The sequence below is a fragment of the Rhinoderma darwinii genome, chromosome 3 (genome assembly GCF_050947455.1).
Source record: "Rhinoderma darwinii isolate aRhiDar2 chromosome 3, aRhiDar2.hap1, whole genome shotgun sequence".
NCBI lineage: Eukaryota > Metazoa > Chordata > Amphibia > Anura > Rhinodermatidae > Rhinoderma > Rhinoderma darwinii.
Window position 1 is genome coordinate 180,519,545 of NC_134689.1, and position 72,089 is coordinate 180,591,633.

Here is a 72,089-nt window from a genome sequence, read left to right on the forward strand (position 1 = left end):
TCATATATAGTTTTGCTTTGCAGCCTTGACCGCTCTGCTACAGAGAGCCTTGTTTGTTATAGCTTTGTACCAGCTAGGTGTTTCCTGCTCTTGGTTATCAGTCAGTGATTGTACATGCATCTGACCACGGCTGATCTTCCGTCCCTGTGTACCTTACTTTGCATACATCTGGTCACAGTTTATCCCTCTCTCCATTGTACCCATTCAGTCATTATTTGGGGACAATCCTGTGGACCGTGACCTGGGAATTCCCCTGCTACAATATCCACACCCCCTTGCAGGAGTTCAGGGTGAAGACCATGGGATTCCATAGACTCTGCACCCCTGGTTAGCCTGCACCAACCCAATTACGACTGTTTCTTATTTCAGCTCGCTGCTCTACAACTCCTTGAAGTGAAACTCCTAAAAGTTATATGAACTCTGCATTACAACTGACTATAAGGGTATGTTCAGACAGGGCAAATACGATGCGTAAAAGTTAGAAGTGTATCTGCCCTGGTTCCAGCAGGGAATTCCAGCCGAAAAACCACACCAAATTGGAAAATAGCAGGGTTAAAAAAAAAAAAGCCCATTCTGCAGCCTTGCCTCCTGGGATGATGTTTCATCCCATGTGATTGCTGCACCCTGTGATTGGCTGCAGCAGTCACAGGGGATGAAATGTTATCCCTGGAGGCTCGGCTGGATGCAGGAGCATAGAAATCTGCTTAAGTATAGACTTTTTTTTCTGAGTTGCGATTTTTGCGGTGGAACCACAGGTTTTATGCCACATAAACCGCAACATCTGCTATTTGTTGCGGGTTTTAAATTAAATTCAATGAGGAAAACCTGCAACAGAAAGCCAACGATTCCGCAGCATAAATTGACATGCTGTGGATTAAAAAAACCGCAGGTCAATTTATGAACGGTTTTACGCAAGTTTTTTTATACAGCGTGTGGATGAGATTTGTTCAATATCTCATCCACTCTGCTACTACTGTAATATGCTGTAGATTTTCGGCAATGAAATCCGTTGGGGAAATTCCGCAGTGTTTACGCTATGTGTGGACTTACCCTTATTGTGAACTGCGTCGTTGCCTCGCCTATTGGATGTCAAACGTGAGGACGAGCATTGTTACACCATGCTTTAAAGCTGGTATCAGGTTCTTCTGGTGAAATACTCTCTTTTGTTTTCACCCAACATGTCCTGTGGTACTATGGTCAAATAACTCTATATTTGCCTTGTTTGTTAAGTGCACATAATTTTAGAAGTCCTGTTGAAGTTCCCTGAAGTTCTTCCTGGACATACAATGTTTCCTCCTGGCACTTCTCACAAGTGCAGCCTCTTTTTAATGGTAGACTCATGCACTTTGACATCAATAGTGTTGAGAGCTGCCTGTAGATTCCTATGATAAAAATCGAGGGTTCTTGAGGTTATTGCATTCTTCTCTCGGGTTGAACTTGCTGGGATGGTTGGGCCTGGGCATGTAGGCAATTATTTGAAATCTTCTGCACTTATAGAGGATCTTCTAGACAGTGTAATGATAAATGTCCAAATGCTTGTCGATCAATTTCAATCCCTTTCCAGACTCATAACATTCTTTATGAAGACTTCAGATACAATAGTTCTTTGGATATCATCAGGCCACCAGGTATAGTAACATCACACATTTTAACAACATAGAACAAACCAAATTAAATGCCCGAGGTTTAAATAAGACAGGTTCATCTAAGATCCTCTCTAACCATATTTTAATAATTTCTCCTGATCTTGTGTACCTGATTTTAAGCGTGCTTGATACCTAGTGGTAGTGTTTCCCACTGTAAAAAACTGTGCTGCAAAATGACATGTGACTTTACTACAAATTAGCGCTTTTTATGCATTTTTTTTTTAGGTGAAACCTGTGTTTGTAGTGTGTTTTACCTGTAAATAACTTGTGGCCAAAAACCATACTGGAAAAAAAATATTCAATTTCTGGTAAAACTGGGTACGGTTTTGAAGTGTAGGTTATTTTGGTACCAGGAATACACATTTTTTTTTCAAAATTGGGCCAGGGATGTGGATGCAGGCAGTTAAAGGGAAGAAGGCCTAAATCTTTCATTTAGCACTTTGGGCCTGCCACAGGTAGACATCAAATAATGGCGAGGACAGGAACCCTTTCGATGCAGCATCATAATTGCACCTAAATTATTTGAGTTTGATTTTTGGATGTACAAAAAATATATATGCTAATAGTACTGGCTAGGATACTTTTTTCATATGCTTCTTCCTGACATAGCCCATAAACTTGGTGTGAAAGGGGTCTCAGCCAGTTTGTGCAGCATGCAGGCTTTGACTAATACAGGGGCTTAGTGATGTGACACAACACCTCCTCATTGGCTGTTCAGTTTCACGATTTTCTGATGGCAAATTGTAACTTTTTCAGGACTGCGAACATTCACTGCGAATCCCGAACTGAGCGAATAGTTTCTCTCACCCTTAGTGATTACAAACCACGTTCCTGCCTATGAGGCCAATTAACCAACCTGTTCTTAGGTTATAAGAGGAAAGGAAAGTGACCACAAGTCACATGCACAAATACAGGGAGAATATAATACTCAAGATAAGTGTTTTTTCACTGACGACTTGAAGGCCCCAAACACTTAAATATAAGATATTCGGGATTCACTTCTAAATTCAATGCTGCAAGCATTTCTAAAGAAAAATAAGAAATACCTTGGGGTTTGATGATTTGTCCATGTATTAACCTCATTATTTTCTTATCACGTAATTTAAATAAAATATTTCACCCTATATAAGTTCTTCCAAATAATTTATGATGACAATGTGAAGTCATGACAGCATGACAGGATGATTCCAAATGACTTGGTGTTTTCAGTTTGCATAATGAGAAATTTGCAGCAGATTGTATCTGTGTACATTGATACAAGAAGTCATTTATTGTATTGCTGCACAAGTAATTTGTCATAATAGTGTTTTAAATAAATAGGGATTAAAAATATGCCACTTTTTTAACTAATGACAGAAACAGTACTTTAGTTGCCCTTAGTTAGATGTAAAAAGGCCACTAAAGGCCAAACAGAAAGACAGTCGCAAGTTTGTTTGCTAGTAGACTCCTAGGGAGCTGAACACAAAAATCCAATAAATAATTAGCTCTCCTGTGACAGGCTTCTGAATTACTGTGATACATTAATTGGACAAAATTAGCATGAATTAAGGCAAATAAGTATAACATGTAATTTATTACTTACTAAGCATGGTGCTGCAGTGGAAGCCTTAGATTTCCCCTAAGATTGCTTTAACTGCTATAATGCATTTCTTAATTTACTCAGTGGAAAATCTATTTTTTCAGAGTTCATTAAGCACCAATATGTTACAATGCAAATCCCTGGAGCATAGAGCTACAATATAGTATGCAAATCCATACCAATGTGGTATCAATATGTAAACAGCAATAAAAGCACTGTCAGTCTGTTACTGGTGACAACACATGGAGCTGGAAAGCAATATATAACCCATGGAACCGCACTTCTTAAGGTGTGTCTTACATCTTTGTTAAAGTGTAACTGATCACTAAAATAAAGCAGCAGAAGTGCTCGGGCGAGCGCTATGCCACCGTGTTTCTGGTCGGCTTTCCTCGGAAAGCCGAGCGAGCGGTGTACAAACTCATATACTTTCTATTGAGCCTGTATACCGCTCGCTCGGCTTTCCGAGGAAAACCGATCAGACCATTTTTAAAAAATATATTTGAAATATATGCCATTATTCTGTCATGGTTTCTATGTACTTTGTGTCAGAGACCTTTGGAGTTTAGCACTGGGAACCCCTGCTGTCTTCTCTTTAAAGTGCTAGTTGGGTAGAACATCAGCAGGTAGGGTTTTCAGTTTTTTCATAAAGAGAACTTTCTCTAAGGGTCCTCTTACACTGCCCGATGTGGGCCATGTAATCAAGAGCCGATCAACAAGACAGCTCATTGGTCAGCGCTCGTTTGCTCCTTTAACAAGGAGCTATGTATGGGGACGAGTGTTCATTAAAAGGATCGCTTATACATTTCTATTATGTCGGCAGCATGTTTCCGTTTACACAGTAAGGCCCCTTGCACACGAACGTGTTTTTGCGGCCGCAATTCCCTCGAAAATCCACGGGAGAATTGCGGCCCCATTCTTTTCTATGGGGCCATGCACATGACCGTAGTTTTTGCGGTCCTTGCACGGCCCGGGAGCCCGGACCGCAGAAAGAACGGGCATGTCTTATTACGGCCCTGTTCTGCGGTCCGGGCTCATTGAAAACAATGGTGGCGGCCATGTGCATGTCCCGCGATTTTCGGGCGGCCTGCGGCTGACAGCCCACTGACAGTCCGCAGCCGGCCGACCCGAAAATCACGGCCGTGCACGCGGCTACGGTCGTGTGCATGAGGCCTATTACTTTCATCACTGATTGCATAACTTCCATCCTTCTTATTCACATCAGTCATTTATTTATTACATTCAGTCTTTTGGGAAATCCTGTTTCCTTCATCTAGTCAACATCTTGTGTATATCCTTACCTTATTGTCAATGCTATTCCAGCCCCTAATCATTTCTCACCTTGTATGTACAGTATAGTAATTTATTACTAACTGGTATTCGATTAAATAATTCAGTGCAAAAAAGGGTACAGCATCCAAGCTGAACTTCCTGAATTATGGGTATAGTAAAGTATATATATGTAAGGAAGTGTTTATTCTAAAATGGTTATGCTTTGAATTAATATATGTTGGAGGAAAGAAGAAGAGGAAAGTGTGTGATCTATTAATATTTAACTTTTATTAATATGCATTAAACTTGATAACTGAGCTAAAAATCCAATAGTGCAATTGAGTATGTGTGAGTGACCCCCAAACTCACATACTCGTTGGCCATATGACCGGTGCAGCAATTTGTGGTGCTGTGAATTCACATTAGAATGTGTGCTGCCAGCTTAGGTCACAATGGAAATCACATGAAGTTCTGTGCTGCCAAGGCTTGGCAAGCAGCACAGTGTGAATAAGTTTAAACTACCGTCATTACAATCAGTCATGAGGGACCCCCCAAGGATGGTCAGTGAGCATGTGAATTGTATCACATATGGTAGACGTTCAATTATGCAGTCAGGCTGTCTCACTGTAAAATTTAGTTGTTACATTTATTTATAAGTGTGCTGCCGTGCGGTTGGTAAGCAGCACGGTATGAATGTGTACCAGCCAACTACTCTCTCACGATGTTGCTCCTGAGTGCCAGAGCAGCAGCCTGGTAGATGGCTGTGGCTGATACAGTACAACGGCACCCAGCTGTCAGCTGGGGCAGCGATGTCAGTGAGTCATCTAAAAGTCAGACTCTGTTCCCGACAGTGCGGGACCCAGCATGTGTGCTGTGCCTGGAAGCGGGGCGGCAAGACACTGAGCGCTAGATGAGCGGGATATCCTTGCAGGACTGAGTTATTCCTGCAAGGTAACAAACGTGCTTTTACTCCCGAAGGTGGACGGAGCAGCAATGTGGGGGAGACCGTGTGGTGGATTATCCAACGGTGATCATCAGTCGATGCAGCAGGTAAGTAATGGATCACACCCAGCTGCTGGTATGAGACACAGCGGGGTGTGTTACTAGCTGCACTGTTGTGCTAGTGGGACGACTGACAGCTGTCAGTTGGTCCGATTATAGAGTAATGTTAGGCTGGTGACCAATTGAATTTCTGCTTTGCAGCTATGGCCAGGTATTGCACCATGGATTATAAAAAGTGCTAAGCACCCGACGCGCGTTTCTTCAGCATTCTGGCTTCTTCTGCTTTGAATCAATCCCTATACTATTTAATTGTCTCTTCTATAATAAAACACTGGTTCTAGTCTACAAAGCTCTACACAATTCTTCAATTTTATGTATTATTATTCTCATCTACCAACCGACCCATGGTGGCTGCTTCGGCCAGTGACCTACAGGTACTGTTCTCCCTCAGCACACTCTCTCACTTTCATCCCCAGGACTTTTTTCATTCACAGTTTTCTTTGCCTCAGACCATTAGACTTACTTCTAATACCTCAAACTTTAAATGGTCACTAACCTTTCAAGAGTCACCTTCCAAGAGCCATAATTTTTTTATTTTTCAGTCAATGTCGCCATATGAGGGCTTGTTTTTTTGCGGGACTTCATTGCTACCATTTTGGGGTACATGGGACTTCTTGATTAACTATTTATTATTATTTTTTAGGGGGAATGGGAAAAAATAGCAATTTTGCCATTGTTTTTTGCGTTTTTTTACGGAGTTCAACATGCGGTTTAAATAATATGCTAACTTTATTTTTTAGGTCATTACGATTGCGGGGATACCATATATGTGTAGTTTGTATTTTATGTTTACACTTTTACTAAATAAAACAATTTCGTTATGGCAAAAAAATGGTTTTATTTTTTTAATGTGTACCTAATTAATTTTTATTTCACATTAATTATTTTTTCAGTCTCACTAGGAGACTTCACATCTTTAGATCGCATATATAATGCTTTGGTATACTTCGTATACCAGAGCATTATTGCCTGTCCGTATAGTACTGACAGGCATCTATTAGGACGTGCCTCTGGCGCGTCCGAATAGGTATATAGCCAGGGCAAACCTGGGGGCCTTTGTTAGGCCCCCGGCTGCCATGGCACACCATCGGATGCCCGCAATTGCAGGCTGCTGATGGGTGACAGAGGGAGCTCACGCCCTCTGTAAAATAATCAAATGCAGCGGTCACTGGGGATAAACGGCTGCGATCAAAGTAAATTTCGACCGCTACCATTGGAGCAGGAGCCCGGCTGTCATCAGACAGCCGAGCCCCGGCTCCAGCCTGCGCGGGAGACCCGTGCAGGACGTTGATTGGGCTGCCGGGAAAAGGCGGCAGCTTAGAATAAAGCCCATTAATGACCGCTGTGAAAAGGCATATCGGCGGTCACTAAGGGGTTAAATATTAATAATAATTCATTATGTTCACTGTATAATTTAATGTATAATATTTAAATCAAGTCAGAAGTATTTTAGTATCAATCAAAATTAATAATGTCAAATGTGTCTCTGTAATCCCTTGAATGGACAGTAAAACCTAAAGCAGTTTCTATGCTTGCTGTATGCTGGGCAAATTCCTTCATATCTCTCAGCAAGAGCTATGATGAAGTGTGTTCAAAACTCAGGAGAGAGATTATCACAATCTAAGGATATATTTGAAAATTAAATATGATATTAAAATATGAAGAGACCTTTCCTGGACCCATATGCCTAGGTTGGATGCTATAAAAAACTATATTAAATTTAGTGTTCCATATACAAAGGCATTAGAATTTTCCTTTCCTCTTATATTTGCTAAATTTACATAGAAAAATAAAATAAAACAGCAATGGAAAATATTGTATAATTGAAAATATTATTAAACTATGTCACCCATTACCATTCAACAGCCTGTAGCCTTACAATTTTTCATATACGGAAAAAATATAAGGGAACAGATCCTTCAGTGGATCCCGTTTATTTAATTGGATTTAAAATAAATGAAAAAATGAGCATTTTCAATCTATTTGCTGAGCAGTTTACTTTTGACAACAGTATGGATGTGGATGGACTTCCTTTTTCATTATTTTTTTTTTTTATAAATAATTTCAAATTTTCCTACTTCCCAAGTTGCTTAATTATTTCCTATGACTTCTAGCAGGCTTTTCTCTGCCCTCCCATTCTAGAGAGGCAATGTCAGAATCATTCATAGAGAGGCAAACTACTTAATTCTCTAACCATTTTCTGTCAAATACAAGAGGGTGGACCGATTAGATTGATTTTGGACTCGGCTTAGAGCTTGATAGAAGTACTGAGTCTAAGGGATTATCTGTTCCTCATCCTTAAGCACAACCAGGAAATTTCCCCGGGAATGGGCAGGCTGAATCATAGTCATAATCTCACAATGTCATAGGCCGAAGCAGGAAATGTTCATCAAGTGAGCAAGCAGGTACAGTTCAAGAAAAGATCAGTAGCAATGGTAGGAGAAGGTCTTATTTGATGGTGCCATCATGTACCCACTTGTGTAACCATTAACTGTGTGGTTCTTGAATTGTTAGTGTATACTTAATTTCTTAGTCTACATTATTAAAAAGAGAGAGGCTTATATACTCACTTGCAATCCACTATATTTGTAATAATATTATTTTATTCCACCATTTTCCTTTAATGTATTTGGCACAGGAACTTTGCAGATGTAAATATGACCTCTAAGGGTAAGGCCACACGGAGCAGCACTGTCTCGGCTGCGACGCACCTGTTAATAGCCTCGCGGTATTACTGGTAAAATGTCCCTTTACCTGCAAAATCGTTCTGCCATAAACGGTGTATTAATTAATGGCCGAAAATCAGTTCCATACATTTAATGCGATTGTGTCTGCAGGATGTGCATGGATTTCTGCAAGTTCTATTCAGATAAATGGGCAGTTGCAAAAATGTCTACAACAAATCTTAAGCATGTGAACTTACCCTAAAACAGCAACAATTTTGTTTGTTACTGTCAATGATTATAAAACAATTAGACATAATGCAACAATTATGAATAAGCTACGAGTTGTTTTCCACTTACATCTTTTTCCAGGACAACCTCTTTAAATAGATTTCTGTACAAATCTAAATATGATGTGTGTACAGTATCACTCCGTGATATACAGTAAGTAAAAAAATGCAGCAACAAAAAGAACAGGAATAGCAGGGATCTTGCAGAGCAGATTCAGATTTATTTTAGAAAGAGGCTACAAGAGCAAATCTGCTTCTATTGGGCTCTGGAAGAAGGCTCGTCCTTGCAGCTGCTCTACATGATCCCTGCTACCTGATTTAGTAACTTCTCTCAGGGGAAAGTTTATAAATGTTGTTATGCCCAAATCCCTCTCTGCTTCTCATTTTTATTAGAACGACACGCACCTTACTATGTGCTCTGTTGATGAATATATTGCACACTGCACTGGGGGAGAGGCTACCTCTAGGATGTTGCCCCAGTATTATAATTCTCCCCCATTGTAATAAACAATACTTTTAGATTTGCAGAAACTTTAAAAAGATGAATGCCTTTCATTTCAATTAAATTTTGTACTATGCACAAAGGTCAGACTCACACAGGGCGATGCTGTAGGTTTTCTTAAATTTTTCTGCTTTATTCCCCCATTGTCGTCCTTGAAGAAAAATCCCAATGTAAAAGAAATGCAAGTAAAGTACATATTTATTCTATTCTATTAATATTTTTTAATCTCAACAGTTAGTAATAGATAACAATAAACATTGTGTTTAGAAAACCAAAAACATGATGTTTGCTGTCATTTATTATTACAGATTGATTTTGCTGTAGTTTGCGTTGTGTGATAGTGGTGCAGTTCTCTAGGATAAAAATATCCATGTAACTCAAGAGAAGTTTCTGGTTAACTTTGGCCCCCTTCACATTGCATAATTGCCCTCAGGTACCTTTCAGGTGGTATACTACAGTGGTATATGTTGCCCAAACAGCCCTGACCCCATCACAGAGCACCGTGGACAACGGCCCTTTCGAAGCTACTGATATCACTGACCATATATGGATAGAGACGTCAGGAGTTTCCCCAGGGTCAGAGTCCCTGGGCAGAATGCTACCGGCCCGGTGATACCAGCCCTGGGGAAACTCCTGATATCTCTGTCCATGTATGGACAGTGACGTCAGCAGCTTCCTCAGGACCGGAGTTCCGGGGCAGAGCGCTTCCTGAGGATCACGGTGCTTCCTTCAGCCTTGTGAAATAATTGTTCAAATATAAACAGTTATGCCACTGGTGCTTCCCGACATATACATTTAACATATATTCATACAGTGGCATCCATCACCTATGGACTCCAATGGTAAAAAAAAAGGCATATTGAGTGGTTTTATTTTTTTGCAGGATCCCTCAGGGTGGAATAGCATAGTCTATGCACTATTTCATCCTTAAAAAATTGTAAACTGACTTATACCAGCCCAATGAAAGCCAAAAGGACAGTCTTTTGGCCTCCATCGGGCTAATGGAGCTGTATAGACATGTGTATAGTGTACGACGGGAGCTTTCCCAATGTACACAATAAATGAAGGGGTCCTTTTTCCCAAATAAAGACTATGGATGTATATTGTAGTTATTGATTTTAACTTTTTTTTTTTAAGGAGGTTTACATGGATATATTTTTTGTTTCCAACTTTTTTCTTTTTACACATTTTTTAATTTTTGTGATATTTAATTTTTACATTGAAATACAATCAAATGATACCGATTTTGTTTTTAAAGCTGAAACATGGTATTTTGATTATGCGAGTAAAGATTTAATTTAGGCCTGGACACAGTACATTACTTACCACATTATAGAGATAAACTGGAGTAGTAGTTATTAGAGTATAAATTGATTTCTGAGGCAGAAATTATGTGAGTTTAGTCACATTGCTAAGTATCTCTTTAAGACCCTAAGATCACTTTCTCATTTGAAATGTGTGATGTGAATAAAATGTGGTAATAAGAACTGGTGATGTGTATCATTGAGATCTATTTTGTACAGGTAAATATAATCTATGTTTTTATAAAATTTACAGTGTGTAGACAAGTACAATCTCACTAAAGGGGATGCTGATTAACTATACTGTACATTTACCTTGTCAATCTCTTCCAAGTTCTTTAGTCATGAAAGATCCAAGAAGGACTGATCCACCACTGGGGAAATTAGTTCAAACGTTAAAGATATATTTTAAAATTGCGTTCGTTTTTACAAAGACCTGACAAAGGTCTAACAGAATGCAATGCTTCAAGTAACAGAATAAGAAATAACTATTGTCCCTACAATATTTTACTGTAATATTAGTGAATGCATGTACATCTGCATATTGCATGTTTTTTTTCCCTTTTTGTTTTCCAGTCTATTTAGATGCAGTTTTTTCTCAGTGTTTCTCATTCAGAAGAAATAAAACTATCTCTCTAGTGCCAGCTAATGGATGTAGCTTCCCTGGAAGTCAATATCCTACTCATATCCTTGCTTCTCGTCAGTACAGAGCAGGGATACAGATGGGTTTATTGTCCTTTTGGAGGAGACTCTGGCTTGGCTAAAATCACTAGTCGTGTTTCAAGGCTCTTCTATGGGTCGGACATTGACTTACAAGAAAGCTAGCTCCAACAAAAGTCATTAGAGAGATGGTTTTCCTTCTTCTTTTGGAGGAGATCCAATTTGTATACTTTTCTCATGGATCATTGCCTTAACATATATAACATATAAACAGCGCACGTCGGGTGGGGGAGTTTGGAGCGGGCTCACGGACTAAACCCGCTCCATACAATGAGCATGTTGGCTGTGGGTTACAGCCAACACTTTAGTGTATCGAGCGGGAACCAATTCGAGCGCGATCCCGATAGTTTAACACGTTGAATGCCACAGTCAATAGCGACTGCGGCATTTAAATGACTAGAGAGAGGGGGCGGCCCCCTGTAATGTAGCAACCCCCATGACATGATCGCGGGGTGCCGTTGGTTGGCATGGCAGCCCTAGGTCTGCCTGTAATGATGGGGGTAGGGAAACAGACAAGTGAGCCCTAATCTACCGGCCACTCAGTCCCTGCCTACTTGCAACGACCCGCCCTAGGCAATGGGGTACAACTGGGCGACGGTCCCTACACTCAATAAGTGCACGACAGAGAAACAGACAAGGGAACACAGAACCTAAGGGAAAACGGGGCAGTTGCCCACGGCAACACCGTGAGCAACAAGAGTAGTAAACGAGCCGAGTCAAACCAGGAGAGTATGAGGTGCCAAACGCAGAGCAGGAGAGTAGTGAACAAGCCGAGTCAAACCAGGAGAGCACGAGGTACCAAACGCAGAGCAGGAGAGTAGTCAGCAAGCCAGGGTCAATACGAAGCAGGGACAAATAGTACAAGAAGCTGCAGCAGGGCCAGGAAACTAACAGAGAAGATTCACAAGCAAGGAGGAACAGGAAAGGCAGGTATAAATAGACAGAGGGAGGGAGCTAGCTCCATCTGGCCAGGCTGCGATAGCCTCTCCCACTGCTAAGCCTGCCATCCTGAGTGGTGGAAGATGGAGTCAGTCTCACAGACCTAGAAGCAGGTGCAGACTGATTACCTATGGGCGTTGATAAAGAAGCTGTGCCTGGCAGATCCTTTACAGTACCCCCCCTTTTATGAGGGGCCACCGGACCCTTTCTAAGTGGACCTGGTTTATTGGGGAAACGAAGGTGGAACCTCCTGAACAATATCCCAGCGCGAACATCCCGGGCGGGTACCCACGTCCTCTCCTCAGGCCCGTATCCTCTCCAATGGACCAGGTACTGGAGGGAGCCTTGGACCATCCTGCTGTCCACAATCTTGGCCACCTCGAATTCTACCCCCTCAGGGGTGAGAACAGGGACCGGATGTTTCCTCGAAGGAGCCAAGGATGGGGAGCAGGGTTTAAGGAGGGAGGCATGAAACACGTCGTGTACTCGAAAAGATGGGGGCAACTCCAGTCGGAAGGAGACAGGATTGAGGACCTATAAACCGGGGAGCAAACTTCTTGGACGGGACTTTCAGGCGCAAATTTTTTGACGATAGCCACACCAGATCCCCGACCATAAACAAGGGGTTAGCAGAACGTCTTCTATCTGCCTGAGTTTTTTGTATGCTCTGGGATGCCTCTAGGTTCTTCTGAACCTGGGCCCAGACTGTGCACAGTTCCTGATGAACGACTTCTACCTCGGGATTGTTGGAACTACCAGGTGAAACGGAGGAAAACTGCGGATTAAACCCAAAATTACAGAAAAAGGGGGAGACCCCTGACGAGTTACTGACCCGGTTATTAAGGGAAAATTCGGCGAGGGGAATGAATGAGACCCAATCATATTGACAGTCAGAGATAAAACACCTTAAATATTGTTCTAGAGACTGATTAGTCCTCTCAGTTTGGCCATTAGTTTCAGGATGGAAGGCAGAGGAGAAGGACAGATCAATCTCCAACTTTTTACAGAAGGCTCTCCAAAACAATGAAACAAATTGTACCCCTCTGTCAGAAACAATATTGACAGGGACCCCATGGAGACGCAGGATGTGTTTGACAAACAAGGTAGCTAACGTCTTAGCATTGGGTAGTTTCTTGAGGGGCACAAAGTGGCACATCTTACTGAAGCAGTCTACTACAACCCACACCACCGACTTGCCTTGAGATGGAGGCAAATCGGTGATAAAATCCATGGAGATATGGGGCCAAGGTCTCTGGGGAATGGGCAAAGAACGTAGTAAGCCCGCTGGTCGGGACCTGGGAGTCTTGGACCTAGCACAAACTTCACAAGCGGCGACGTAGGCCTTAACGTCTTTAGGTAACCCAGGCCACCAATAGTTTCTGGCAATGAGGTGCTTGGTACCCAGGATGCCTGGATGACCAGATAGTGCGGAGTCATGATTTTTCCCTAAGTACCCTTAGCTGGAATTGCAGGGGAACAAACAGCTTGTTTTCAGGAAGGTTTCTGGGAGCTGAACCTTGATCAGCCGCAATCTCAGAGACTAAATCAGAATCAATAGAGGAAATTATTATACTTGGAGGCAAAATACAAGCAGGATCTTCCTCCGAAGGAGGGCTGGCCATGAAGCTACGCGACAGTGCATCAGCCTTAATATTTTTAGACCCAGCCCTATAGGTAACCAAAAAGTTGAATCTGGTAAAAAATAACGCCCATAGAGCTTGTCTCGGGTTTAGCCTCCGGGCAGATTCTAGGAAAACCAGATTCTTGTGGTCGGTAAGGACCGTTACCTGGTGCCTAGCCCCCTCCAGGAAGTGGCGCCACTCTTCAAATGCCCATTTAATGGCTAAGAGTTCGCGGTTGCCAATATCATAGTTACTCTCAGTGGGCGAAAACCTCCTGGAGAAGTAGGCACAGGGACGGAGATGGGTGAGGGACCTGGTACCCTGGGACAAGACAGCCCCCACTCCCACCTCGGACGCGTCAACCTCCACAATAAACGGCTCCATTTGGTTGGGCTGAACCAGCACCGGGGCCGAGATAAAGCACTTCTTAAGGACCTCAAAAGCCTGGACAGCCTCAGGAGGCCAGTGGAGGAGATAAGCACCTTTGCGAATGAGATCCGTAAGAGGCTTAGCGATGATCGAGAAGTTAGCAATAAATCTCCTGTAATAATTAGCGAATCCCAGGAAGCACTGTAACGCCTTCAGGGAGGCAGGTTGGACCCATTCCACCACAGCCTGGACCTTGGCGGGGCCCATGCGGAATTCATGAGGAGTGAGGATTTGACCCAAAAATGGTATCTCCTGCACCCCAAACACACATTTTTCGGTCTTCGCAAACAGTTTGTTTTCCCGTAGGGCCTGGAGCACCTTCCTGACATGCTCAATGTGGGAGGACCAGTCCTTGCAAAACACAAGTATGTCATCAAGGTACACTACAAGAAATACCCCCAGGTAGTCTCTTAAAATCTCATTTATGAAATTCTGGAAGACCGCGGGAGCATTACACAACCCAAAGGGCATGACGAGGTATTCGAAATGACCTTCGGGCATGTTAAACGCAGTCTTCCACTCATCCCCCTCTTTGATGCGGATAAGGTTATAAGCCCCCCGTAGATCAAACTTAGAGAACCATTGGGCCCCCTGAACCTGATTAAAGAGATCAGGAATCAAAGGAAGGGGATACTGGTTCCTCACAGTGACCTTATTCAAGTTTCGGTAGTCAATGCATGGCCTAAGACCACCATCCTCCTTCCCAACGAAGAAGAAGCCAGCACCTACCGGAGAAGTAGAGGGGCAAATGTAACACTTGGCCAGGCATTCCTGGATATACTCTCTCATGGCCTCACGTTCGGGACAAGAGAGATTAAATATCCTACCCTTAGGGAGCTTAGCTCCTGGTACCAAATCGATAGCGCAATCGTATTCTCTATGAGGGGGTAACACTTCGGAGGCCTCCTTAGAGAAAACATCAGCGAAGTCCTGAACAAACTCAGGTAGCGTGTTCACCTCCTCAGGGGGAGAAATAGAATTAACAGAAAAACATGACGTCAAGCATTCATTACCCCATTTGGTAAGATCCCCAGTATTCCAGTCAAACGTGGGATTATGCAACTGCAACCAGGGAAGGCCTAAAACCAAATCGGACGATAATCCCTGCATTAACAGTACAGAGCACTGCTTCAAATGCATGGAGCCAACAAGGAGTTCAAAAACAGGGGTTAGCTGTGTAAAATAACCATTAGCAAGAGGAGTGGAGTCGATACCCACTACCGGGACAGGTTTAGGCAAATCAATCAATGGCATAGCTAGAGACATAGCAAATTCCACAGACATGATATTAGCAGAAGACCCTGAATGCACGAAGGCACTGCCGGTAGCAGACCTACCACCAAAGAGACCTGAAAGGGAAGCAAAATTTTATTACGTTTCATATTTACGGGAAATACCTGTGCGCCCAAGTGACCTCCCCGATGATCACTTAGGCGCGGAAGTTCCTCCGGCTGCTTATTCTTACACCCAGGACAGTTGTTCACTTGATGCTTGTCATCCCCACAGTAGAAGCAGAGACCATTCTTCCTGCGGAACTCTCTAAGTTGTTGGGGGGACACGGAGGCCCCGAGTTGCATAGGTACCTCCGAGTCTTCCGTGGAAGAACGAAGCAACGGAACCTCGGGAGGCATCATGGGGGAGTCAGAGGAGAAAACACCAAGACGTTCAAGTCGTCGTTCCCTGAGACGTCGGTCAAGTCGTACCGCTAAAGCCATAACCTAGTCTAGGGAGTCAGAAGAGGGGTAGCTAACTAGCAGGTCTTTCAGGGCGTTCGACAGGCCCAACCTAAACTGGCCCCTTAAGGCAGGGTCATTCCACCGAGAAGCTACGCACCACTTCATAAAGTCAGAACAATACTCCTCAACAGGTCTCTTACCCTGACGTAAGGTCACCAGCTGACTCTCGGCAAAGGCAGTCTTGTCAGTCTCGTCATAAATGATTCCGAGAGCAGAAAAGAAAAGATCAACGAAGGAAAGTTCAGGGGCGTCAGGAGCCAAGGAGAAGGCCCATTCTTGGGGCCCCTCCAGGAGCCGGGACATAATTATACCCACCCGCTGGCTCTCAGAACCTGAGGAGTGGGGCTTTAAGCGAAAATAGAGCCTTCAACTCTCCCGAAAAGGAGAGAAAAGTCTTCTGGTCCCCTGAGAACCGGTCAGGCAACTTGAGGTGGGGTTCAAGAGGTGAGGTGAGGGGCACTACCATGGTAGCATCAGGCTTGTTGACCCTCTGAGCCAGGGCCTGGACCTGTAGGGAGAGACCCTGCATTTGCTGAGCCAGGATCTCAAGGGGGTCCATAGTAGTGTCAGGGACCAGGGTAGACTAGTTATATAGGCTTGTGAATATGTAATGATGGGGGTAGGGAAACAGACAAGTGAGCCCTAATCTACCCGCCACTCAGTCCCTGCCTACTTGCAACGACCCGCCCTAGGCGACGGGGTACAACTGGGCGACGGTCCCTACACTCAATAAGTGCACGACAGAGAAACAGTCAAGGGAACACAGAACCTAAGGGAAAACGTGGCAGTTGCCCACGGCAACACTGTGAGCAACAAGAGTAGTAAACGAGCCGAGTCAAACCAGGAGAGTACGAGGTGCCAAACGCAGAGCAGGAGAGTAGTCAGCAAGCCAGGGTCAATACGAAGCAGGGACAAATAGTACAAGAAGCTTCAGCAGGGCCAGGAAACCAACAGAGAAGATTCACAAGCAAGGAGTAACAGGAAAGGCAGGTATAAATAGACAGAGGGCGGGAGCTAGCTCCGTCTGGCCTGGCTGCGATAGGCTCTCCCACTCCTAAGCCTGCCATCCTGAGTGGTGGAAGATGGAGTCAGTCTCACAGACCTAGAAGCAGGTGCAGACTGATTACCTATGGGCGTTTATAAAGAAGCTGTGCCTGGCAGATCCTTTACACTGCCATCTTTGTACTCCTTTGGCAGGGCTTCATGGCAAAGTGTCAATATCACGATTTTCATGATCTGGGGGTATGTGGACCCACTAGGCCGCTTCGCCATAGCGGAGAGGCAGCTGGCCAAGTCAAGTCTATGCAAAGACTATACAAAAGAGCACAAGGGTACCTGAGATAGTCCAGACCATGGCAGAGGCTTTGGCATGGATGGGGCTAGATCTGGCAGGTAGCGCCAGGCCTGGTGGAATATACCAGGAGTGGCAGATGACGCCAGACGTGGTGTATAACAGCAGGTGTGGCAGGTAGCGCCAGACATTGCGGATGATACCAGGAGTGGAAGATGACACCAGACATGGTGTATAACAGCAGGCGGCACAACACGACTCCAACACTAGAAAGGCTCAGGAACAAAACACAGCATGGGATACAGGGTACAGGTAGCAGGGCACGGGAACACTGGGAGCAGGGTAACACTAAGGGACCATTTGCATTACGAACATAGGTAGACAACAAAAATGCACAGGCAAAGAGTGAAAGGGCAGGGCCCCCTTTTATAGTGCAGGGCGATCTGGGAAATAATAAATTAATTACATATGTGCGTGCTGGCCCTGTAAGGCCGGGAACCAGCGCGCGCCCCCTCGCGGACATTGAAGGACAGAGCGACCGGATGCGCTGATGTCTCTGGGGAAGGAGATATCGGAAGGAGGAGGAAGGTCTGCGGTCGCGGCCATTAGCAGGAAAGGGGAGGCGGCAGACCGCGGCCATTACAACGATACACTGCAATGCATTAGTATTGCAGTATATCATGCAAGCGACCCAATGATCGCTGGTTCAAGTCCCCTAGGGGGACAAGTAAGAAGATGTAAAAAACTGAAAAATAACGTGTTTTTTTTAATAAATAAAAAAAAATGCAAAATTTAAAGTAAAAAAAACCCCCCAAAAAACTAACAAAACATGTATAGATGCATCTGTAAAGGTCTGAACTATTAGAATATATCATTATTTAGTCCATACAGTGAACGCCATAAAAAAAATTAAACCGCCAGAATCGCTGTTTTTGGTCACTTCATCTCCCACAAAAAAAATGGAATAAAAAGTGATTGAAAAGTCTCAAGTACCCCAAAATGGTACCAATAGAAACTACAGCTCGTCTTGCAAAAAAATTTTTTTATGGCTCTCAGAATATGGCAACAAAACTCAAATTTGATTGTTAGGCCTCATTTACACGAACGTAATATACGCGCGTGCGACGCGCGTGCTCTGCACGCATGTTGTACGCACCTATATTAGTCAATGGGGCAGTTTAGACGATGCGTGAATTGCGCTCAGCGCGTGTGCGCAGAAAAAAACTCACGACATGTTCTATAATCGTACGTTTTTCGCGCACTCACACACCCATTGAAGTCAATGGGTGCGTGAAAACCACGCATGCCGCACGGAAGCACTTCCGTGCGAACTGCGTGATTCGCGCAAGAGCTGTCAAACTCCTGAATGTAAACAGAAAAGCACCACGTGCTTTTCTGTTTACAAACATCCAAACGGAGTGTCAAATTCGAGATGAGCGCACCGAACTTCACCGGGTTCGGCCAAACTCGTTTTGACCGAAACCGGTAAAAAATGTTCGGGTACGCGACGTCAGGAGACAGTCACTGTCCACGGTGCTGAAAGCGTTAAACTGGTTCAGCACCATGGACAGTGACTTCCGCTCCGAAAATCCATGAACCTGTAAAAAAAAAAAGACGTTCTGACTTACCGATAACTCCGGTCCGACCTCCCGGGATGACAGTTAAGTCCAAGTGACAGCTGCAGCCAATCACAGGCCAAGCACAGGCTGCAGCCAATCACAGGCTGCAGCGGTCTCATGGACTGCGGCGTCATCCTGGGAGGTGGGGCCGGATGACAAGAGAGGGACGCGTCACCAAGGCAACGGCCGGGAGCCCGGACTGGGGGAAGCAGGAAGTTCTGGGTAAGTATGAAAGTCTTTTTTTATTCACAGGTTGGTGTATATTGTGTTCGGCATTCACTGTCGAGGGTGCTGAAAGAGTTACTGCCGATCAGTTAGCTCTTTCAGTACCTTGGACAGTGACGGACGTCGACTAGCCTCATCTCTATGATGGCGGCTGCGCGAAAATCACGCAGCCGCGCATCATACACGGATGACACACGGAGCTGCCAAGTGCCTTTTGCGCGCGCAAAACGCAGCGTTTTTTGCGCGCGCAAAACGCACACGCTCGTGTAAATGAGGCCTTAATCTGTTTTTTCCTTGTAAAAGTAGTAAAACATAAAAAAAACAATATAAATGTGGTATCACTGTAATCGTATTTACCCGCAGAATAAAGTTAACGTGACGTTTTTACCACGCGATGAACGCCGTAAAAACAAAACCCCCCCAAAAGTTTTTTCCTATTCTACCCAAGAAATATTTTTTTCCAGTTTCCCACTAAATTATATAGTACAATAAATGGTGCGTGAAAATCTACAACTCGCAAAAAATTAAGCCCTCTAAAGTGAAAATCCGAAAAATGGCTGCGGCAGGAAAGGGTTAAGACTCCATACTAGCTGTGTCTCTTTAATGAGAACCAGCACCACCGGGGGCTAAAACAAGTACGGTATGTTTGGACTATAAGACGCAGTTTTTAGCAAGAATAAATCTTGCTAAAACGTCACTGTGTCTTATAGTCGGCAGTCAAGGAACCCGGCAGCGCCAGGCCCCCTGACGGCTCCTTACTTAATCCCTTCCAGGGAGGGGATGATGTTTGGAGCGGGCTCACGCGCTGAGCCCGCTCCATACACTGCAGGTGTCACACTATTCCTGGCCATTTAACTAGTTAAATACCGCGGTCAATAGCGGCCACGGCATTTATAGTCGTTTTTCCATGAAGGACATTTATGACATATCCACAGGATATACCATAAATGTCAGATAGATATGGGTCCCATCTCTGGAATGGGGCACCGTTCTATCTTACCCGGCTCCGCTCTTTTCCGGCCACTTCCTGGTTACATGGTCGAGTTACGCAAACAGCGTAACTCGCTGGGCTACGCAGTTTTCGTAACTCCCATAGAACTGAATAGTAGTTACGGAAACAGTGTGGCATGATACGCTGCTTCTGTAACTGCCATTCGCTACTGTAGGAGTTACGGAAACAGCGTAGCTCAGCAAGTTACGCTGTTTCCGTAACTCATACATGTATTGTACCAGCGATCTAATGATCACTGGTTCAAGTCCCCTAGGGGAACTAATAAAATGAGTAAAAAAAAAAACTTTGATCAATTTTCAGGAGTGTAAGGCCCCATGCAATTCCCCCGAAAATCCACGGGAGATTTGCGGCCCCATTCATTTCTATGGGCCCATGAACATGATCATGGTTTCCACGGTCCGTGCATGACCCAGGAGCCTGGACCGCAGGCTCATAGAAAATAATGGGCATTTGCAGGCGGCTCATGGGTGACACTCCGCGGCCGGCCGACCCGAAAATCACGGCCGTGCACATGGCTATGGTCGTGTGCATGAGGCCCAAACATTTTTTAAAAGTAAAAAAAAAACAACCCTTTTCCAAGCACAATGTAAAAATAAAAAAATAATAAAAGATTTGGTGTCGCTGCATCCCTAAAAGTCTGAAACTATTACAAAATAGCATTATTTGACTCACACAGTTAACGGCGTAAAAAATAATAATTTAAAACCCCAGTATCGTTGTTTCTTGGTCACCATAGCGCTAAAAAGAATTAAATAAAAAGTGATACAAAAATCACCAAAAAAATGGTGCTAATAAAAATTACAGCTCGTTCCGCAAAAAATAAGCCCTCACACCGCGCCAATGATGGAAAAATATAAGTTATGGCTCTCAGATTGGGGTGAAACTGAACAAATTCTTTTTTTTAACCAATAGTTTTTTCTTTGTAAGGGTATGTTCAGACGCAGTGGTTTCAGACGTAATTCAGGCATTTTATGCCTCGAATTACGCCTAAAAAAACTGCTCCATTACGCCTACAAACATCTGCCCATTGCTTACAATGGGTTTTACGGTGTTCTGTTGCCATGAGGCTTCATTTTACGCGTCACTGTCAAAATACGGCGCGTAAAATGATGGCTCATCAAAAGAAGTGCAGGACACTTCTTGGGACATTTTTGGAGGCGTTTTTCATTGACTCCATTGAAAAACAGCTCCAAAAACGGCCGTAAAATACAGCGCGAAAAACATGAGTTGCTACAAAACCGTCGAAATATTAGGAGCTGTTTTCGCCTGAAAACAGGTCCGTATTTTCAGACGGTTTTAGTCTAGCGTGTGAACATACCCTAAAAGAAGTAAAATATGACATTTTTTTCCTATTTTCTGTTGTTTAAATCCTGGATGCGTCTTATAGTCAGGTGCGTCTTATAGTCCGAAAAATATGGTATATCTTACTCAAATACCCCCAAGGCTTTCATAATACTGTGAACTGCACATTAAAAGTGTAGTATAAGGACATACTAATACTAGAAATAGTTATTATACCTCCACAGTGATACTTGTAAGAAGTGGTGATATACAAACAGGCCAAACATTCAAATGATGTAGTTATGTAAATGATTTCTAAAATCCTTATCTAAACAGGCCATCATCCAATATATATACCTAGATCAAGGATCATATACTTCTATGCACTAACGAATTTGGGTGTAGATGAAAGCATTTTATTAATCGTTAAGCACCATGATCAGTCACATATCTAAACAGGAATTGTGTAAAATATATAAACTCAGTCTGTTAATAACATCAAGGAATTGATTTAACACAGAAATGTATTACTTTCTAAATAGGAATATACGTTCCTGGACTAGAACATACTCCGCAATTGGAATAGCAAACATATTCTAGGTTCACAGTAATGAGAAATATGTAAGTCTTAAAAATTACAATAGGGTATTAACTATGAGGCTGGGTTCACACGAGCATATTACGTCCGTAATGGACGGAACGTATTTCGGCCGCAAGTCCCGGACCGAACACACTGCCGGGAGCTGGGCTCCTAGCATCATACTTATGTACGACGCTAGGAGTCCCTGCCTCTCCGTGGAACTACTGTCCCGTACTGAAAACATGATTACAGTACGGGACAGTTGTCCCGCAGCGAGGCAGGGACTCCTAGCATCGTACATAACTATGATGCCAGGAGCCCGGCTCCCTGCAGTGTGTTCGGTCGCTGACTTGCTGCTGAAATACGTTCCTTCCTTTACGGACGTAACATGCTCGTGTGAACCCAGCCTAAAGCAGGTATCTTTTGGCGCTCATGTTACACTTGGGTTGCCAAACATCCATAAATTCACAGCATGCCCGTAGAAATTAGAGAATTTTTCTAGAGTCTGTAAAAAAAAAAATAATGGATGCATTTCGTGAATTTTTAAAAAAAAAAGTTGAGGTCGCTTGAGTAATGTATTTATAATTATCATCATTTTTCAGTTCTCAGTACATGATGTTAATTTGTTCATATTAGTATCTGGCCTATAGACATATATTACTTATCATCTTTATAATCCATTTTGGTCTTTCAATTTGTCCAAAAACATTTTGGATATGTTTTCCAGAAAAAAAAAAAGGTTTAGCGACAGTGCTTGCTAGGTCATCTTATAGAACAGGTACATTTCCAACAGAGCTAGGAGTCTGTCCACAGGAACAATCAGTCACTGACCTTTACCTCTGGATTAATAATAATTTAATAATTTTAAAAAAAACACGCAAAAAATAATGGCAGAATTGCTGTTTTTTGCCATTCCCCTTGACATTTTTTTTTTTTAAATGAATCAATAAATGATATGTACCTCAAAATTGAACCAACACAATATTCAAGCTGTCCCATAAAAATCAAGCTACATTGAATAATAATTTTAAAATAAAAAGTTATGGATCTCGGAATGCAGCGATAAAAATGACTTTTTTTTTATAAAACATATTTTTATTGTGAAAAAGTACTAAAACATAAAAAACTATACTTATTTGGTATCATTAGATTTTTACCAACCCATAGAATAACATTAACTTGTTATTTTTACCACTTGATAATTACTTGATAACAGTGGGAAAAAATACATAAAAACAATTCTGGAATTAATGTTTTTTCTGCATTCCCCCTTCAAAAAAATTCATAAAAGATAATCAATAAAGTATATGTACCCCAAAATGGGACCATTGAAAAATACAATTTGTCATGCCAGTAATACCCCAAACAGAACAACTGGCGAGCAAAATCCACGCTCCAAAAGACAAATGGCGCGTTCTGAGCCCTGCAGCGTGCCCAAGCAGCAGTATACGTCCACATATATGGCATCGCCATACCCGGGAGAACCCGCTTAACAGTTTGAGGTATTTGTCTTCAGTGGCATGAACTGGGCACAAAATATTGTGCACTAAAATGGCATATACCTGTGGAAATTTGCAATTTTCACTTTGCACCACATACTGAGCATTCATTTCTAATAGAAAAAAAAACTGTGTGGTCAAAATGCCTTGAGGGGTGCAGTTTCCAAAATGGGGGTCACTACTTGGGGGTTTGTTTTACTATTTGACCCCAGAGCCCTGCCATTGTGGGCTAATGCTGCGAATATCACAAAAATAGGCCTCACATGCGCCTTTCACTCCTATGCCCTGTCATATGTCCAGGCAAATGATAAATGCCTTGAGGGGTGTAGTTTACAAAATGGGGTCACTTCTCAGGGTTTTACACTCTACTCTGGTACCTAAGGGAGCTCTGCGAATGCGACATGGCGCCCGTACACCAGTCCAGCAAAATCTGTGCTCTAAAAGCCACATGGCACTCCTTCCATTTTGAGCTCTGCCATGTGCCCAAACAGCAGTTTAGGGCCACACATGGGGTATTGCCATACTCTGGAGAAATTGGGTGACAAATTATGTGTTGTTTTTTCTCCTATTACCCCTTGTGGGGAAAAAAATGGGTGCAAAACGACATATTTTGGGGAATTTTTTTTTTTTTCATTTTCACTGCCTCATTCTAATACAATCTATGAAACACCTGTGGCATCAAAATGCTCAGTACACCCCTAGATGATTACCCTGAGGGGCATAGTTTCCAAAATGGAGTCACTTCTCAGGGGTTTCTACTGTACGGGTATCTCAGGGGCTCTGCAAATGCGACATGGCGCCCAAAAAACAATCAACCAAAATCTACATGCCAAGTAGCACTCCTGCCATTCTGAGAGCTGCGGTGTATCCAAGCAGCAGTTTATAACCACATATGGGGTATTGCCGGACTCGGGAGAAATTGCTTTACAATTGTTGAGGCGCTTTTTCTCCTTTATTCCTTGTGAAAATGAAAACAATTCAATATTTTAGTGGAAAGAATGTAGATTTTCATTTTCACTGCATAATCCCAATAATTCAGCAAAAAAACTGTGGGGTCAAAATGCTCACTATACTGCTAGATAAATTCCACGAGGGGTATAGTTTCCCAAATGGGGTTACTTTTGCCTGGTTTGCACTATTTTGGCCCCTCAGTGGCTTTGCAAATGTGACATGGGGCCGCAAACCATTCCAGCAAAATTTGAGCTCCAAAAGTCAAATGGCGCTCCGTCCTTTCTATCTTCCGCCATGTGTCCAAACAGCAGTTTATTACCACATATGGGGTATTTGCTGTGCTCAGAAGAGTTTGCTTTACAAATATTGGGGTGTTTTTTCTCCTTTATCTGTTGTAAAAATGAAAAAATCTGAGCTAAAACTACATTTTATTAGAAAAAAATTTAGATTTTCAATTTCACGGCATAATTCCCATAAATTCAGCAAAAAACGTGTAGGATCAAAATGCTAACTATACCCCTAGAAAAATTCATTGAGGGGTGTAGTTTCCAAAATGGGGTCACTTTTGGGGAGTTTCCACTGTTTTGGTCCCTCCAGGGCTTTTCAAACACGACATGGCACCGAAAACCATTCCAGCAAAATCTGTGCTCCAAAATCCAAATGGCCCTCGTTCCCTTCTGAGCCCTGCCGTGGGTCCAAACAGCAGTTTATTACCACATATGGGGTATTGCCGTAATCGGGAGACATTGCTTTTCTAATGTTGGGGCGCTTTTTCTCCTTTATTTTCATTTTCACAGACCAATTCCAATAAATTTAGCAAAAAACCTGTGGGCTAAAAATGCTAACTATACCTCTTGAAAAATTCCTTGAGGGGTGTAGTTTCCAAAATGGGGTCACTTTTGGGGGTTTCCACTGTTTTGGCACCACAAGACCTCCTCAAACCTGACATGGTGCCTAAAATATATTCCTAAAAAAAGGAGGCCCCAAAATCCACCAGCTGCTCCTTTGCTTCTGAGGTCGGTGCTTCAGTCCATTACCGCACTAGGGCCACATGTGGGATATTTCTAAAAACTGTAGAATCTGGGCAATAAATACTCAGTTGCGTTTTTCTGGTAAAACCTTCTGTGTTACAGAAAATTTTTTATTCCAAATGAATTTCGTAAAAAAAAAAAATGAAATTTGTAAATTTCACCTCTACTTTGCTTTATTTCCTGTGAAATGCCTAAAGGGTTAAAATAATTTCTGAATGCTGTTTTGAATACTTTGAGGTGTGCAGTTTTTAAAATGGGTTGTTTTATAGGGGGTTTCTAATATATAAGGCCCTCAAAGCCACTTCAGAACTGAACTGGTCCCTGATAAAATGGCCTTTTGAAATTTTCTTGAAAATGCGAGAAATTGCAGTTAAAGTTCTAAGCCTTGTAACGTCCTAGAAAAATAAAAGCACGTTCAAAAAACGATGCAACCATAAAGTAGACATATTGGAAATGTTAACTAGTAAATATTTTGTGTGGTATTACGATCTGTTTTACAAGCAGATACAATTTAGAAAAATGCAGATTTTTGCAAATTTTCTCAAAATTTTGGTGTTTTTGACAAATAAATGTTGAATTTAACGACAAAATTTTTTCAGTGTCATAAAGTACAACATGTCACGAGAAAACAATCTCAGAATCGCTTGGATAGGCAAAAGCATTCTGGAGTTATTACCACATAAAGTGACACAAGTCAGATTTGCAAAAATCAGCTGTGTCCACAAGGCCAAAACAGGCTGTGTCCTTAAGGGGTTAAGTAAAATTCTAACCTTAAGGCTGGGTTCACACGTGGCAGAATTTCACTTGAATTCCGCTGCGGACACTCCGCAGTGTTAATCCGCAGCGGAGCCGTTTCTCCATTGACTTCCACTTCTATTTAGAAGTGTTCGTTTAGACGATGCGTAAAATTCCGCTGCGGAGCATAGGCTGCGGAGCGGAATTTGGTGTCCACAGCATGCTCTGTCTGTTGCGGACCAGTGGCGGACTGGTTGCGGACTCATGGCGGAATTTCTCCATTGACTTCAATGGAGATTCTAAATTCCGCAATGAAGTCCGCAGCTGTCATGCACATGTTATGTGTGCTGCGGATGCGTCTTGCTTTTTTGCCATGACATTTCTTCATTCTGGCTGGACCTATGTATTTCTAGGTCTACAGCCAGACTGAGGAAGTCAATGGGGCTCCCGGAATTACGGGAGCGTTGCTAGGAGACGTCAGTAAATAGTCACTGTCCAGGGTGCTGAAAGAGTTAAGCGATCGGCAGTAACTGTTTCTGCACCCTGGACAGTGACTACCGATCCCAATATACAGCTACCTGTAAAAAAAATAGAAGTTCATACTTACCGAGAACTCCCTGCTTCTGTCTCCAGTCTGGCTTCCCAGGATGACGTTTCAGTCTAAGTGACGGCTGCAGCCAATCACAGGCTGCAGCGGTCACATGGACTGCCGCGTCATCCAGGGAGGTCGGGCTGGATGCCGAAAGAGAGACGCGTCACCAAGACAATGGCCGGTAAGTATGAAATTCGTTTATTTTCACTAGGGAAAGTGCTGTCCCTTCTCTCTATCCTGCACTGATAGAGAGAAGGGAAGCACTTTTCCCGCAGTCCGCAGCAGCTAGTCCGCATCAATTTACTGCACATTTTGGGTAGATCCGCCGCAGAATCTGCAACGCAGATTCTGTGCGGCATTGATGCGGACAGCTGCGGAGGAAATCCGCCATGTCTGGCCGTGCCCTTAGACCTCACTTGACAACGAAGATCTTGTGTGTTGTGGATACTGAACACATTTATTATTTTGTTTGTGGTTTCTCGTCCCACCTTTATTTTGAGCCTGCTCCTGTTTCAGTTATGTGTGCCATTCTAGATCGTCCCTGGTTCAGCCGCACCTGTGTTTAAATTTTTTAGTTATGTTTTTTTCCCTTTGATTCTGCTGTTGCCTGATCAGGTTTAAATTCTGCCTAGTATGGTTATGCCACTTGTTTTTTGCTCTTTAGGGCAGAAACTTGACATTTTAGGTTTACACTAAAATGTCTCTTTCCTCACTCACCCAGTTCTTCTTTAGTTTGATCCTGGCTATCTATTATGACACTAATTTCAGGGGATTCCGTGCCCCACTAAGTACACCACAGGTCCTTAAAGGTGTGTGCTCCATAGATCTCCCTTGTGATCAGTCATATATTAAAAAAAAAAATGTGTCATATCAGTATTCAAATGTTAAACTGACAATCCTTAAAATATTTTGCAGTTTTTAACTGTCTTAATTCAGAATCTAATTTCAGATTATACATATTTATAATAGAAAATCTTTCAGGATGCTAGTATTTAAAGTTTAACGTGAAAATTCATTTAATTCCTTCTACTGTTGATATAACCTTAATGGTGTTGTTCAAAATTATTCTACATATTTAACTATATGTTTACATTGTATCAATGTATTGAGTTGTAATTAAATAATTCTGACATGATGTAAAGTAAATATATATATATATATATATATATATATATATATTTATTTAACATTGTAATAGTCATCATTCAAAGTGAAAGATATGATCTTTTATGCATTTAGAGATTATAGATTATGTTATATTTTAGCATAAATATAAAATAAATTTCAGTTTTTAATTAACATTTTAAATGTAGGTGTAAGAAATGGAAATCATAGTGTGCTAGTTATTATATTTTCATAACAATACATTAATAGTTCTACTATTTTTCATATATGAATTACAGGACTGTGCATCCTAGTAGCATTAAATATGTTAATAAAAATATAATTGTACTTGTCTAAGAAATTGCTTTCCTCGTATAGGAATTGTAGGTTATAACATCTGAGTGGTTATGTGAATAAAGATATTGTAGGACTCATAAAATGCAATTCAATGAGAGAAAATGACCACAGAAAACTTACATAATGTCAAAACTAGACTCTTTGTAAAGGTAGAAATGTCAATGTTGAACATATTACTAATTTAGTATGAAGCATAATAATACTGTGATACACTGTATATGGATGTACTGTATGGTAAAAAAAAAAATACAATTACACTAAGAAACTACCCAAAATTAGTGGCAGAATTCTAATAATGTGTAATATTAGCAAAAGAAAATGATTCTGCTTACAAATTCTTACATGTGGCCTTTTAAATGTCAGAATTTCATGAACGTTTTCAGCTGACGAAAACACACTCTTATAATTGTCCAGTAGATTAGACAAATTAGTAATTGGACTACTATCTGATGTTTCTTATTTCATCCATCTGTAAAATGTATGCATTGGAGCAATTTATTAAAATAAATATTGTGAGCTTTACATAGCATTGAATTTAAAGGGGAATAAAATTATTTTATATGATTTACATGCGGAATAATGCAGAACACCTTTTATTCACTTACCTTCTATTTTCCATTTAAGTTGTGGTAATATGTTCATCCATTTCAACCTTAAACTGTGGAAACTCCTGAGAGACACACGAGAAAAAAACCTTTGGATAGTTATTATACTGATTGAAATGAATGGGGATAGTTTGAATTTTACAATACTTTTTGACAAAATCCATCTTACATCTTTAAATGAGGCAGAAAAATCAGAAATCTCTCAGGGAGGTAAAAGTTGGAATACATTCATGTAGATATCGCACAAGGCAAATGACAGATACAATTTAATAATGTGAAAGAAAGTAATATACATTTATTTGTGAAGTGATGTGTTGTGGCAAATGGCAGACTGCACAAAAGGCTACTCTTTTCTAGTTTTAGCCCATTTTGATATGGGGTCGGGGGCCTGCGGGTGCGTTGTCAGAGTTGTTGAACTTGAACATCAAGACCCCATACAAAAAATAACAACAAAAAGAAATCACACATAATTTGCCTTAATTTACTGGGACACAATGAGCGAACACATTTGGGCTGCCCTAAGTGTTAATCATGGATTACATTAATAGTAATTTACAATGCATTAGAAAAGTCTTTCTTATGAAGAGTTGAACAAAGCATAGTCTTAATTGCAGCTTTTAAATGCAATAAAAATGTACCTGTATTGTAACTTTAAGAATTCTTCATTCTAATAGGGGAAAATGACATTTGACATGCCACACGACATCATGATGACCTACTTAAGAAGCTTTTTTTTTTTTATTTATTGCTTCACAGTGTTTAAAATAATTGATACATTTTCCAACCAAGACTTTTATGTTAATTTCTGAGTTTTGTATAAGACCCAAAATTATAGCTGTTCTTGAAGTCTAATGGAATCATGCTATTGCCTATGACTTTCAAAAACTGAGAATAAATGTACTAAGATGTTTTGGCTGTGTTTTTCTATCAGAATAACATACTTTTATAGTCATTTCCTGAAATGTGACAAAGGCAGCTAATTTTTTGAAAAGCCATTGTTTGAACTGAGCATACAATAAATCTACCACATAGTTTCTAATTCTTTTTAAAACAGAATATTTTCACAGTTGATGTTGTTTTATAAAAAGTAAACATGCACATTTTCTATTGTGAATGAAATATTGCCAGTACAAATTAGACTATTGTCAAGGAACTCTTATTCTTTTCTAAAAACTTGATTGTATTACATATAACTATATTTTAGCATCTGCACAATAATGCATGTTCTCTATCAATTATTCTAATTTTATACCTATTTGCTGGGTGGAAATGAGTTTGCAACCAACGCTTGATGCTTTTTAGTTGCAGCATGCTAGCAAAATATTTTCGATCAATATAAAATCCTACCAGTTTAGCATGCATAGTTATTTAAAGAATAATTTATAGATTTATCTATTTTTGTTACATAATACGTTCTATGTTATATAAGAATTAGACATTATACAACTGTCAAAACTGTAAAATTGTTTACCTCATGTACTTTTCAATAACACGATAATCGAATAATTTATACTTGGGATTTCAATAGTTAAGTCTGGTAATTTATTTGTACAGTAAAACAAGGATATTTCTGTGCAATTGCTATATAAAGAAAGTATCTTCTTTTTCTATTTTATGTTAGGCAGATGGTTAATACCCATAAAGGCGTCCTTGGCAATTGGAAGGACACTGTTTCAGGTTCATAAATAAATTCCCAGGGAGTTGTTTGTCTCCTTTTCCCCTTAGCTTAACCATATGAACAAAAATGTGGACTAAGAAGTATTGTCATACGACAAAATAACAATATTCTAATATGTGAATCAACTGGATTAAATGGAAAGGAAGGGTTATGTTATGTATGAGTATGAAAGAAAATCTGAAGGGATTTGTTTTATTTTCCTATTTTTTTGTATTTATTATTTTGATGTAGCTTGTTTTTTTTAACTTGAAATACTATTATGTTCTGTTTGTATGTCATATAAAATTAATAAAAAAATAAAAAACAAATAAATTATACACACACTATTATTATTATCATCTTCATCACTAATAATTACAAATACAGTATATTTCTTATTGTATTAGTGAAATATTAAATATATCTTCTCTTTCTTCTTTACAATTGCCATTTGAATGTCATTGTTTAGTTTTAGTTACTCATTATTTCGTTTGACACTATAAATTAATAATTGAAATAACATATTTTTCACATATTTCTGTTAAAATAGTTGTGAATTTATTACGAACCACTTACATACAAGAAAATATTACCTTTCTTAAATCTCTTTTAATGGGTGTAGTGGTTCAACAAGTATTAGTGTCCTATGAGCTTTCTAAGTCGATGGCAAATTATAACATTGGTATAATGATAACCATAATGAAGAAGCATTGTTCATTGTAAATCTCACTCTCCAAATTATATCTCTACAATAGTAGGTACAGTCTTAGAAATGTAATTTATTAATTTGTCTTTTCTTTGTACATCCAGTGCAATTTCCATAGTTAAAATTAGTAATATTTTAAGTACAGCCATGGTTGTGTAACTAGCTTCTCCTCGTTCTCTTTCAGCATCCCATTACAAAGTCATTATAGATGCTATTTTGAATGCTTGTTTCATGTCATATACAGGTAAAATAGCATACTGGAAATAATCTTGATGCTCTTTGGAGCAAGAACATAATTGATATTACTGTTTGGTGTATATGATGCAAATAATAGGCTCGTAAATGCTAGTAACATATTTAATACTTCATATTGTATCCTATGAATTTTATTTTCTTCCTAAATAAAATAAGGATGAGATTTAAGAATTAGGGGAATATGAACAGGCCATTCACCCATCAAACCTCTCTCTTTATAATGTACCCTGGAGAGCATTTAATTGCTTTCTCAATGACCCCAGGGTCTATACAGAATGAGCTTGTTATCTTCACTCCTGAAGACGGTCCCCATTTTATTAGAACTTCTTGTATCTTAATTATAAAATACATAGAGCAAATTGGTGACAATCACTAAACCTTAATCAAACATTTTAGACTCCTTTTGTCTATATAGAAGATGCAAAGAGTTTCATGAAATGAAAATCAGTGGTGTGTTGCTAAAACAATTCAAGATTAATTAACTTACCTGAAGGCTGCTATGTTTCTGTCTTCCCATTTTATTTTGCCCGTGACTATGCAGATGTAACCTACACTGTCTCTGATGGTTTAAGAGCATCTAAATTATTTGAAATGCTTGGTGATTTTATTCTCTCAATGAGAAACTTAGACCACTGCGGTTAAACAGTAATTTCCCATGATAGTGCGTAAAATATGTTTGCTACAAACACATAAAGTATAGCTTCACCTTTAACTTACATGACTGTTAAGTCAGCAAATGTAAAGTTTTGCAGCTTGGTAATACATCTTCATTATTTTTGGTTTAGGTTTTATTGTTTAGTTTAGTCATACTGTTGGTACTTGAAAACTGTCAACAAGCAGGCTTGTTGCTGCTAACAGACCCTATTTTTGCTTTATTTTATTTTACTTATGACTTGTGTGAATGTCTATATGTCTTTAGCATATATACCTAATGTTTACAGTGGGAAATCATGTTTTTAGAAGAAAAGTGTATTAAGTTGTAAAATAGCTAATCAGACACACAGACCATACTGAACAGTAAATCATTGTACTTTATCTATGAATAAAAGTGTTATGTTGCTACCTGGCACTTGTCAGCAAGATGTTGGAGACAGATCTATTTTTTATTGTTTCTATATTTAGTACTATAAAGGGTTTATCTCAAAATTGACAATTTTTACCTATCCACAGGATAGGTGACAATCGTGTGATCGTAGGGGCCCCACTGCTGGAACCCCCACTGATCGCGAGAGCGGGGGTGCCACCGCAATGAGAAGCAGCTTGAATGAAGCTGCGGTTGAGATGCTTCTTCATTCAATTTCTATGGGACTGACGGAAACAGACAAGCATTGAACTCTGCTGTTTTTGTCATTCCCATAGGCTTTGAATGGAGCAGCACCACACATGCTCGATCGTCACTCTATTCAATATCCCTCAGAACTGCAGTTCAGCAGTGTGGAGAAACAGGGGGTTCTGGACCCCCGTTCTCACAATCGGTTGGGGTTCCAGCGGTGCAATTACCAGCAACACATTTATCAACGATTCTGTGGATAGGCGATAATTGTCGATTCTGGGACAACTCCTTTATAGTACTAAATATAGAAACATAATAAAAAAAATAGATCTGTCAGCAACATCTTGCTGACAGGTGCCAGGTAGCAATATAACATCTTTTTTCATAGAAAAAAAACCCCTGAAAATAAGTATAAAACAACCAAAGTTTTTTTTTTTAAGGTAGTAGATGTTACATCTGCTACCTATATGCGGCCTTAATATAATTGTAACATATGTTGTTTACATACTATAATGGACAATTACCACAAGATTGCAAAAATATAAGTTTGTTATTGAGGGAATAAAATCAACCAGCAAATAAAATAATTTAGACGCTTTTAAGCTATCAGAGATATTGTGTGATTCATCCTAATGTGAGTCAAAGACGGAGCTTTACTTTAACCACTGTATAGAGATAATATAATGGTTTTGTTGCCCACAACAGGAATATATGGTTTTAAAACCTTGTTTCACTTTCTGTCCACTGATGTGTTTTCCCTATGTATATGCTATAGTAATTTATAGCCTTCCACTTCTGGTTTCCTAAATGAGGTGTTGAACATTAAACCGAAAATAAGATGGCTAGGCCAGTGAGTTGGATGGTTGCTTAGTCTTGCACTTTCCTCTAAACTGGAGTAGCAAATCCAATTAGATTTTACCCGGCGACCACCGCATGCAACCTTTCACTCTTATATCTCAAAATATGGGCAGGAAATGAAAAATGAAGGAAAGACCCAGTACACTTCTTGAACACTTCTATATTGCGGATACTGAGTTGGCACTCTATTGGAAATAGCCTGAATAAGGGACACAGCTAAAACGTCTAATCTACTATTGCTATTTATACAGAGGAACCCCCAGCCTTCCAACACTAGAGCAACTGAGGAAAAGTAACCGTAAAAAAAATGTTTAGGTCTTTCCACTTTTGTACTTGTATCTAGTTCTGTTCAGATAGTATCAAGTTTTTCTTCAAGGGAAAATGTTAACATTAACGCCCACGAGTTACATTAATGTAATTTTACCACATATTGCAGCAACTCCATGTTATTGATGAAACCAAAACTATATGTGTAGCTTTGAGCTGTTTCAGCCATTGTTTTTTTTTTTATTATTGTTTTTTTTTTTTAACTGCATCATTCTCCAGCTGGGTTTTTTTTTTTTACAGCAGTTCTTTCCCCGTTGGCAATGGTGAAAACTGCATGTAAAACTAAATATTCCTCACATGCAGTTTTCAACAGAACTACAAATGTTATTTAGTAACTAATTACTATCTTTTTAAAAAATACACAAATGATAAAAAAAAATGCACATATAAGCATGATTTCTCTTATTCTTTTTAGTGCTACAGAAATGTGTTCACGACTTGTCAAACAACTTATTTTTTTTAACAAGGCATCAGATTTTATTGTCTCTTTTGTAGGGCACTGAAACAAATAGTGAGAGGGCCCATACATGGGTTAACTCCCTTTAAGACAGGTGGTTAAGTTCATAGCCAACCCCCCATTACCCTTTTAATTTTTTTAATAAACTGATTTAATGGAAGTGGCCATCTACCACTGAGAGAACAGTATCCAAGTTTACCACCCCATTCTCTGCTGAAAAATAGGGAAGATTTGCACCATCACCTTCTCTTCTCCCTGCTATTGGGACCTAGAAGTGTTGATCGTTCCACGATCCCTCCCTATTGGATATGTTTAATTTCTGAAAATCTGTTATGATTCTAATGTTTTGTTTCTTCTACTGTTTCAGCTTCAAGTCACAGTGGCAGTCAGATAAATAAATTAAGAGTGATGGGTCGAAGGCGGACTAACTCGGTGGTAGTCCGGCTGTTTTGCATGATACTTCGGCTCGAGAAAAATATGTGCCTTAGACGTTTGCCATATAATTGAATAAACTGTGACCGACCCTCATCCAAAATATTATGTTGTCCATGTTTTTATTTAGTGTGGGATCGCTAAGGGGTGTTATGGTTGGTTCTTAGCAGTCCAGCACATTTCAAAGAAATACATATGGATTTTATTTTTACATGCAAAAATATATACAAAGGTTATGGTACATTTGTGAAAATTTCAGTTTGTGAATTAGTGGTCAGTGTATTTGTTGGAGGCAGATTCTTCTTTTTAACTTTATGAAATTACAGGACAATTGGAGCAATTACATTGTGTTTCTATAAATTGACCCCAAACCAGAGATATGTGTTGGGGTTCATAAACAAACCCAACTTAAAGAATTAATAAAAAAAAAAAGAAAATCCGACGTAATATAGTGCATGGCAATTTCATTATAATAAAGCTAGAACCAGTCCCGTATCTTACATGGACCCAGAGATCTGTCCATTCATTGTTCCAATTGCTCTTCTAGATTTACTTCAGGCTGGCTGCTCAGGAGGCATGTTCTTTCTGTTGCAGCTCCTCCCCCTCCCTGTCATAGATTGTATGGGCAGATCACTCTTTTTCACTGCCTCTGCCTCCTCTCTGGGATAAGCTTTTGCAAATTCCCCCCATTACATGTATTTTTAGAGATCAGGTCTATGTAAACCAAGAAGAGGGAGAGCCTGCAGGTTACACACAGTGAGAGGATGAGCAGGAGAGGGGAGAGCTCAACTCTGTATGTAAGCAGTGTTGTATGCAGGCTCTCTCCATATAAGCACACTGCTGTCTATCCTGTGTGTTTCTTACTGTGTGACTTTCCATCCACACTAGGAGCTATGTTTCTGAATAAAAGCTTCCTCTCTACTTTTTTACTGACAGGCAGAATATACATTTTCTATTGGTTGGTGGCAGCTGGAGAGGGGAACTGAACATATACGTCCCCACTCATTTAGATTGGTAGGAGGTCGTGCACACTACTATACCGATTGAACACCAGGGGCGCCATTATAATAAAGTAAAGGGAATATCTCGCAACTGGAGCATTTTTGGAACAAGGTACAGTAAATTACAAATCAAATAAATTTTTAATGTTGGACTATATTGCAAAAACATTTAAACCTGTGTGAAATCCTTTAAGTACATTTGAAAACTGAGAATAACTATATCACATTAACCCATTTTAAAAACATTATATACACATTTAATTTCCTATTCAACACATAGCTACTCTGGGGACTAGAGTTAAGGGAGGCAATTTTAGTCAACTTAGAGTAAGGTTTCATGCACACTGCTGTAGTACAGATGTATCCACCCTTAGTTTTGCTTGAATTTGTTTAACGACTCTAATTTATCATGTAACAAACTCAATACAATAGGGAAGTTTTACTACTGTGTCACAGGTTGGAAAGTGTTAAAAAATTTGCCAAATTATATAATTTGTATAAGGAAGAGAAAAGTGTCTAACAGGTCATACAAGAGGTGCCAAAATAATCATGCAGCATCAGCGGCGGATTATCATATGGGCGGTTCTGGCGGCCGCCCAAACCGCACATCATTTAAAAAAAAGCACATTGCAGCACGCTAGCGCCGCTAATAGGGAGGAGGAGCGGGCTGAGAGGGAATAGGGCTGCACCGACCGCCCTGCTGTCTCTCTGAAGGGGGCGGCGGTGCTACTGAAACCAGCCGCCGCCACCCCCTCCTGCACTAATTGTACCTGCGTCTATAGAACGCAGGTACAATTACATGCATAAGCGCTGAATGCCCGGGTACATTCCGTGCCTGACCATTCAGCGCCTTACAATGACGCTGATTGGCAGGGCAGAATGAGTTGTCCCGCCAATCAGCGCCTTTCAACTTGTTGAAAGGCGCTGATTGGCGGGGGAAGTCATTCTGCCCTGCCAATCAACGATGGTAGCGGCGCGATGACGTCACCGCACCGCTTCCATTGTTGAAGGGCGCTGATTGACGGGGTATGTGATTTTGCCCTGCCAATCTGCACCTTTCAACAACATTACATTTTAATATCCAAGAGCTAAGGAATAAATTATTGGGCAACACATGCAGTCTATAAATTCCCCCATGTTAACCAAAATTTGTATGGTTAACCCAGGGGTCTCAAACTCGGCCGGGTAAGTGGGCCGCATATAGAAAAAATGGGAAGTTGACGGGCCGCATTACTTTCAAATTTGATATAATACAAAATTATTGTTAATCAATTAGTTATTTGAACTACTATAACAATACTACATTACTATAACAATAATACTACATTACTATAATAATACTGCTAGGTTTAAAATTTGAGATATTTCTCCACGTGCTTATTTCAACAATCCAGCGTTCCAGTTTAAGTGTCGCTAAATGCAGTCCGTCGGCTCAGTTAGCACACATGTCAAGATTGGGCAGCCCCTTTTTAGATAGTGCCGCAGTGCCCTCTGTGGATGCTGCCGCAGTGCCCTCTGTGGATGCTGCCACAGTGCCTTCTGTGGATGCTGCCGCAGTGCCCTCTGTGGATAATGCAACACACCCCTAGATAAGGCCACAGTGCCCTCTGTAGATAAGGCCACAGTGCCCTCTGTAGATAAGGCCACAGTGCCCTCTGTAGATAAGGCCACAGTGCCCTCTGTAGATAAGGCCACAGTGCCCTCTGTAGATAAGGCCACAGTGCTCTCTGTAGATAAGGCCACAGTGCCCTCTGTAGATAAGGCCACAGTGCCCTCTGTAGATAATGCAACACACCCCTAGATAATGCCAGTGTCCTCTTTAGATACTGTCACACACCCACTTGTAGATAACGCCACAGTGCCCTCTGTAGAGGCTGCAACAGTGCCCTCTGTAGAGGCTGCCACAGTGCCCTCTGTAGAGGCTGCCACAGTGCCCTCTGTAGAGGCTGCCACAGTGCCCTCTGTAGAGGCTGCCACAGTGCCCTCTGTAGAGGCTGCCAAAATGCCCTCTGTAGAGGCTGCCAAAGTGCCCTCTTTAGAGGCTGCCCCAGTGCCCTCTGTAGAGGCTGCCCCAGTGCCCTCTGTAGAGGCTGCCCCAGTGCCCTCTGTAGAGGCTGCCCCAGTGCCCTCTGTAGAGGCTGCCCCAGTAATGTCAGGGGCTTGCCCAGAGCTGGAGTCCCAGGCAGAGCGCTAGTAGGCTCTTCCTGGGACTCCAGCTGTGCTCCTGATATCACTGGGACTCCTGCTCTGGTGAAGCCCCTGACATCATTGTCGATGTATGGACAGCGATGTCAGAGGCTTCCCCAGAGTCCCGGAGCAGAGCCGATAATAGCGCTCTGCCCGGGACTCCGCTCTGGGGAAGACCCTGACACACTGTCTATATATGGGCAGCGATGTCAGGGAATTCCAGAGTCCCGGAGCAGAGCCGACACCAGCGCTCTGCTCAGGACTCCGGCTCTGGGGAAGCCCCAGACATCGCTGTTCACATGTGGACAGCGATGTCAGGGAATTCCACAGAGTCCAGGAGCAGAGCCGACACCAGCGCTCTGCTCCGCTCTGGGCAAGACCCTGACACACTGTCCATATATGGGCAGCGATGTCAGGGAATTCCACAGAGTCCCGGAGCAGAGCCGACACCAGCGCTCTGCTCGTGACTCCGGCCCTGGGGAAGCCCCAGACATCGCTGTTCATATGTGGACAGCGATGTCAGGGAATTCCACAGAGTCCCGGAGCAGAGCCGACACCAGCGCTCTGCTCGGGACTCCGGCTCTGGGGAAGCCCCAGACATCGCTGTTCATATGTGGACAGCGATGTCAGGGAATTCCAGAGTCTCGGAGCAGAGCCTACACTAGCGGCTCTGTGTCCCGCGGGCCGCAGATGACAGCCCCAGGGGCCGCATGCGGCCCGCGGGCCGCGTGCTTGAGACCCCTGGGTTAACCAGACATTTTGTTTTTCATATATTCCATAGGTATCAAGATACGTTTACTTCATTATGCCTGCTCACCTTTGAAGTTTGTAATAGGCTGTTAGGCATGGTCAGGGCTGACATTACAAAGCAGATTACCATGATGAGGAGGGCGATTTCTGCTGATAGAAGGTTGCTCATCACTTTGCAGTAAGTAGGCATATTTTATGGATCATCTTATGTAAAAACAATGTCCCTCAAACTGTAAGAGATTTCCCCAACTGCATAGGCACAATCGATGGGAAGCATGTAAGGGTGCAGCAGCCACTGCACTCAGGATCACGCTTCTTTAAATACAAGAAGTATTTTTCCGTGGTCCTGTTTCCCGGTGCTGATGCACATTACAAATATGTTTCCATCGATGTTGGTGCCTATGGCAGTACTGGGGACCCACGGGTGCTGAGAGCCTCACAGATTGGGCTGCAAATTCTCTACCAGCTCCGACACCTCTTCTGGGAACCACGCATACCATCCCCTTCATGATAGTATTGGATGAAGCATTTGCATTGTCCCCTAAACTGCTGCATCCATACAAACAAATGGGACTGAATGCCCGAAGGAGGATTTTTAATTATGAGCTGAGCAGGGCACAACGTGTCATGGAGTGCACTTTTGGGATCATTGTAAATCAGTAGAGGGTCTTTGCCTCAACCATCCAATTGGAAGGAAATACAGTTGATGCCATCATCAAGGCATGTTGTGTTCTCGACAACTACGGATGTAGCCATCTTTAACTTGACTGTGATAACTTGCTGCAACGTGATATCACACAACAAAAGCCATTGAAAAGTCATTGAAAAAGTCAAGATAAGGGTTCTAGCCACTGTTTATTTAATGCATTAAAAGTCAAGGTAAAGACAGCTGCATCTGTACCTTCAAGACTACCGTCAAGATGTAAAAGGGGAGTCACACATGTCCTATGTTGACAGTGGCATCAACTAGGATTCTGGTAACAAATCCAGTTGTGGTGTCCGAGTTAGAGAAATCATTGCTGATTACTTCATGAGTTGTGAAGGTGCCATGCACTGGCAATATTCCTGTGTTACTGGTGTGCAGCCTGGGCAGCAGTGATCGTTCTCCACTGTAGTCAATCCTTATTTCAAACAAAACATCTTCTTTTGAAGCCATCCTCCTGTGAACTCAAGACATCAAGATGTTTTTTTGTTTTGTTGAAAAATGTGTAAAAATTATATTAATATAATTTCAGTGTGTATTTGTGGGTTTAAATTTGTGAAAAATGTCTATGATGTTGAATTTGGGTTTGTGTGTGGAGTAACCCCTAGGAGCCCCCTCCCCCCTCCACCCACCCCCTATATCCTTCCATGAAACAAAGAATTATATAAGTTTGCCAATGGGCCCCTTTATTTAATTCTACAGCTTTTCTATGATATGTGTAAAGCAGGCAGAGCAGAAGACACACAATATTTTCCCTTATATCCGCTTTTATTGCACTTACGGAAACAGCGTAGCTTAGTGCATTTGGCTATTTTTTAATTCCTGTCCTGTGGTGCACCTAGCGTTCACCTGGATGCAGTGTTGAGAGGCTGCCTGAACAGGCAGAAATGGGTTTGGGAGATAGGTGTTGTTTCCAGAGGTGAGACCTGTATCTCTCAAACCTTTATACCATATCTTGTAGATCTGCCATCAATGTCTGTGGGGACACAACCTCTTAACTAAAAAGACACAAAACCTAAACACAAAAGAAAGAGACCGTGAAAAAAGCTAACTTTATCAAACGTTTATGTTTTTCTTAAAAAAATATTAACATTTTAATATTTCCCAGAAAACAAACATCCCCTTGGACAAAATTACTTTGGTCCTCTGTTAATCAGCAATAGCTCTTAAAAGAACAACAACTCCACCCTCACACTAACCCAAAAGATGGACCAGGAGAAAGGACAAAACATAAACCCCCTCCACGAAATTAAATAAAATAACTAGTGAAATGTGTGATATCTTGACGGGGAAGAATCTTGGCAGGAAGAGGGGGCAATGGATAAGGTGATGGTAGGATGGAGTGGAACAGATGGGAGGATGAATATGAAGAAGAGGAATGTTTGAAGAATAAGAGTCAGCAGGATAAGAAAAATAATATATAGAAGGAGGATTTTGAAAAGAACTGTATGAGGAAGAAGTAGGAGCAGACCAGCTAGAAAAAGACGTGTCTTGAGGAATTCAGTGGGTGTCTGCGGATAATGTGGCCAAGTGGGAGAAGGATCAGCCCTACGTCAAGTGAGTGTGCACATGTGGAAAATGAAGTCTGCCACATCAGTCATGGGCTCGGGGGATTCAAATATGTCTGCAAGTGCAAAGATGCAGGTCATAAAGGCAGATTGCCTTTTCTGTGCCAGGCGTTGACAGCGGCCAGCTACTGAATACCAGAGAAAAGTGAAGGTCATCTCCGTGTCATAGAAAGACAGAAGGAGAATATCACAGCACTGGAGACCCAAAGCAATATACAATATTGTAAGTACAAGCCTCAAAGGGACCTGATCCAGAGTCCCACAAATGGAATCCAAGAAAAAAGCAGCAAGGCAGCACATCCAAGAAAACTGGCATTTTATTCACCCACAGGTGCGAGGTTTCAGTCCAACAGGACCTTTCTCAAGCATGCTTGAGAAAGGTCCTGTTGGACTGAAACCTCGCACCTGTGGGTGAATAAAATTTCAATTTTCTTGGATGTGTGGCCTTGCTGCTTTTTTTGTTCATCTCCATGTCATTGTCAAAGCCTCTGTCTCGACAGTTTGGCTGTTGTCCCTGGTCCTGTCGTTTCTTCGAAACCCCGATGTTGTGCTGTACGGGGAAGTACTGCATTGCTGGCTGTAGAGTTAGCTTGTACTGTTGCTGTGGTCTCTCCAGATTCAGCAAATTGATATTCTGGGGCCACCTCTTTGAGCTCAATTGGTGGTCCTTAATCATGTTGTGATTCTCCCTCCCTTTACACCAGCATCTGTGGTTCGGCAGGGTCTTGCACACGCCAATGTGGTACATTGTCTAGAGATCTACAGCAAAATAAACATTTAATAATAATATTTAGCTTCAATTACTATGATACATTTTGTCAGGATAAAGAAACAGATACGTTCAATATCTAGATAAGCCTTTTCAATTAAAAAAAAAAAAGGGCACCTGTCAGCAATTTTTAAACCTCAAAACTGCTGACAGATTCCCTTCAATAACATTTTGAGTTGCATTACAAGCTAAGAGTCATATGTCATAATGTTTGCAATTACATTTACTTCTAATTTTGAGCACTAAGAAATCATATAAAACATCAAAACATATACAGTCTAATGACAAAAGTATTGGGACACACCTCTTAATGATTGAATTCATATTTTTCATTCAGTCCCATTGCCACAGGTGTATAAAATCCAGCACCTAGCCTTGCAGCTGCCTTTACAAACCTTTTAGAAATAATGGGTCGTTCTAAAGATTTCACTGCATTTGAGGGTGGTTCTGTGCCACCATTGCTGACATGTTTATACTCAGAGATATTCCACTCCATCAACTGTAAGTGGTATTATTTCAAGTGAAAGTGTTTAGGAACCACAGCAACTCAGCCATACCCTGCCAGACCACGTAAAGTTATAGAGTGGGGTCGACACGTCAATGGGAGAAAAGGCTGCAATACAAGTGAATGGCCGCCAAATACGTGTCGATGATTCACAGTGAGAAATAAGTAATATGAGCACTGCAGCCCCTTCAAAACAGCTGATTGGCTGGTCCCGGGAGTCGGACCCCAATCAGCTGTTGATGGCCTATCCTGACTAGGCCATAAATTTTTATTGCCTGGAAAACATCTGCACAAAAACTGTGCGCCGGGAGCTTCATGGCATGAGAACCGAGCAGCTGCATGCAAGCCCTACATCACAAAGCACAATGCCAAGCATCGGATGGAGTGATGTAAAGCCCGCCGCCACTGGACTCTGGAGCAGTGGAAACGTGTTCTGTGGATATCATGCTTCTCTTTTTAGAAATGTGGTGGATGAGACTGAGTTGCCAGGAGAAACTTACCTTCCTGACTGCATTGTGCCAACTGTAAATTTTAGTCGAGAAGGCATAATGCAATGGTTTTTTGTTTCAGGGTTTTTCCTTGGCCCCTTAGTTCTAGTGAAGGAAAACTTAGTGCTTCAGCATACCAAGACATTTAGAGAATTGGATTCTTCAAACTTTGTGGGAAAAGTTTGGCGAAGGCCCTTTTATGGTCCAGTATGAATTTGTCGCTGTGTATAGAGCAAGGTCCATAAAGACATGGTTGAGTGAGTTTGATGTGGAAGAACTTGACTGGCCCGCACAGAGCCCTGACCTCAACCACATCAAACACCTTTGGGTTGAACTGAAACAGAGATTGCGAGGCAAGCCCTCTCGTCCAACATTAGTACCTGACCTGACAAATGCTTTTGTGGATGAATGGGCAAAAATTCCTACAGACACACTACTAAATCTGGTAGAAAGCCTTCCCAGAAGATTGTAAGGTGGTTTAGATGCAAAAGGGGAACAAAATCCATATTGTTGGCTATGGATTTAGAATGGGATGTTATAAAAGCTCCTGCAGATGTAACGTGTAGGTGTCCAAATGCTTTTTTCATATACAGTAGTATATATCTGTGTATGTGTGTGTCTCTCTCTCCCTCTCTTTCTTTTTCTCTCTCTTTCTCTTTCTCTCTCTCTCTCTCTCTTCACTTTTGTATTGCTTAGACACTTGCTTGCAGGATTGACGTCTTAATGTACGCCACTGGTTACGCACATCATTTTTTGCAAATGTGAACAAATTATAAATATGATGCCACAGGGGGTGCTGGGAGGTGGACCCCGACCGATCAGATATTGATGGCCTATCCTGAGGATAGGCCATCAATCCACCAACATCAGTGGCACATTTTTAGGCTAACCTGTGGATATCCCATACAGGTGAAAAGTTGAAATACACCTTTAGGCTGGGTTCACACGACCATGTTACGTCCGTAATGTACGGAACGTATTTCGGCCGGAAGACCCGGACCGAAGACAGTGCAGGGAGCCGGGCTCCTAGCATCATAGTGATGTACGATGCTAGGAGTACCTGCCTCTGCGTGGAACTACTGTCCCGTACTGTAATCATGTTTTCAGTACGGGACAGTAGTTCCACGCAGAGGCAGGGACTCCTAGCATCGTACATCACTATGATGCTAGGAGCCCGGCTCCCTGCACCGTGTTCAGTCCGGGTCTTCCGGCCGAAATACGTTCCGTACATTACGGACGTAACATGGTCGTGTGAACCCAGCCTTAAGCCTTTACATGATGTAAATGTGCGTCATAGTGAATGACTGGGTTTAGAAAAAAAACGAAAACATATAAGCAACAGTATTTGAAAAATATATAAATTGCACACAGTGCACATTATTATAATAAAATAAAACCAAAACATGTGATACCACTATTTTAACCCCTTCCCGCCGGATCACGTATATAAACGTCATTAAAATCGGTGGCTTACCGCCTTTTCACGTAAATGTACGTCAAGGAGATGAAGCTGGCTCAGGAGCTGAGCCAGCGACATCACCACCGGGTGACAGCTGTATGTTACAGCTGGCACCCTAAGGTATCGGCCAGGACCGGAGCTAGCCTCCGATCCGACCGATTAACCCCTCACATGCTGCGTTCAATAGAGATCGCAGCATGTGAGGAGTTTATAGCCACCGGCACCCCAGCAACGTGATCGCTGGGTTGCCGGTGGCTGCAAAGGCAATCGGAGGGCTAATGCTTACCTCCCGATCAGCCTGTAACGGAATCCTCCTATGCCCCGTCGTCGGCGGGGCCCAGGAGGCTTCCGGTAACATCGGCAAGATGGCGCCGGCTCAGCTTCCGGCTCAGAAGCTGAGCCGGCGTCATCAGCAGTGGGTGTCCGCTGTATGTTACAGCGGACACCCCGATCTATCGCCAGGAACCGGAGCTAGCTCCGATTCCTGGCATTAACCCCTTCGATGCAGCGATCCATTGTGATCGCTGCATCCTAGAGGTTTGTAGAAAATCGGCAGCCTTGCCATGCGATGGCAAGGCTGGCGACTGCTACCATGGCAACAGGAGCCCTAACAATGGACTCCTGTCTGCCATTACGTAAGCTGATTAGGCCCCGCCCAGAGGCGGAGCCTGATCGGCTTGCTGTCAGTGAACAACTGACAGTTCCAATACATTGCACTACATAGGTAGTGCAATGTATTAGAACATCAAACAAACAGTTGGACATTCAAGTCCCCCAGTGGGACTAAAGAAAAGTGTAAAAAAAAGTGTAAAAAAAGTAAAAATAAAGTTGGAAAACATTCAATAAAAGTTTCAAATAATAACACAAAACACAATCGCCCTTTTTCCCTTATCAAGTCATTTATTATTGAAAAAAATAATAAAGCCATACATATTTGGTATCGCAGCGACCGTAACGACCTGAACTATAAAAATATTATGTTATTTATCCAGCGCAGTGAACGCCGTAAAAAAAAACCTCAAAAAAACTGCCATAATTACTGTTTTTTTGGTCACTGTCTTCCAAAAATTGAAATAAAAAGTGATCAAAAATGGTACCGATAAAATCTATACCTCGTCTCGCAAAAAAACAAGCCCTCACACAGCTCCATCGATGAAAAAATTTAAAAGTTATGGCTCTCACTACATGGCGACAGAAAAAATACATTCTCTTTCCAAAAGTAATTTTATTGTGCAAAAAGATATAAAAAAGTTCTATAAATTTGGTATCGCCGGAATCGTACTGACCCGCAGAATAAAGGTAACATGTAGTTTATAACGTACGGTGAACGGTGTATATAAAAAAAAAGCGGCACAAGCTGGTCATGACATATTTGACACTGAATTGGCATATCTAGGGAAACATTTTAATTTGTACCTTCCGCAGCGCAATCATTTATGGAAAAGACACGTGGGGTGAAAATGCTCACTACACCTCTTAATAAATGCCTTGAGGGGTGCAGTTTCCAAAATGGGGTCACTTCTCAGGGGTTTCTTTTATTATTTCACATCAAAGCCTCTGCAATTGTGAACCAATACTTTATATGTCGCCAAATTAGGCCTCAATTTTACATGGTACTCTTTCACTCCTGAGCCCTGTCGAATGTCCAGGCAAAAGATTAGGGCCACATGTAGGGTGATTCTAAAACAGGGAAACACCGCATAATAATTGAGAGCTGTCTTGTTATGGTGGCACAAGCCGGGCACCACATATTGGCGTATCTAAGGAAAAATTCCCATTTTCATTCTCCCACATCGTGTGCACACGAATTTCTGCAAAACACCTGTGGGGTTAACATGCTCACTACACCCCTAGGTGAATACCTTGAGGGTGTTGTTTCCAAAATGGGGTCACTTCTGGGGGGGATCCACTGTTTTGGTCCCACAGGGACTTTGCAAATGCAACATAGCGACCAGAAACCAAATGCAGCAAAATCTGTACTCCAAAAGCAAATGGCGCTCCTTCCCTTCTGAGCCCTGCCGTGTGCCCAAACAGCATTTTACGACCACGTGTGGGGTATTGCCGTACTCCAGAGAAGTTGCTTTACAAGCGTTGGGGTTCTTTTTTTCCTTTATTTGTTGAGAAAATAAAAAATTTGGAGCTAAAGCTACGTCTTATTGAAGAAAAAGGATTTTTTTTATTTTCACTGCCCAATTCTAATAAAATCTATGAAACACCTGTGGGGGCAAAATGCTCACTACACCCCTAGATGGATTCCTCAAGGGGTGTAGTTTTCTCAATGGAGTCACTTTTTTGGCGTTTTCAGTGTTTTGGTACCTCAGGGGCTTTGCAAATGCGACATGGCCTGCGCAAACCATTCCTGCTAAATTTGAGCTCCAAAAGCCAAATGGCGCTCTTTCCCTTCTAAGCTCCGCCGTGTGTCCAAACATCCATTTATAACCACATGTGGGGTATTGTTTTACTCGGGAGAAATTGCTTTACAAATGTTGTGGTGCTTTTTCTCCTTTAGTCCTCGTGGAAATTAGAAAAAATGAGCTAAACCTACATAATCTTTGAAAGAATGACGATTTTTATTTTCACGGCCTACTTCCAATAATTTCTGCAAAAAACCTGCGGGGTCAAAATGCTCACTATACCCCTAGATAATTTCCTCAAGGGGTGTAGTTTCCAAAATGGGGTCACTTTTGGTGGATTTCCACTGTTTTGGCACCGAAAGAGCCCTTGAAACCTGACATGGTGCCTAAAATATTTTCTAATAAAAAGGAGGCCCAAAATCCTCTAGGTGCTCCTTTGCTTCTGAGGCCTGTGCTTCAGTCCATTACCACACTAGGGCCACATGTGGGGTATTTCTAAAAACTGCAGAATCTGGGCAATAAATATTGAGTTGCGTTTCTCTGGTAAAAACTTCTGTGTTACAAAAAAAATAGAATAAAAATGAATTTCTGCAAAAAAAAATGAAATTTGAAAATTTCACCTCTACGTTGCTTTAATTCCTGTGAAACGTTTAAAGGGTTAAGAAACTTTCTAAATGCTGTTTTGAATACTTTGAGGGGTGAAGATTTTAAAATGGGGTGACTTTTTGGCAGTTTCTAATATATAAGGCCCTAAAAGCCGCTTCACAACTGAACTGGCCCCTGTAAAAATAGCCTTTTGAAATTTTCTTGAAAATGTGAGAAATTGCTGCTAAAGTTCTAAGCCTTGTGACGTCATAGAAAAATAAAAGGATGCTAAAAAAACGATGCCAATCTAAAGTAGACATATGGGGGATGTTAATTAGCAACAATTTTGAGTGGTATAACTGCCTTTCTTACAAGCAGATACATTTACATTTAGAAAAATGCTAATTTTTGCAATTTTTCACCAAATTTTGGTGTTTTTCACTGGTAAATATTGAATTTATCGACCACATTTTTCCACTATCATAAAGTCCAATGTGTCATGAGAAAACAATCTCAGAATCGCTTTGATAGGTAAAAGCGTTCCGGAGTTATTACCACATAAAGTGAAATATGTCAGATTTGAAAAAATAGGTCTGGTCCTGAAGGCCAAAATGAGCTTGGTCCTGAAGGGGTTAAACACTGTGTGCAACATAAACATCATGTGTTTTAAAAAAAAAAAAAAGAAAACAATCGCCCCCTGCTCTCTTTCAAGCATTCCATCCCAGTCTGGGTACAGACCGCGACACACATAAGTCCAGCCTTGATCCCATGTGTTGTGGTCGCTATACCCTGCACTTGAGGTGTCCCACAATTTGGGCCGGTTAACCTCAAAATCAAATATATATATAGAAGGTTGATTTTAACTTTGGATTTACATTATTATTTAATACTGCAGATGCTGCTATTCAGACATCATCCAAACTTGTACAATAGTGAAAACATGACAAAAACAAAGAATGTTACTTACAAGATTACTGAGACTGGACACTTCCGTATCCATTCGCCTATATCTGGCCATGATTTTATCCCTTTCTTCTTGCAAACCGAAAATGGAGGTATTCTCTTCCACCAGAGAATTATGTATTTTCTTATTCCTGAAAGAAATCCACAATGCAAAATGCAGCAAATCCGCAACACACATTACATCAGCGGATTTCATTGCAGACTTTTTAAACTCCATTGAAGTCAATGGGGAAATTCTGCAACAAGTCCGCAAAAGACTGTGCATGCTGCGGAATTAAAACTCTGCACCGCAGCCGATTTTCCGCAACTAACAACTTTTTCCACAACATGTGCACTAAGTAAATGAAGAAGCTATAGAAACCAATAAAAAAAGGCTGTTGCGGATTTTCACAGTGGACTGTCCACAGCTAAATTCTGCTGCAAATCCGCCATGTCTGAACGTGCCCTTATAAAGACTTTGCCCTAAGGTTCTGTTCATACTTTGCCCTCAGGCTCTGCTTACACTACGTTTTGTACTTCATAAAAATGGATGCAAATGGATGGGCATCTGATTCAATCTATAATTAAGGGATCTTGGACTGTCTTTAATTTGACATTTGGGATCAATTTCACATGGATAGAAACAGAGACCTGTCCATTTTTTTTTGTTCCCATAAAAACTGCATGCTGTTAAATGAAGGAACACAAGTTTATAGTGCAAAGAAAACCTAATAACAAACAATAGCCAGATATTGCATTATTGTTAACAGGACTTTTTTTTTTTAAACTGAGTGTTTTTAAGAGAATAGTTTTCTTCTTTAATCCATTAAGGATGCGGCCTGGTTTAGTACTTAATGACGCAGCAATATTTTTAGTTTTTTTCATCATCACATTCAATGAGCCATACATTTTATTTTTCTGTTGTATCCATATGACTTTTATAAATACATTTTTTTGTGGGGTGGGAAAAAATAGCATTTTTTATGTTTTTTTGGTTTTGTTTTCACCATGTGCTAGAGATTGCAAAATAGTTTTATTCTGTGGGTTTTAATGATTACAGCAATACCAAATTTATACAGTATTTTTCTTTATTTTACAACCTTTGAAAACTAAAAACAACTTTTTGTAAAAATCTATTTTTCCTTGACGTCCTCTACAGAAGCACCGATGGGGATATTCTATCCTCCTAAAAGACAGGACAGGTGGTATCACGTTCTTGAATCAATTAACTACCCTTTCACCCTTTCACGCCGCAGCCCTTTTTTAGATTTTCATTTTCGTTTTTTCCTCCCCACTTTCCAAAAGCCATAACACCTTTATTTTTCCGTCGATATAGTACTATGAGGGCTTGATTTTTGCGGGACGAGTTGTAGTTTTTTGTTGCACCATTTACTTTGCCATATAGTGTACTAGAAAACGAGAAAAAAATTATTTGTGGGGTAGAAAATGAAAAAAACACCAATTCCTCCATGGTTTTTTTGCGCGCTATTTTTTCGGAATTCACTGTGCGATTAAAACAACATGTTAATTTTATTCAATGGGTGAATACGATTACGCCGATAGCAAATATATGTTGTTTTTTCTATATTTGACTACTTTTACAAGTAAAAACCTAAGTGTAAAAAAGAAAATTTATTTTGTTTTGCCAAATTCCAAGAGCCGTAACTTTTTTATTTTTCCGTCGATTAAGTGGTATAAGGGCTTATTTTTTGCGAGATAAGCTGTAGTTTTTAATAATACAATTTTGGTGTACATGTGACGGTGTGATCACTTTTTATTAAATTTTTTGTGGGAGATTAGGTGAACAAAAAATAGAGATTCTGGCGTTGACAATTTTTTTTTTATGGCGTTCACCGTGCGGATTAAATAATGATATATTGTGATAGTTCAGACTTTTACAGATGCGGCAATACCAATTATGTTTATTTATTTAATTTTTTACTATGCACTAGGGGGAAAATGGGAAAAGGGTGGTTTTTTGAACTTTTAATTTTTTTAATTTTTTTTTAAACTCACAAAAATCTTTATTTAACTAATTTTTACTTTTTTTTATTAGTCCCCCAAGGGGACTTCAACCAGCGATCGTTAGATCGCTTGGCACGATATACTGCAATACTAATGTATTGAAGTATGTCGCGATTCTGCCAGTCTCCTATGAAGCCCTGCCGGAGGCAGAGCTTCATAGGAGTACAAAGATGGCGGACATGGGGGACTTCGTTAGGCCTCCAGGCAGCCGTGCCAACCAACGGCTCCCCCCGATCTCGCCACGGGGGGGGGGGGGGCGTTGGGACATTACAGTGGTCGCCCCCCCTGTTTTTAGTAATTTAAATGCCGCAATCTCTATTGAAAGCGGCATTTAACGGGTTAAACAAGCGGGATCGCGCTAAAACGGGATCCCGCTCATAACCCGGAAGTGTCGGCTGTAACACACAGCCAACACACTCGCTCTATGGAGCGGACTCAGCTCGTGGGCCCACTCCATATTCCCCCACCCGGCGTGCGGCGTATATATACGGCGAATGTCGGGAAGGGGTTAGTAGACCGCATCACAGTAGTCATATTGTTTTTTTTTCTGTCCTTTCTGAAAAAGGGAAGGTGGTGTCCGCAGTGTTGGGAAGTATATCCTAATGTAATTTTAATCTAATACAAAACATTTGTTTCCAACTCTGCAAAAAGGATTGCATACAGTGAAGGAAATAAGTATTTGATCACTTGCTGATTTTGTAAGTTTGCCCACTGTCAAAGTCATGAACAGTCTAGAATTTTTAGGCTAGGTTAACTTTACCAGGGAGAGATAGATTATATACATATATATTAAAAAAAAAAAGAAAATCACATAGTCAAAATTATATATATTTATTTGCATTGTGCACAGAGAAATAAGTATTTGACCCCCTACTAACCATTAAGAGTTCAGCCTCCTCCAGACCAGTTACATGCTCCAAATCAACTTGGTGCCTGCATTAAAGACAGCTGTCTTAAATGGTCAACTGTATAAAAGACTCCTGTCCACAGACTCAATTAATCAGTCTGACTCTAACCTCTACAACATGGGCAAGCCCAAAGAGCTTTCTAAGGATGTCATGGACAAGATCATAGACCTGCACAAGGCAAAATCTCACCTCGTGGGGTATCCTTGATCCTGAGGAAGGTGAGAGCTTAGCCAAAAACTACACGGGGGGAACTTGTTAATGATCTCAAGGCAGCTGGGACCACAGTCACCAAGAAAACCATTGGTAACACATTACGCCGTAATGGATTAAAATCCTGCAGTGCCCGCAAGGTCCCCCTGCTCAAGAAGGCACATGTACAGGCCCGTCTGAAGTTTGCAAATGAACATCTGGATGATTCTGAGAGTGATTGGGAGAAGGTGCTGTGGTCAGATGAGACTAAAATTGAGCTCTTTGGCATTAACTCAACTCGCCGTGTTTGGAGGAAGAGAAATGCTGCCTATGACCCAAAGAACACCGTCCCCACTGTCAAGCATGGAGGTGGAAACATTATGTTTGGGAGTGTTTCTCTGCTAAGGGCACAGGACTACTTCACCGCATCAATGGGAGAATGGATGGAGCCATGTACCGTCAAATCCTGAGTGACAACCTCCTTCCCTCCACCAGGACATTAAAAATGGCTCGTGGCTTGGTATTCCAGCACGACAATGACCCGAAACATACAGCCAAGGCAACAAAGGAGTGGCTCAAAAAGAAGCACATTAAGGTCATGGAGTGGCCTAGCCAGTCTCCAGACCTTAATCCCATCGAAAACTTATGGAGGGAGCTGAAGATCCGAGTTGCCAAGCGACAGCCTCGAAATCATAATGATTTACAGATGATCTGCAAACAAGAGTGGGCCAAAATTCCATCTAACATGTGTGCAAACCTCATCATCAACTACAAAAAACGTCTGACTGCTGTGCTTGCCAACAAGGGTTTTTCCACCAAGTATTAAGTCTTGTTTGCCAAAGGGATCAAATACTTATTTCTCTGTGCACAATGCAAATAAATATATATAATTTTGAATCTCAGTTTTTTTTTAATATAATCTATCTCTCACTGGTGAAATTAACCTAGCCTAAAAATTCTAGACTCGTCATGTCTTTAACAATGGGCAAACTTACAAAATCAGCAAGGGATCAAATACTTATTTCCTTCACTGTAGATACCATGTACAAATGGGTCCATGTGTGCATGGATATTATATACTATTTCATAGTTGTGCTGTGGCTAGACTCTGCACTATTCTGGCAGTAAGAGATGTCATAACCCTGGATGTTATTTCACCCCCCACTCCTCGCTTCTCACCGCTCTCTGGTATGTGTCTATCGCCAGAACTTGCTCTTCCAGCTGGTTTTAGTGGTGGTGGGGTTTTTCTCATTAAGGTGACTTTGAGGTGACTTTACCTAAACAACTTGGCGTTCCTCTGTGATAGCAGGGGGATAGAGCGCATCTGAGCATGCGCGAGTCGGGCACGTGACGTCATCCTGCCCATGTACAGTAATTGCAGACGTTAATAGGCTACTTACAGAAGTGCACTTACCAATCAGTGCACAGTACAGTAGAAAGAGGTCTTTTTAAAACAGCCAGAGACACTTTTACAGCCCTGCTCATCCTGGCTGATCTGGACACTCCTCCTACACAGAAATGGTACATGTATCTTTTTTATCAATGGAATGTCTACTCATGTGTCATAAATTTATCTACAACTTAGTCTGACTACTACATTCTTTATCCACAGACGTCTAACCAAGGCTCTGGGGATAGAGGATCCGGGAGAAAGTCTGCAGGCAAATGCAGACAACTGTCATGTAGAGCATGCAATATTTCACTGCCAGATGGTGCAAATATTTTTTCTGCTCTGATTGAAGATATAATGAATTTCATGTAGAAGACTAACCTATGTCCAACAGGGAAATGTTACCATGGAAGAACGATTTCGTTCATGACTCTATTTCCGAATGTGAGAGAGAAAAATTGGGAGAATCATCTATATCCCAGGTCCATAAGTCTAGACCAATGAGGTAATTGTTGTCATCCCCAAGGGAGTCAGACATGGTGTATGGTTTCAGAGTCATTGATGAGGTCAATACTTCTCCATCTGAAAGTGATAATGACCAGGAAATCAATCTTTTTCCTATAGAGATGTCCAAGCTGCTTAAATCAATACGTTCAGATTAACGTGTGCAGTATGATGACATTGGAGAACATGGTGTTATGAGAATGCAAGTGGAGCGATACCTCAAGGCTGCTGGAGTCTTTCGGGAGAGAGCGTGCACGTATACCCGCAACCTCAAATCCATAACCACTCTGATCAACAGTGTCTAAGGCTACTCTAAGGTGTTCGCCAGTGCCGACCGCAAGGTGGGATTCACTTTGCTGCTTAGAACCCTGGTTGTCTTAACAGAGTGCAGTTTTGGAAAAGAGGTGCAATGCAGGCAAACCTGTGCTGGAAGCCAGACAGCCAATAGGTTAACTGAAAGTCCAGAGATGGAGTAGAGGTAATTAGACAAGCCACGGTCAAAACCAGCCTGGAGCGGATAATCAGAATCGGTAAGCAGAGGGTTAACGAGAGACATTCCGAGGTCAGTGTACTCGAGCTCCAGAAAACAGAAGTGCAGGAGCAATCAGGAGCTTGATCAGAAACCAGGAGATAGGAAAATTCATAAGCTATGACAGGTGGGAAAAGACAGGTATAAATACAAACCAACAACTGATTGGCAGAAGGACAAAGACGAGAGATAGGCTCAAGGTAAAAGAAGAACCGCCCAGAAGCTAGAAAGGTTGTCATAGCGACCTTAAGGGAACAGGTGTTTTCCTAACAGATGGCTTGCCCAAAAAGGTTAGGGCATTGACACCATTACTAAAAATGTAATGATCAATGAATGGAACAAAATAAAGTATGGGGGGAAACCTCCTAAAGTAGATGTTGGAGAGGTAGTGGAAAAAGGGAGGATCCTGTAAGGCGCTGCTGCGTGGCTGTTAGTAGAATTCAACAGTGGTAGACGGAGTGATATGAAGAAATATATGTTTATTACAAAACAATAATGGCTACGCGTTTCAACGCTGTACCAGCGTCTTCCTCAGGGCTAGCAGATGGCCTGCCCAAAAAGGTTAGGGCATTTAAAGTTGACAACATTACTAAAAATCTAATGATCAATGAATGGAAGTCACCAGGCAAAGGACCTATTTTAAATAAGAGGTTCAAAACATGTTTGTCATTGATGAGGAACAAAATAAAGAATAGAGGGAACCTCCTAAAGTAGATGTTGCCATTTCAAAGCTGTTCAAGCATACAGTGATTTCTACTGAGGATCAAATTTTCACGACCCCATGGACAGAAGAATCTAAGAAAGTGCGATACGAAGGACATACCTAACAGGCACATCCCAAACAAAGACGGCACTGGCTCCCGCCACTGTGGCAAAAATTGTAAGATCTTGACTCCTCCAGATAGAGGAGGATATAGATAATGGTGTTTCATGAGATGACATTCAGATTGGTCTCATTAGCATCTGATTTTCTCTGTGACTCCATCGTCCAGCTGTCCAGATTTGCAGTCCGTGCAATGGCACTATAAACAGCTGGGATAAGATCTCTCTGGATAAAACCATAGGGTGCAGATGTACCTCTAAGAATGTGCTTTGCTCTATAGAGTTTCAGCTAAATAGTTTTTGGGGCAGAACTAGATTCTCTAATGGAGAATTTATCTGACATGAAGGAGAAATCCCACCCTTACTCTGGGAAGCACAAATGGAGATCTTCATTTCGTGGCCAATCCAGCGGTCAGAACAAATCTGGGAGGCAAGATAGAGGAGATAATTCCTCCTCAACCAATATGTAAGGTTCCCAGAGAGGGGCTATAGATGTCACAGGAAGATTGTCTTTGTTCTATCCCGGATAGGAAAGATCTATAAAAGACCATTGGGTGCTAGGCATAGTAAAAAAGGGTTGCAAAATATAATTTCATTTGCACCCACCAGAAAGATTCCTCACTACTTTGATGTCTACAAACACGAATCTATGTAATGTCCCCCAAGATATTACTTGAAAGACAATGTGTTGCATATGTATTTCATGACATTTTTCCACTATTAGGTACTGTCACTTTAAAAAAGTAAATGTGAATTTGCAATGCACTGTTTTACAGCCTATACAGGAGTGTCTTATACGGGGAAGTTTCCAGAAGGTGGGAGGAGCTTAGGAGATAGAGGGGGGTCCAGCGGCAGTTAGAGTGAGGAGTTGGAGTGAGTGATTAGTTGAGTTAACAGCAAAGTGGAGTTGCTCCTGGGTCCATCCATCTAGGATCCAGAGACAGACTGCCTATAACATCAGGCCATAAAGAAGCTCGCAGGCAGAAAGAAAGAGAACAGTCTGGAGAGGAGTTCTTAAAAAGGGAAACAGAGTAACAGGAAGCCATTATTGGGATTTTTAACACCGCCACCATATATGTTAGTGAGTCTCATCCTTCATATATTAGCCCTGACTACCCATTAGAGGCAGAAGTAGCACAGGCCAGGAGCCATTACAGAAAAAGCAGAGAATTGCAAAATTGGACAAATATTGTATTGTCCCATTTACTATGGGGTCAGCTATGCCCTAGAATTGCCATGGGTAGTATCAGAAAAGGAGCAGAGAGAGAGAGAGAGAGAGGGTCTCTCACTCCTGCATCTGGTACTTTATTGTATTGAAAGAATTGAGTTTATTATAAGAAGTTGTGCCTCCATTTCATGTGGAAGATTGTAACTGCCATTTTGGAAACTTAAGTAAATTGTGCCACGGGCAAGCCTGTTCAACTGACACCTCCTGTCTTATTTTGCACCCATAACACCAAGGACACCTCAAATCACCATCAGGACAGGAGCAGACACAGAGAGTGTCCCGGGGGATATTCAGAGACTACCATCCTCATTTACTCAGTGCAAACCCCCCTCATCACTAGCTATGAGCGGCCCTGAGAGAAAGGGAAGGGCTGTTGGCCATCGTGATCCATGCTGAGAGCCGAGCCATCTGCCAAGTTGTGGACCTGCGCCTTTCCCTTTTTCCCATCTCTCCTCGGGTCACCCACTCGCACGCTACAGCAATCTCTCCTAGATAAAGCTGTCCTAGAATTCATGGAAATGAAGGTTCTAGAGAAAGTTTCCAATTTGGAAATTTACAAGGGAGTCTACTAATTATTCTTAGTTCCCAACAGGAGGGAAATGGAGATCAATAATAGATCTCAGATATCTGAACAGATTTATATGCAAAAAGAGGTTCCGGATAGAGGAGATTTGTTCTGAACTTTCTCTACTGGATAAGGGAGGATTTTCTTGCCTCAAGAGATCTAGAGAATGCATACCTCCACATACAAATGCATCCAAAGAGCAGGAAATTACTACAAATTGCTCTTCTGATGCAGGGATGGTTAGTCTGTTTACAATTTACTGCCCTTCGGGATATCGTCGACCCCATGAATATTCACCAAAGGGATTGTGGCACGTCTCAGAAATAAAGGTATTACTATAATACCCTATCTAAACGATTGGCTGGTGAAGGCCGAGTCAGCAGAAACACTCAAAACCCATCTGCAGATTGTTCTATCAAAGATTCAAGTACTGAGTTGGCTTATCAATTGGGAAAAATCCCATATTCAGCCGTCACAAGAGAAACAGTTTATAGGGTTTCTCCTAGGTACTCAACAGATGTTGATATGTCTCCCACCAGAAAAATTGCGTTGTGTAATGGAGGCAACACGATATATCAGCCAAATTATACCCATATCGATTCGTATGATGAAGGTGCTGGGTCTGATGACATCAGCCAGCTAAGCAATCGACTGGGCGAAATGGCATATGTGACCCCTGCAGCAAGAAATCCTGCGGGTTTGGAACTGTCAGAGTAATAAATCTAATACCTGTTAGATTTATATTGTATTAATATTATGAAAATGACTGCATTATAGTGTTTGAGATATGTATTAGATATGTTTTTAATCTTCTCTTAAATAAATGTATTCCCTATCATCTAAGATAGGGTAAAGATGACATCATCTGGCATTCCAAACTAATGAATACTTGGACGAAAGTCATTACCTTATATGGAAGTATTTTTTGGTGTATGCCTATATGTACTTGGCATCATCTGATTGGTTAATGTGTGTTAAGTGAAAGCATGACCCTATAAATAAAGGCTCCGTCCACAGCCATTTTAGATTTCTGTACATCAAACCATTGTATGTGTAATCTCTCCCGATCGGTCATTTTTGTAACTATGAATGAATCCTGGACCAATTCTGTTATGGAGAAAAGGAACTCAAGAGTGATGAGGATTAATCTCACAGTTGGAGGCCCCAGCGAGATCTTATCAAAACCCACCTGATCCGAAACTAGCGTGGAATTTCTTTTTGGAGAAAGGGACTGAAAAATCGGTGGGTAAGCCATTGCCTTGCTATTCAATCTATCCCTCTCTCTGTGGGGTAAGTCTTTTTCAAATCTTTTGGGCAGCAGAAAATCTCTGTGAATTTGCCTGGGATGCTGTCCGTGTTATATGTGTGTGCTTTATGTATGCCAAGTGTATGATTGAAATATGAGGGGAATAGCGGTTTGTCTCTGTAAGTGTCTACACTGTGCTCTGCAAGGTGATGGTGTATATAGATATATGCTTCTGTTAATGTATGATATGAAACATATGTGAGTCAGTAGAATGGTCCGCTTCAGTATGATGTTAAAAGAACAGAACTGCTAGTAATCCTCACATTAAGGGTTAATAGTAAACCTTGCTGTGCATAGCTGAACTTGTGGTACTGCAAGACTCAGTTTAGTTTCTTGCAATCGCCTCATCCTGATTGGTCCTCCCACAGCTGCCTTATCTCTTGAAGAGATCCTGTTACACAGCACATCCAGCTATATGTGTTCTTATCTCCCTTCCCCCTCCCCTTCTGAAAGTCTGGGAATGTCTTTGTTCAGCGTCGTCTGTATCTTTATTGTAAAGTAATAGTTTTAAGTGGGTATTGGCATTTGTAAATGTAATTTTTTTTTGTTAAACCAGCATAAGGTCACACATTTGTATGTAACATTGAATTGTCAAATGTTTGTAAGGTAAAAATTGGTACCCAGAATGAATATCTGCTGCAGTGTGTTCTTACTTGTGGTGTATTATATGTGTTTGAAATATTGGTTCCAGAAAGTCAGGTAGCCATCCTTAAAAAAAAAAAAAAAGTTCCAGGTTAATGGAAATTAGGTTACAATTTCCAGGATAGGGGAATTTTTAAAGGGGAACTTATGGTACATTAGTTCCAGGAATAGACCTCAAGAATTAGGGCTCGCTACCCTAATAAGTAGAGGTCTAATGGGCTCACTAAATAGCAAATTAGGTTCTAAGGGCCAGGAAAAGGCGAGGAGAACTAGGGCTATGCATATAGTGAGACCACAGAAGGAAATATGGGCAGTAGAAGGAATAAAGGTTTGGAGGAAAGTAAAGACGTAGAAAGTGATGCTGTAAATGAGAGGGACAAACTTGGTTAGAAGTGTCAGAGAAAGTAATGAATAGTAAAAGGGAAAAATGTTGTAGTAGAACCACATATAAAATAGACAAGGTCAGAAATAAGAAAAAAAACACTGCAGCTAGAGATACAGCTAGAGATACAGCGGGAGATAAATCTACCAGTATGATAGTCACCCGCCCCCTGATACCTCAGATATCTGAACCTCTACTTCCCCTGGACGGGTACAGATAATGTCCCGACCCTATCCCTATCTCAGGTATCGATATGGGAACGACTATAAGGGAAGGATCTTGATTGACTCCAGATGTTTACAGAGGGTTGGAGTGCCCCATAGACAGACATTGTAATCCTATGAATGCCTTCTTTTGTTGAGAAATGTCATTTTCATTTGTAAATTGCCTGACAAAGGGGCCTCTGTGCTCTGAAAGCTTTAGAACTTTTATGGTTAGCCAATAAAGGTATCATACCTTCTATACTTTTGTCTTTTTTGACAGAAAAGTATTTAACATTGCATGTTGAGAAGTGTAGAAATGCCAAACCACTAGGGGTTTATTCATGTTGGGGTGCTTGCTCTCATGGACCCAACCTGAAGATCTGGATATGACAAGTAAATTGTCAGATGCTACGGAATTGAGGGACAGATTGATGGGAGAAGTACACCGGACTGTATTCTGAAACCTGTAGAACAAACAATTTGTCCTAAGAACATTAGACAGAGAGCGGCAAATAAACCCCAGCCCATCATGATTAATCTAGTCACAGACACCCAGAGCAATGCCAGACTGTGAAGAAGTAAATGGTTGTGCTTCATGTTTGAAGTTTTTTTTTAATGTTTGTAACCTTTGTTGTGGTACATGAGTTCTCCTGGTTTACAAAACTATATGACTGCTTCTTATCCCTTCATTTCTTGCTTTCCTCGTTAGGCTGGCCACCTAATGCTCTATTCTTTCTCCCCTTTATGTTTTGTCACCTGGGAACAATGTACCAAAACTAAGGAAATATTCCTAACAATAAGAGCCAATATGTTAAACTATCAGGCTGGGTTCACACGACCTATTTTCAGACGTAAACGAGGCGTATTATGACTCGTTTTACGTCTGAAAATAGGGCTACAATACGTCGGCAAACATCTGCCCATTCATTTGAATGGGTTTGCCGACGTACTGTGCAGACAACCTGTAATTTACGCGTCATCGTTTGACAGCTGTCAAACGACGACGCGTAAATGGACTGCCTCGGCAAAGAAGTGCAGGGCACTTCTTTGCCACGTAATTTGAGCTGTTCTTCATTGAACTCAATGAAGCACAGCTCAAGATTTACGAGCGTCTCAGACGCCTCGCAAAATGCGAGGAGGAGCATTTATGTGTGAAACGAGGCAGCTGTTTTCTCTTGAAAACAGTCTGTCTTTTCACACGTAAATGACAGCTAGCGTGTGCACATACCCTTAGTGTTTCTGTGTAACTATTTCACTTACCTGCACTAGTGCTGCTGCAGCAGGTTATACTCTGAGCGTATAAGAGACCGGCCTGCAGCGACTCTAGTATTTTATAGTGAAATCTGCATGGGATTGTGGAAGTTTTGTTGCTATGAAATATCTCATGAAACAGCAATCAGAGGTAGATGAGAGTGGAGACTGAACGGTGTGGGGTTAACATGATGGGGGAATATGGAATTGCAACATATGTTTAAGGATGATGTTTAAGAATTTTGTTGTACAAATTCAGGTTGTACCAGACTAAGGGTATGATGACTAGGAACATCAGCCTTAGGCATACCAGATTACATGAAACACTTTAAACTCTTTTGTCATGAGGCAAAGGAACATGCACAAGGTGTCCTTACACAACTACATGGGTCAAAACAAACACCATTGGGGTAGTACTCTGTACATCTAGGCACTGTGATCAGAGGGGCACCGTCATGCATCAGAGCAGTAGCAGCAGCAGAACTTTAAAAGATAAAGTAGCAGATATTGTAATTGAGAGCCCTCTCACCATACAGGTACCACATACAGTCAGGAAATGTTGTCACAGGGAGCTACAAAATATCTATTAGCTGCAAGACTTACAAAATACGAGGTAGCATTACTTACACCCCCAACTTCACCATCAAAAGATGCACAGTTCTGAACCCAGCGACATTACTTACGCTTGGTCCAGAAGAGGGGAATGAAGAATGAAATGAAAGGCAAGAACAGAAAGAAGAAGCCCATGAGAAAGCATTAGAGAGAGCAGAAGACGAAGATGATTGTCAGATAATATTGGGAATTAGGAAGAAAGGTGATAATAAAATACCACACACATTTTTCTTATTTGATGATCCAGATGACATGTAGGATTGTTTTGAATTAATGAAACAAGAAGCAAATGCCCTTGATAATGTGGTGAAAACACCCAATACTAATGTAGATCTTGAGCTTTTTGTAGATGGATACTGATCATATGACAACGGAGAACTCAAGACAGGATATGCCGTCACCACCTTGTATGAAAGATTGATTCAGCAAACCACTCCCACCTGGGATTTAGGCCCTGGAGGCAGAGCTGAAGGCACTCACTGCAGCGCGCACACAGGCCGAGGGCCATACTGTAAGCTTTTATAGGGTCTCACGGGTTTTGGTGTCGCACATGATTATGGCCCAATTTGGAGGAGCAGGGATTTTGTTGGCTTATCAGGTAAACCTGTGAAAAACAGTGAAACTGTAGCAGCCCTATAAAGTGCCTTACAGCTACTTAAAAAGGCAGCCATTATAAAAGTCCAGGCACATACAAAGAAACAGTCACCTGAGGTCGTAGGTAACTGAAAGGCAGATTTGGCGGCCAAGGCAGCCGCACTGATGCCTCTCCCCACAATAATGCTATATTAGCCTGCTGAAGCAGGCCTGGGAGTGGTTAATATGTCAATGCACAGATTACTGCAATGGAAGAAAAAGGAAAATGGAAGGAAAAAGGGGCAAAAGAGGACTTAGAGGGGCTATGGTAGACAGAAGGTAAACTGTGCCTACCCCTGGTCCTATACCCTATGATGACACATCATTTGACACATGGACCAACACATGGATGCAATGGTAGGTTTCGTTTCCAGGTTCTGGGTTGTCCCTGGGTACAACAACACTGCTACCCGATATGTGCAGACATGTCTTCTCTGTGCCAGCCATAACACAGGGAGAACAGTAAAGGTCCCAGAGAAGCATACCCAAGGCCATTGTACCCGTTCCAGCGACTGCAGATTGATTACATACAGCTTACCAAGGTTGGTCGGTATGAATATGTCCTTGTCTGTGTTGATATCTTTTCAGGATGGCCTGAAGCATGATCTGTGGTAACAGCAAATGCAAAAACACGGCTAAGAAGCTGCGCAATGAAGTGATATGTAGGTCTGGTGTTCCAGAAACCATAGAAAGTGATCCAGCTACACATTCCACAGGAGCGATACTTAGAGAAGTAATGTCAGCATTAAACAGGCGTTCCATACACTCTATCACCCCCAGGGTAGTGGGGCGGTAGAAAGAATGAATTGGTATACTGAAGTTACAAATTCAAAAGGCAATGGGTGAGACAGGAAAACCATGGACAGAATGCCTTCTAATAGTGTTACACTCAGTCAGAGTCACTGCAAACAGTGAGCCCATATGAGATATTGTTTGGATGTCCACCCAAAACAGGACTATTTTTTCCTCAACAGCTTCAACATTTGCACTCAGATCTTACTGCATTTGTGAGAGCACTGAATAAAAATAGAATTTCTTTGTATCATCGTGTTTATGGTTCCGATCCAGATTCCCTTGCAGAGTCTCATTGTGTTAAGCCCAGAGACTGGATAATGGTAAGGAGGCACATCCGGAGAACTCTTGAGCCCGGATTTAACGAACCGTATCAAGTCCAGCTGACCATTTCTACTTCCGTAAAACTTGAAGGGAAAGCTTCCTGGATATTTACCAGTCACTGCAAGAAGGTTCTGAACCCCGAGGCTTCATAATTGCAACCTATCTTTTACTCCAATGTATTACAACCTTGAATCCCAAAGGATAATTGAGAAAACATGTTTATCAAATATCATCAGACTGTCGCAAAAAATGACTAACTTGTGTCCGAGTGTTGGAACTTGACATTGTACGATTACCATATGTGGACGAACGTTAGCGTCCCTTATACAATAGTGGGGCTTGTTTTTGATCCTTGATGGGTGGTCAATATTACTAAAAGAGTGCACCCGTGAATGATGGACTATAGACAAGGAATCCCAGGAAGTTGGAAAAGGGTCAACATGACGGCACTTAAGTTGGGAGATACTACTAAAAGTAAATTGAAAATTAGCTTACAGAAGACTTCAGATTATCTAGGCTGTAAAATGCCATATTCAAATGAGTGTTTGGGTCGGTATGTGCATGATTCAGCTTGCGGATGGGCATCAAATTTTACAAAGGGAGCTATTCCTGATCTTGGGGATAATTATAATCACAGTGATCCTTCCATATACAGACAGGAAAGATATCATAGCCCCATGGGTAACAAGACTAGTGAACTCTGGTGCCTTTTCCATAATTCCCTAAGACTTGTGGAATTAGCAGATATGATGGTACATCATAGGAGTGGCGCCTTTAAGCTTCCGGATGATATCTATATAGTGTGTGGTCATAATGCATATAAATGGATACCTATGGGAGCAGAAGGAACCTGTACATTAGCTAGACTCCAGTCAGCCACATGGGTATGGGAAGATAATGATTTTTCTTACAGTAACATACCAAATCATATGTTGTTCAAGAGGGAAGCTGACCCGAGTAAGGCTAAATCCCTAGTACATGTTCCCTGGCAAGAAAATTTGGGCCTATCACTTACACTAGTGGGGCTATCTGTAAGAATTGCACATAATATTGAAAAGCTTGCTGACTTAAGTGACAATATTACAGAATATGTTTTTGATGCTTTAAATATGACTAGCACACTTACCAGTCAGCTTATCTTAGTAACTAACCAACATGCTTTAGTCTTGGACTATCTCATAACATCCCAAGGCGGTATGTATCAGATAGTAGGTCCTGCCTGCTGCCATTATATAGAACTCTCTGGCCTGTTGCAAGTCAAGTGTGATATCAAGCAGACTAAGAAGGTAAAGGAAGAGTTCAGGAAAGTTAATAACTCTCAGGATAACTGGAATTCAGATTTGCTTAGTTGGCTCAACCCAGCTAACTGGTTTAAGGGAGTAGGTGGTTCAATTTTATGGAATATTACATGTAGCTTTGTAGGTATTTATTATAGGAATACTTATTTATTTGATTGTCAAACTATTTTTTTTATGCTGATGACGTGTTGTAATGGTTATAATAACCCAACGCAGATTAAAATTTTACGTGTAGAAAAAGGAGAAAAATTGGGACATAAAAATAACTTCTACATCCTTTCTTCCAGTAACAGTTCACATGCCTCAATTCATCAAGGATGATGGATGGATGGATATGTGCCTACTGTGATGGATGAAACCCCTCTCAAGTCGACATATGTGTCCATCGTGGTGGTGTTAGGAAAGAGTCAGATAATTAGGGATAGATTTGTGTGGCCAGGAACACCCCACTCTTAGGTAAATGATTTATAGATGATCTGTGGGAAAGGATCTCAAGGCAAGTTTGATGATCCTACTGTTTATATGGCTACTCGTGTAATCCGTGATATACCACAGTTTCAGCTGTAACTCATGATAGGTAGATTATCCATTCTAATGGCCACTATACTAGGTTAGGAAGGGATAGGAGGATCCGAGTTTTCACCTTCAGAGGATATCGGTTCCCATAGGGATAGAATAGTTGGATGTAGTATTTTGTCAAAAAGAGGGGAACTGTCAGAGTAATGAATCTAATACCTGTTAGATTTATATTGTATTAATAGGATCAAAATGACTGCATTATATTGTTTGAGATATGTGTTAGATATGTTTTAAATCTTCTCTTAAATGAATGTATTCCCTATCATCTAAGATAGGGTAAAGATGACATCATCTGGCATTCCAAATTAATGAATACTAGGACGAAAGTCATTACCTTATATGGAAGTATTTTTGGGTGTATGTCTATATGTATTTGGCATCATCTGATTGGTTAATGTGTGTTAAGTGAAAGCATGAACCTATAAATAAAGGCTCCGTCCACAGCCATTTTAGATTTCTGTACATCAAACCATCGTATGTGCAATCTCTCCCGATCGGTCATTTTTGTAAATATAAATGAATCCTGGACAAATTCTATTATGGAGAAAAGGAACTCAAGAGTGCTGAGGATTAATCTCACAGAACCGAGACTTAAACACCCTGGAAAATATAGTAATAATTTCCAGAGACACAAGAGCCTCCCTAAGATGAAGATCTAATGAATGGCAGGCAGGTCCTTTGCCCCTCAGTCATGGGTCGACATATCAACAGATGCATCCATCTCAGGTTGGGGAACCCATATGGCAGTACAAATGGTAAAGGGGACTTGGTCTCCGACCAAGGGGTTAATATCCTCAAATCGCAGAGAGATGTGAGCGGTCATGAGAGCCTTGAGATATTTTCATCTTGTCATTCAAGGGAGAGCAATCAGAGTTTTCTCCGAAAATGCGACAATTGTGTCTTACTTGACTGCTAGGGAGGTACCCTATATATAGCCCTTCTTATAGAGGTGGAACCGATCCTAGCCTGGGCGGAAGCATATGCTCAACAGCTAATAGCTGTATATATAAAAGGGACCATCAACTATCTGGCGGACAAACTCAGCCGCGATTTTCCACTACCTGGAGAATAGTCTTTAGAAAAACAAATTTTTTATCAAACAGTGGAATACTGTGGTCAACCACAGGTAGACCTAATGGCCACATGGGAGAACGTGAAGGTGGATCAATTTTGTTCCATTTTCAGAGTAGACAGACCATGGGCTCTAGATGCCTTATCCATACCATGAAAATTTCACCTAGCGTACATATTTCCACCCATTCCAATGATCCCAAAGGTCTTACAGAAGATCAAATGGGAACAGGTCTAGGTACTTGCCATCTCCCCCTTCTGGCAGAAGAGAGCATGGCTCTCACTACTCATGTCAATGAGCATGGGGAATTTCTGGGTTATACTTTCCCTCCCTGGTGTTGCAGGGCAATCGCTATTGTCCCCATCTGGAGTTCTAACAAGATGGTTTTGATAAGGGACTCAGACCAGATACAATAAAAGCCTCCTTAGCGAGAAAGTTAACATCAGAAGCTCTCATCCAAAGATTTGTAAAGGCAGTTCAGGAGATGAGACCGATGGTAACGGATCCAGTCCCTAAGTGGGATCAAAGTGTTGTGATCAATCATCTTTGTGAACCTCCGTTTGAACCTCTACATTTGGTAGATTTGAAATATCTATCGCTCAAGGTTTGCTTCTTAGTTGCTGTAACAACTGCCAAATCGGTCAGTGATATACAGGCTCTGGGATCGTCAGAGCCTTATCTAAATTTTCTTCAGGACTGCGTCCTGATGAGAACATTGTGTTATTTTACCCCAAAAGTACCTTCATTCCAGAATATTAAGCAACAGATTGAGTTACCTGTATCCTGTATTCTGTCCAGAACCATCATCAGAAGATGAATGGAAACTTCATTTGTTGGATGCCAGTAGAGACTTAAACATTTATATTGAACTTACAAATGACTTTAGAAAGTCTGATCATCTCTTCCTAGCATTTCAAGGAAGAAATAAAGGGAAAAAAAAAATCATCGAAAGCATCTTTATCGAGACGGATAAGGCAGGTGATTACTATGTGCTATACTCAAGCTGGATTGCAAACTCTACAGCCCCTTAGAGCCCATTCTACTAGAGCCGTATCCACACTGTGGGCAGAGAAAAACCGCGTCCTAATTGCCCAGATGTTCAAGACAGCCTCATTGAGTTCTTCACATACATTTGTAAAGCATTTGTAAAGGATCTGCCAGGCACAGCTTCTGTGTCTACGCCCATAGGTAATCAGTCTGCACCTACTTCTATGTCTGTGAGACTGACTCCATCTTCCACCACTCAGGGTGGCAGGCTTAGGAGTGGGAGAGCCTATCACAGCCTGGCCAGACGGAGCTAGCTTCCACCCTCTGTCTATTTATACCTGCCTTTCCTGTTCCTCCTTGCTTGTGATTCTTCTCGTTTGGTTTCCTGGCCCTGCTGCAGCTTCTTGAACTATTTGTCCCTGCTTCATGCTACCCTGGCTTACTGACTACTCTCCTGCTCTGCGTTGCTCACGGTGTTACGGTGGGCAACTGCCCCATTTCCCTTAGCTTCTCTTTACCCTTGTCGGTTTGTCTGTCGTGCACTTATTGAGCGTAGGGACCGTCGCCCAGTTGTACCCCGTCGCCTAGGGCGGGTCGTTGCAAGTAGGCAGGGACTGAGTGGCTGGTAGATTAGGGCTCACTTGTCTGTTTCCCTACCCCATCATTACACATTACAAAAGAGACATCAGTAGAGATGGAGAGACAGCAGTTATTTTGTCGACGGTACAATAACCCACGCTAAAATAGTTATGTGCTACATCCCCATGGGTGCTGCTGCAGAGGACGTCAGGGAAATTTCTACTCTCTTTAAATTCTCCTTCCTTTAGACCAAGCAGCGGTACTGCCCCCCCCCCCACCAATAAAGAATATCTGTGTTCAATTCAGCAGACCTTGAGTATCAACGTTTTTTCTTTACCGTTAGAAATACACAATACGCCTACTATTGATTCAAGTATTACCACCTGTCCTGTCTTTTAGGAGGATACAATATTCCCATGGGTGAGTAGAAATTGCACTGTTTTGTGCTGCTGCATTCCAAGAGCCATAAAAAAAAAATATATTGAGAGAGCTATGTGAAGGCTTATTTTTTTTGCAGAGAGTTGTAGTTCTCAATTATGCTATTTTTGGGCACAAAAAGGCAATTTTTGTTTTTTACTTTCATTTTTTGGTTTATAAATCTTGAACTTTTGAATTTTTCTTTTTAGTACAACTGGAGGACTAGACCATGCCATCCTATGATCACAAATATAATACACTGCAATACATCGGTATTGCAGCGTATTATGTCTGTCAGTGTAAAGCTGACAAGCAGCCTATTCGGCGTTTCTTAAGGCAGGGCCTAATGGGATTCCATATATGGCAGACTTGGGGGCCCCCACCTGACATAGCAGCGATAAAGGGAGCTTCCTCCGTCTGTGCGACCACTCAGATTTCATGTCAGCATTGAATGCAGCATCTAAGGGCCTAAATATTCAGGTTAGACATTTTTGACAAATGAACACAAAAAGCGCTCCATAGTGCAGTAAAAAAGACAATGGTTAGAAAATCCACTGGGCTGACCGAGCCGCACTAACCAGACAGAGTTGTGCAAAACAGCAGTCACAACTCTGGGATGCTGGTATAGAAATATTCTCGGCCCTCCGATCAGCGTGGTTCACCTGCAGACCTCAATCCCTCAATCCCAAAATCTTTAATGATATAACATTAAGATAGAACACCAAGCAAAAAAAAATAATGCAGGAGTCACCGGGTGCCACCAAAATGTGAAGGACTGGAGTAAATACTAGAAAGGATGATTTAATGAATGTACAACACATTTCAAGTTCTTTCTGCTTGGTGAGATACTATCTTTGGTCCAGGCCATTAGAGCGGGTGTCAGCTGTCTAATACAGCCGACACCTGAAAGTGCTCCTGTGTCCACTTCAACACTGGACTGTAAAAGCTCGTCAGATCTTTGGAACTGTTTAGTTCTAGTGACATACTATTATAGTGCTAGACGGGAAGTACTTAAAACCCTACCTGTTGCAGTTTTGTCATGGATTTGTTTTTGATCTGCCCCATTGATGTTAATAGGGACAACCTCAACATTGAAAACCAAATGCACAAAACTTGTTCACCATGCAGTTCCCCATACAAGCAGTTCTAGGATCATTTCCTAGACAATTTTTTCTGATTAAACCACATCATGGAAAAAACAGCATTTTTTTTGCAGTATAGAATCTGTGCTTTTTTCTGCCACATTTGTTCTGACACGTGTAATCGTACCCCAACACTTTGTATTACCTTACCTACATATTTACAGTGTATATGATTTTGCTAATTTGTTTCAACCTTGCAGTGAAACATATGAATACCCTTTATTCTGAAAATAATAAAATGTACTACTAATAAAAATATACAATTTATATTTCCTTCTGTTATATACGATAAAGGTAGGATGGAATACAATGTTTTTTTCACAGCATTCATCAGCTAACAACAAAAGCTTCTGAGGATATATAATTACCACAAAATACAAAAAAGGCTGACTGCATCTAAGTATTCATTTAAATGTATTATTTAGAAAAGTAAAATGGATAGAAAAAATAACTTTTTTACAGATATGGGTAAAAAAATATTTATTTATTTAGTCATGACCTTGACTTTTTATGATTTACAATGACACAAACATAATTGTCAAGAATAATAATTAATGTTCACCAATAAAGGTTATGTCACTTTAGTCCCTTTATTTACTGCATGCTGCTAACTAAATTACAATTCTAGAATTATAAAGAGAGAACATTCAGAAACAAAATATACCCATGACAGAAAAAACAGTATTAATTTTACAATGTATGTAAATACTTGAAGTTTGTGTAAACCAGCTACTATATATTGTTAGACCGTTTTTTTTTCATATGAGAAAAACAAGAATTTGTTCCTCCATTTGCATCATCTCTTGGACCTTCAGGAGACAGTTTCATAGGGGTTAAGTCCACTTGCTTCCATAGAGCCAGTATACATATTCTGATAGGATGTTATACGATTGTTGCACATGTGGAGCAAAAGAAGGCAGAAGAAACATGGTAAATACAAATCTGTAAAATGTTATACGCCATACCTCAGTCCAAAAACTGGTTAATTTTGGGCAATCCCAAAAGTTGTATTTCTCCCTGACCTTCAGCGCAGTGGAGGCTGAAGGGATGAGACTTTAGGGACTGTTTTTGACATTACTAGCAACTATTTTTAATTGTATATTTCCTCTAAAAGAAATACATTCCAACAAGACTTAGTCCTACATATTTGTGTTTCCCCCCCTAAATCAGCAGGTGTATGACATTTTTCAAAAACAGCGAATTCATCCAGGAACAGTGACACTCTTGTCCATAGGCTGTGTCTGGTATTGCAGATTTGGGTTAAGCTTCATTATCAGGCAAAATCCATAAACAAGAATACTTCTGTCTCTTGAAGAAAGCAGCCATATTTATCTCCTCTTACATAACCTCTTCAAACGGCTCTAGAGAGGCATGACTAGTTAGTCTTATAATGTAACATATGTTATAGTAAGATGAATGTCAGGAAAGTACCCAGGCTCTCTCTAATTTATGCTGTTTAAGGTTTATGATCTGCCAAGTCGTATCCTAGCACAGACCCAGCACCAGAATTTTGGCGAACGATGCTCCAAAACCGTGGTGTGTGGTGTGTAGTACATGGTGTGTGCCAAATTTATTATGTGTTTTAGACACTGTTTTCTCTTTCCTTGACAGTTATGAAAGAGTCAGAGGAGTCATATAATTCACCAACTTTATTAATGCTGAGCGCCTTCTTTTGACACAAAATATTGCTGTAAAGTACACCAAGTACTGGGTGGCATAAGGAAGAGGAAATTGTCTAACGTGTAGCAAACTGCACCAAATATGTGGTTCTGCATGTGCCATTTTGATAAATTTGGTGCAAATTTTCACCATCTCATCAAATAATGCATTTTACAACTTGATTGATCTCCCCCATTATATACAAGCCAGGCTTGAGGTAGGTATTGGATTTCTCTAAGGATTTCACTCCTCACAAGGCCTGCATATCTGTATTGCATCTGACATAAATCAGAACAGGAAATGTTGTCTTTAGTAGCAGTCTCTTCAGGTGTGTAATGCCATAATTCTTAGCCTAGCAATAAGATATTTAAAAGTGGTTTTCACTAAAGAAAAACATTTCTGATGCATTTGGCTAGGCCTCCTTTTAGAACTAAATATATCTAAATGTACGATACTCACCTCCTTGGTGCTTTATTTGAGATTGGATCTAACAAGGGAGAGAGTTGTGCATGAAGCTTCTTTTTGTAATTGAAACCCAGTTTTGGAAAAATAAAAAAACAAGATACAAAAAACCTGAATGGTAAATGTGGTATACTGCGGCACAACCAGGATTCTATCCAGTAGAAAAACAAAACAAAACAAAAAACGATAATGTGGAAAGGATTTATTATAATTCAATAACATTTGTCCGGATCTGTTATGATCACCTACAAATCTGATAATAACAGATTTGCCTTATCCGTCATGGCGCATTTGTGAAAAGAGAATTAGGAAATGTCTGCTTTGGAAATCCATTTTTGTTAGAGAGGTCCCTTGATAATGAGCTGTTCCCAGGAAATTAAGCATTATACAATTCTTATTCAAAACAATAGGCCTTCTGTGTAATGCATGGATTGTCGTGTCCTCCAGAGCAAGAGACTCTCATTGCAGCCAATTAGATCTGGCTAATATATTAGGGACCTAAATGGGAATCCCCACCGACTACCTGTAAATTCCCTAATATATTTAAAAATAGTTTTTCTAAACCAGACAACCCCTTTTAACAATATTTTTTTCAGCTCTGCATATATATATATATATATATATATATATATATATATAATATATGTATACATATAATATATGTATACATATATATATATATATATATATATATATATATATATATATATAAATATAGAATAGAAAACATCCAAGCAAACCAATCAATAGTGTACACTGGAAAAAGTGATTAAGCGTCACGTATATTTGAATACTCTTACTATAGGCTGCTTCTTTTTAATATAGATTTTTCTAAGTTGAAATGCTAGCATTTGTTGTTTTTCTTGTGCATACACACCCTGTGATTTAATATTTTCTGACATCATGGCCACTGCACAGCAGAAAAAAAGTGTAATTGTAGTTTTGTCCTTTACAGCACAGGACAAATAAATGTCAAAATCAAATGGTGGCATTCCCCAAGGGGATCGACACTTCAGTTATGAAATATTTTTACTCTGTTCCCATTGCTATTTCTCTGAACAACTAGGTGAAGCTGCCTCAGGACCTAATCAGATGCTTTTAATTTGCATAAAATAAAACTATGCAAGGAGGTTTACACAGTTTCAAGGTAACACTACTAATATCTCTTTAGAAAGGCATGGTCTGAAATTAGCGGTGAACCGGTATCCATGGTTGTAGTAATAATATGACTAAAGAAAAAAGGAAATGAACATAGGACTGGATTGTTCAATTCTCTCATCTATTTCATTCTGTATTTAATAAACACGCATCAAAGTGGCACATTGCTTTTCCTTGTTTGCTCCTTGTAAATGTTGTGGTATTGATAATGTGTCACGGACCTACATCAAAATGACGATAACAATCAACTTTACAAAGTAATCATTAGGGGAGCTGTAACAGCCGATCTATGCAAGAGAAACATTGGCCTTAAGCATTATTTACACACTTGATTGCTTTGTTACTCAGAGCTGGGTTCTGAAATTGAAATATAAAAAGTTCTTTCTGTATTATTTGCACAGAATAATCAGAAACATCCATGGAAGAAATATGGTGCTGATTAAAAATGGGCTAACTAGTGCAGCACTTACAGAGCACTTTGTCATCTACTACCATGTAAAATAACACTGCACTTA

At 41.1% G+C, this 72,089-nt stretch overlaps 1 long non-coding RNA gene across 2 annotated transcripts; it reads left to right on the plus strand.

Annotated features, from left to right (window-relative positions):
* Nucleotides 1-4,964: 4,964 nt before the first annotated feature.
* On the plus strand, nucleotides 4,965-34,710 carry LOC142747929 (uncharacterized). 2 transcript variants are annotated; one of them, XR_012882095.1, is made up of 4 exons: nucleotides 4,965-5,054; nucleotides 31,188-31,247; nucleotides 33,503-33,704; nucleotides 34,541-34,710. It is a non-coding gene; the product is annotated as an uncharacterized LOC142747929 (long non-coding RNA). The 2 variants fall into 2 exon arrangements; XR_012882096.1 differs by lacking the exon at nucleotides 31,188-31,247.
* Nucleotides 34,711-72,089: the final 37,379 nt, after the last annotated feature.